This window comes from Balaenoptera borealis (assembly GCF_965194805.1).
Source record: "Balaenoptera borealis genome assembly, chromosome: 10".
Classification (NCBI taxonomy): domain Eukaryota; kingdom Metazoa; phylum Chordata; class Mammalia; order Artiodactyla; family Balaenopteridae; genus Balaenoptera; species Balaenoptera borealis.
The window spans coordinates 83576759-83648847 of NC_138874.1; the positions used below are offsets into that span (position 1 = coordinate 83576759).

A 72089-nucleotide genomic window follows, 5' to 3' on the forward strand; every position below is an offset into this window, starting at 1 on the left:
AAATGTAAAATAGATAGCTCTTGGGAAGCAGCCACATAGCACAGGGAGATCAGCTCAGTGCTTTGTGACCACCTAGAGAGGTGGGATAGGGAGGGTGGGAGGGAGACGCAAGAGGGAGGGGATATGGGGATATATGTATATGTATAGTTGATTCACTTTGTTATAAAGCAAAAACTAACACACCACTGTAAAGCAATTATACTCCAATAAAGATGTTTAAATAAATAAATAAATAATGTTGCAATGAACATAGGGGTGTATATATCTTTTTGAATTCGTGTTTTTGTTTTCTTTGGAAAAACACCCAGAAGTGGAACTGCTGGATTGTATGATATGATAGTTCTATTTTTAATTTTTCAAGGAACCTCTATACTGTTTTCCATACTGGCTGCACTAATTTATATTCCACCAACAGTGCACAAGTGTTCTCTTTTCTCCACATTCTCACCAACACCTAATCACTTAAGTGATTATCTTTTCTTCTGCAATGTTTAACCTGTTGTTAATCCATCTAGTGAATTTTTCATTTCAGATGTCATATTTTTCATCTCTAGAAGTTCCATTTGTTGGGGTTTGGTTTGTTTGTTTTCTTTGTATCTTCAATTTCTCTCCTCACTGTCTTCATGTTTTCCTTTAAATACCTGAACATAATTATAGTAGCTGTTTTAACATCCTAGTCTGCTAATTTTATCATCCCTATCATTTCTGGACCTATTTCTATTGACCTTTTTTTTTTCCTGGTTACAGGTCACAGTTTCCTTCTTCTTGGCATGCCTAGTGGTTTTTTACTGGGTGCTGAATGCTATAATTTTAAGTTTCAAGTGACTAGATTTCACTGTCTTCTTTTAAAGTGTCAGACTTTGTTCTGGTAAGCAGATTATCATGTTCTAAAGTCATACAGTTTGTAGGCTTTTGTGAATTGTCTTATCACTCTACATAGCGCTTTTGAAATTCATCCATATTGTTGCATGTATCAGTAGTTTGGTTTTTCTTATTGCAGAATAGTATTCCACTGTATGGGTGTACCACAATCTGTTTATCCACTCACCAGTGGATGGATTTTTAGACTTTTTATTTCCAGTTTTGTGCTATTACAAATAAATATGCTATAAAAATTTAGGTATAGGCCTTTGTATGGACAAATGCTTTCAGTCCCTTGAGTAAATTTCTAAGTGAAATTGCTGAATCATCTGATAAACGTATGTTTAAGTCTATAAAACTGCCAAACTGTTTTCCAAAGTTGCTGTACTATTTTTTATTCCCACCAGGAAGATTTGAGAGCTCCGGCTGCTCCACATCTTTGCCAGCATTTGGTATTGTCAGTGTGTTCTTTGACTTCTTGTTATTGAACTGAAAGAGTTATTTATATATTCTGGACACAACTACTTTATTAGATATATAGTTTGCAAATATTCTTCCTCCCAGTGTGCACCTTGCTTTTCGTTTTCTTCATGTTGTCTTTCAAAGGGCAGAAGTTTTTTTATTTTGACAAAACCCATTTTATCAATTTTTTTCTTTTATGGTTCATGTTTTTTATGTCCTGTTTAAGAAATCTTTACTTAACCCAAGATTATAAAGATTTCCTCCTATGTTTCTATGTTTTCTTCCAGAAGTTTTGTAGCTTTAGCTCTTAAATTTTTGTGTCTATAATCCATTTCAGTTTGATATATTTGTAGATGTGAGGTGAGAGTCAAGTTGTTGTTGTCGTTATTCTTGTTACTCTTTTGTTTTTGTTTTCACATACAGACTTCCAATTCCTCCAGCCCCATTTATTTAAAAAGCACTCTTTCTCCATTGAATTTCCTTTGCAACTTTGTCAAAATTCAGTTGATCATTTGGGTCTATTTCCAGAGTTTCTATTCTGTTCCATTATTCAATAAGACTATTCTCCTGCCATTATCACACTTTCTTGATTATTATGACTTTATGTTAAGTCTGATATCAGGTAGTGTGAGTCATCAACTTTGTGCCTATCTTTCAAATGTATGTGCTAAAGTTTTATTTAAATTTTTTCATGTATATTCATAAATTGAACTACAGAAGCATTTTGTGCTATATTTTGCAGATTTTAGTATTAAAGTTATGTTTGTTTCATAATATTAATTGAGGAACTTTCCATACTTATCTAGGGTCTGAAATAATTTGATTAACATACAAATTAACTCTTCTTTGAAGCTCAAAGGAATTCAGTTATAAAACAATTAAGTAGGTTTTTTTTTCTTAAAGGGAAAGCTTAACAATCTTTTCCACTTCTATTATTTTTGGTTTTCTATCTCTTCTTGCACCAATTTTGCTCATTTATATTTTGCCAGAAAATTATTCATATTGTTACATGTCCAAGATCAGACAGCTAATTATAGCAGAGCCAGGGTTTGAACCTAAGATGTCAGGCTCCAGAGTCCCTGCATCAACCACTAGATATCAGGAAATACTGATACATAGTGACCTTTAAATTCAGGAAATAATTTGATAAAGTCTTTCATGATACCCTCGTGAACAAGATGAAGAAACCTGAGTTACAAAACCTGCTGACCAACATTACCCAAAGAGAGTCCATCATTAGCTCTCTTCTTTAAACCCATCAAGAAAGAAAATAATAAAGGGCTTAACATAGAGATCCAAAGACATGGATGAGAACATAAAATGTAATTCCTGAACTTGCAAATGATGCAAAAGTACATCTGATAGCTTAATGGAAAAACAGAACTCAAGGGACTTCCCTGGTGGTCCAGTGGTTAAGAATCTGCCTTCCACTGCAGGGGACGCAAGTTCAATCCCTGGTCGGGGAACTAAGATCCCACATGCCGCAGGGCAACTAAGCCTGCACGCTGCAACTTCTGAGCCCGTGCCACAACTAGAGAGAAGCCCATGTGCCACAACAAACATCCTGCATGCTGCAACTAAAACCCAACACAGACAAAAATAAAAATAAATAAATTAAATTAATATTAAAAAAAAATACTCAGAAAATCTTCCCCACTGCAACCTAGTCAATCAAACAAGTGTCAACTGAACAGATTATAGGCCCCACAAGAGCAAAGGCCAAATGTGTTTTATTCATCTATGTAAACAGAGCTCCCAGCAGAATTGTAGCTGCTTAGTAAATATTTTTTAACATTTATTGGAAGAAAAATATATACATTACTGATCTTCAACAACTGCACAAGTTTAGACTGAAGATGACATGATGAAACATTGAGACAAGTGGAAAATACAAGTTTTGGTTTGTCATGAGTTCAGTATAAATCAATAGTGTGATGGTGCAGATTTGGCATCAGAAAACTTAAGACTAGATCTTAAGGTAGGGTAAGTCACTTAAACTCACAGCAAAATAAAGCCAATAATAATCTAAAAGATTGTTTTGAGGGTGAGGTCATTCACACGAAATTTTTTTGCAAACTACAAATGTCCATTATTAAGTACGTATTATTGTTATTCGATTATAAATCCCAACATTAAGCTAAGAAGCACTTTGAGCTTATCTGTAATTTCTCAGTTTTGGGGGGGTTGAAGATTAAGAGAGGGTAGATATGAAGTCCCTAGCAAGATGTCTGAAGCATATTAAACATTTAATAAATCTTAGCATAAATGGATTATCCTTTCATATACAGGAGACTATATATATAAGTATATATTTAATCGTTTATACACATATATTTACATATATGGACGGATATATATCAAAATGTAAAGAGGTTTCCCTAGTTATCCCCCAGTCACTATTCTAGATACTGGAGAGACAATGAAGAATTAGATGAACAAAATACTGCCCTCAATTTTTTGTGATTTACTTCTTTCCATATTCTCTCCCATGTACAAGAATCACTTTTTAATTACAGAAGAAAAACCAAACTGTAAAGCCAATAAAAATATAAAGGTTGCCAGGGATAGGGGGAGAAGGAGGAGGGGGATGAGTTGCTGGAGCACAGAGGATTTTTAGGGCAGTGAATTATATTATCATTTGGCAAAACCTATAGAATGTACAACACAAAGAGTGAACCTTAATGTAAACTGTGGATTTTAGTTACTAATAATACATCAATATTGGTTCATCAATTTTTACAAATGTACCACATCAATGCAAGATGTTAACAATAAAGGAAACTGAGAAGGGGAGGATATGGGAACACCGTACTTTCTGCACAATTTTTCTGTAAACTTAAAACTGCCCCCAAAATAAAGTCTATTAGTTAAAAACAAAAAGTCTCTAAAAAAGAGAAGAAAAGAAATAGAAAAACTAATGAAAGCTCTGGTTTGCTTAGGTGAACACTTTCCAAATACTAAATTGCAATTGCATTACTATTCCTGGCAGCAAACAACTAATGGCCTTTTATCCTTTTATGGCAAGAAATCTTCAGCTGCATCTCCCTTTTGGCCCCAAGTCTACTGAACAATAACAATAAAATGCCTGGTCAGGTATAGAAAAACCTCCTTGTTACCAATTTTTTTTATTATATGTGCTTTTATATTTGCTGATTACACGCAATTAGTGGTTGCTTGGCAACGAAGTTTGGGGCTGTCTTCCAGGTAGAGGTGAGTTGTCTAAATAAAGCACCTCATTGTCTTCAGTGCTGGGTTTCCAAAGCTTCCCCAGCATAACCACGGTTATGGAATTCTTCTTAGATTGAGTGACATTCACATCTGGCTCAGCTCTTTTCATATTCATTCATTCAACACATATTTCACGAGTATCTACGGTGCGGGTCACCATGCTAGGTTCTGGAGGTAGAGTGGAGAATAAAGTGGACAATGTCCCTGTCCTCAAGGAGCTTGCATTCTAGTGGGGAGGAGGAAGGACAAACAGTTAAATATAATTTTTCAGGGAATTCCCTGGTGGTCCAGTGGTTAGGACTCGGCGCTCTCACTGTGAAGGGCCCAGGTTTGATCCCTGGTCAGGGAACTAAAATTCCACAAGCTGCACTGCGAGGGCCAAAAAAAAATTTTTTTTCAATTATAACAATTAGGCAAAGCTGAAGATGAGTGCTATGAAGAAAAGTGAAGTAGAATAAGGAGATTTAAAGAATTTGGAAGAAAGTTTCTCTTTGTTCATTTTATAAGTGGTTAGTGAAGGCCTCTCTGAGGGGGTGATGGTTGAAGACAGCTGAATGAAATGGAGTGGGGGGTGGGGGAAGAGCATGTCGTAGAGCATTCTCTTAGGGAGAATATCAGAATATCATAGAACTTGGCCTGATAGTAAAAGAAACTATCATACTGTTAATTTTCAGGATTGAGCTGCAGATTGATACTTTTCAGACACATTTGTCTGATGATTAATTTTATTTATTTATTTTGAACTAGGAATAAATTGACATGTTTTATTAATAGAGGAGCCCTGTCCTTTCAGGCATGATTGTTTATTGATAATAATGAGCCAGTAATTAAAATTTTAACTGGAAGTAAATTGGCCCTAAGAGAAAAATTAGCCAGCCACCACTCAATTTTCCCCTCTTCTACTAAGTTTTTTACGGAGAAATTAAGGCTTAAGTTACACTAGTCTGATCTTTTTTCCTCTTTGAAGATGAGAAACTTCCATTTTAAAGAGTGTAGGGGCTATTTTCTATTCAAAGCTAAACCTTGTTAACATTTTGGTGTTCCTTATTCTGAGGGGTTTTTTTTCCTGTACATAGTGTAGAACTTTTTTTCAACTTAAAATATTAGGATTATCATATACATTTTCCACATGTCTTTCTTACTTACTAATATATGGTACTCATGATTCCTTTTCATTAAATATTCTTCTAAAACATCATTTTTAATAATAGAAATATTTGAGGATCTATTGTCTCCCATTCTCACCTACATTGGCTTTTACCTTTTCATTTAACCCTTTGCTAATTTGGAGGATGAAAAGATATTTCCATTTTTACACTTTACTAGTGAAGTTGAACTTTTTCATGTTAATTAATCCTTTTTCTATTATTTTTTCTTCTATCTTTTCTACCAAAGTACTTCATTGATTTATAAAAGCTTTTTATGTATTAGGGTTATTAACATTTTTGTCATATGTTACAAATATATTTCCCAAAATATATATTTGCTCCAGATTTTTAATTTTGTTAATAAAATTTTTACCCACAAAAGTTTGATATACAACTTTTTGCATTTTTATCTACTGTTTGTTTCTCTACCATGATTCCTTAAAGAAAGGCCTGGGGAGATTGTGAGGAAAAAAAAAAACCCTAACTTGACTGAAGAGGCCTGAGGAAGGGAAGGGAAAAAAGTATTGTCAAGTGTTTCAAGAAGGAGTAGACAGACCTGATCTTAATTCCGTCTCAGTATAACTGGACAAGTGTAAATCTCTCAGAACCAGTTTCCTCTTTTACAGATTGAGGAGAATAATCCTTTTCCGGCAAAGTTGCTGTGAGGACTAGATTTTTAAAATTTAAAGTACCTCCCTTGAGAGATAGTGGGTACCCAATAAGTTGTAACTATTACTAAAAGGGAAGGTGTCCCAAACTGGTGCTTCTCAAATGTCAATGTCCCTATGAATCACAGGGCATCTTGTTGAATGCAGATTCTGATTCAGTACAGCTGAGGCAGAGCCTGAGGGTCTGCATTTGTAACAAGCTCCCAGATGATGCTGAGGCTGGTTGAAGGTTCTAGAGTCTTCCAACAATGGGAATCCCTGATGGGGAATATTTAAGAACCAATTTAACAACTGATGTCTATTTTCACAAGAATTGTGACTCTTAGAATTACACAGAATTTGCAAGATAGAAGAGAAAGCTATCCCTTAGAGGATGAAACTGGAATCTAAACTTATCCCAACCAGGGCAATGTTTCACCAGATGAAATTTAATTACAGTCTCTGTTGCTGTCCAGGGAAGCCAAACCTCAGATGGATAGAAAAGTGTGCATAAAGAATTAAGTAAAAGATCTAGTGGTCAAATTCTCTCAATGACCTCCTTCTCAAAGGCCCACCCAAAACATCCATCAAAAGGAAATAACAACAACAACAAAAAAAAAAATTGAGGCCTTTAGAGGAAATAAATTGCAGTACTCTGCATGCATCTTTCCATGATGCAGTGTTTTCCAGCCTCAGCCAATCAGGAACATCACCTGGGGCATTTGCTCCCACTCTTAGCACCTCAGAGAGTTCATGGGAAGGGGGGAAGAACCCCAAGCATCTATATTTCTAGACAGAAATGGTTTGGGAACCCCTGCCTTACTGCATCCATCTCCTTTCTTTGCAGTTTAGAATTTATACCAAAGAGGAGTTAACTGAACATAGTGAACAAAGGTTCTGCTGTGAAAAGAACTGGACGACACTCAGTCACCGCATAACCTTGAGCAATTTACCCATCCTCCTTGGGTCTGAGTTTTTTCTCATCTGTAAAACAAAAATAGTGAAGTCCTCTACATAAGGTCATTATAGAGACCAGATAAAGTAATGGATGTGACAGCCACTTGTAAACTGAACGCAAGTGTGATTTCCATAAATGCATGCATTGTGTCAAATCTTCACTGAACCAAGCCATTAAGATTGTTCCTTGAAATCTAAAAAAAAAAAACAAAAAACTGGTTCTGACGAACCTAGGGGCAGGACAGGAATAAAGACACACGTAGAGAATGGACTTGAGGACACGGGAAGGGGGAAGGGTAAGCTGGGACGAAGTGAGAGAGTGGCATGGACATATACACACTACCAAATGTAAAACAGATAGCTAGTGGGAAGCAGCCGCATAGCACAGGGAGATCAGCTCGGTGCTTTGTGACCACCTAGAGGGGTGGGATAGGGAGGGTGGCAGGGAGACGCAAGAGGGAGGAGATATGGGGATATATGTATATGTATAGCTGATTCACTTTGACTTTTTTGGGGGGGGGTTATTTATTTATTTATCTATTTATTTATGGCTGTGTTGGGTCTTCGTTTCTGTGTGAGGGCTTTCTCTAATTGCGGCAAGTGGGGACCACTCTTCATCGCGGTGCACTGGCCTCTCATTATCGCGGCCTCTCTTGTTGAGGAGCACAGGCTCCAGATGCGCAGGCTCAGTAATTGTGGCTCACGGGCCTAGTTGCTCGGCAGCATGTGGGATCTTCCCAGACCAGGGCTCGAACCCGTGTCCCCTGCATTGGCAGGCAGATTCTCAACCACTGCGCCACCAGGGAAGCCCTGATTCACTTTGTTATAAAGCAGAAACTAACACACCACTGTAAAGCAATTATACTCCAATAAAGATGTTTAAAAAAAAATTGTTCCTTGAGGATTTTAGTGTGGGATTTTATACCCTTAGCAAGGAGGAGTCCGTAAACAAAATGTCAAGCTGAAATAAAACCTGGCTAAAAACCCAACTTTGCCTTTCCTTGTTTGAGCCACTCAGGGAAAGATGGCAACCTTCCAGTACTGTTATCTCAACTGTAAAACGTGAGGATGATTAACTCTTTGCTCCCCTCTCAAAGATGTGGAATGCTTTGTAAATGATGAAATCTGGAGGTGTCTTATAAACTCTAAAACTCCATACACATTGTCTGATGCCTGCCTGTGCAGGAGCTGGAAAGGGCAAAGCATCAGTTGTCAGATCCAGTAATACCCCTGCCCTACCCCACCTAATCCCTGCCCCGCGGGGCAAGAAGATCTGCAGACAGGAGGGCCTGCATCTGAGCCACGATTTTCCATCAGCGGTTCAAGGAACACCAAGAGTATTCAGAGTTCCTGGGGCAGAGGTCAGTCCCCTGGGGTGGAGTTGAGGGGCTGCTGCTCAGCAAAGGAACAGGTTGACCCACTGCCCACGTGCCTGGCCTCTTTGCAGGTTCCCAAGAGTTCAGTGACGACGGAAGGGGCCACACGTTCTCCTCAGCGCTGCTGGCTGAAACCGTCATTACGCCTCAGATTTCAAGAGTGGAACCGTAGAATCTGTGCCTGGGAAGAAGAACGGGGTCGGACACCTGTAGAGCCGAGCACAGACTTATTACGGAACTCGGAGTGGGAAAAAGCCTGACGAGGTAAAACTGCTCACAGTGATTAAAGGTGGGGAAGTGAGGACAGCTGTCTGGGAAGATAAAGAACGCCACTCAGAGATGGAAGTCGGGATGCAGGGGCAAGAGATGGCGAGCAGAGACCGTGAGCAGACAGGAAGACCAGGCGAGCACCAGCGCTAGTAAGTGGAGCGTGGACAGATCAGCTGCTTCCAGCCATGACCACGTCCAGAGAGGAATTCTAGAGAACCAAGGAGCTGGGCTCAGCAGTGAGGTTTGGAAGAGGTAAGCTATGGAGACTCATAGCCCCAAAGAGCAGCCTCCAGACGCTCATATTTTTCAGATTTTTTTCAAAGCTCTCTTTTTCCTAACAAATCTTACTCAGTTAGAAACCAGCAAGAAATGCGGTATCACACTTATTTACAAACCTAAAGGGAACAATTCCTACATACTCTCCCTTTCATGACATATTACATTAAACAGGATGAGCCTTAAAAAAAGAAAAAAAAAAAAAACTACTGGGTACATCTTAGGAGGATGAAGATCTGTTTGTCAAGAAAACTATCGCTTTAAATTAATCGTTCTCAAACTTTAGCTAACATCAGAATCATCTGGAGGGCTTGTTAAAACACCGAGTGCTAGGCCACACCCCCCAGTTTCTGATTCATTAGGTCTGGGATGAGGCCTGAGAATTTACATCCCTAACAAGTTCATAGGTGATGCCGAGGCTGCAGGTCCAAAGACCATACTTTGAGAGCTACGGTCCCAGTTAACTGGGGATCTTTGACAGGGAGAGAAATAAAAACGCAAAGCATCTCTATCGGCAAATGCATTCCCTCATCATTATTTGCCTTCCAATCTTTAAGTTGAAGTTCAGAAATGTCACCCCTCCCAAGCACATCACTTGGCTAACTAGTCAGTTTCTCACTTTGTGGAAATAGTCATAGAAACTGTAAGGGTCATCTGAAAATGGAGTCATAGTGGTTCACTGAACTAGAACCATAGCATGAGGTGGAGGTCACTTGAATGCTCTTAGGGGCTGGTGACATTAAGATCTATCCCCTGTGGGGACAGGCCTGTCAAGGGCAGGGAACACAGGACCCCCTCGCTTGGACGATACTTCCCAGTATGTTACCAAAATCTTGCTCTCTGAACCCCATGTTAGAGAATTCATCATTCAGGAAAACAATCCCTCTCAGTACTATATAGAACCTCCTTTCTGAGGAGACAGACTCTAAGATTTGGGACATTCCAGATCCTTGCTCCCAATCGAAAAATAACACAAGCCACGTATATAACTTTAAATTTTAAAAGTAAAACTAAGCAGATGAAGGTAATTTTCATAATATATTTAATACACAAATATCACCTCAACATGTAGGCCCTGTTAAAAAAAAAGATATATTTTTACATTCTTTTCTTATACTATCTTGGAAGTCCAGTGTGTATATTATAGCACATCTCAATTTGGATTAGCCGCATCTCAAAAGCTCAATAGTCACATATGGCTAGTGGCTACCTTGTTGGACAGAGCAATTCCAGATGATATTTTCTTGATAAATTGGATTTGCCTTTGATCTTAGTAGCACCAACTACTTTTTATAATTATTTTCCCTTGTGCCATCAAGCTCCAACAGGCTCCCAAGACTCTCCCCCCTCTGGCTGCCCCTGAGAGTGGCTCTCTGTCCGGAGAATAATTGGTGCCATGTCCATTCCCCCCCCCCCTCCACAGAGATGGCAATTTTAGCTGGACATGTGGCTACCCAGAATAAACACTGCATTTTCCCTTGCAGCTAGATGAAGCCATGAAACTACTTTTTAGTGAATGAAATGTAAACATAAATTCATGCAGCACCTTCCAAGAACCTTCTTGAAGAAAGAGCTGGCATCACCCTTTTCCCATCTCAACCTCCTTCTTCCTAGTGGCTGGAATGAAAACCAGATGTCTGGAATTACTGCCACCACCTCATACCATGAGGTGACCTTGGAAATGGAGGGTACACAATAGTCTAGGAGCCCATTTCCTGGGGATTTCGTAGAGCAGAGCCTATGTTCTGACTTTAAAGTGAGAGAGAGATGAACTTCTACCATGTTTAAGCCAATGTTGTTTATCCAATTTTTACAGCTGAACTTAACTCGTCATACCTAACTCACGTGCCCACCCATTCATCCCTGGCTTGTAAACATGTCCCAGGTGGAGATCCCTGGGAAAGAGGAACTAACAGATGCAGTGTGCATTTTTAGCACAAAATAAAACTAATAAACCGAGTGCTTACTTTAACAGGCCTTATGTTTTTATTCCTTTTAATGCTTACAACAATCCCCATGTATAAATAAGGAAATCTAAAAGATGTTAAGTGACTTGTCCAGGATCACACTGCTAGGAAATGGTGAAGCCAGGATCTGAATCCAGGTCTGGATGGCTTCATAAACCATGTTCTTTGCTAGATGTATCCTCATTGGTAGAGTCTGGTCCACACAACAGGAGAGGGAATGGGACATAAGTCCAGTTTTTCAAAATCAGCAGAAGTACTAAATTTAAACTTGAATTCATACCCTTATCCCAGAAAGATTCAATCAGTAAAAATGTGAGTCAGCTGTTCTTAGCACTTTGTAAAGCACTTCAGGTGAATGAGGAACATCCATTTAAGCCGATTTCCCCAAAAATTCAACTCCCTTTGGGGTTCTCACACCTGTCCAGCTATTCTTTTCGTCATCACTTTAGCACTCTAAGGATTTAAAAATGGATCTACCCAGAGTAAAACATCTGATTTATTGCATTTCTAATAAGTTTATATTAAATAAACATTTTTAAGAATAGTGGGTTTGGGAATGCCTTTGGGTGGCAGGGAGTGGGAGGAGACTTTCAGAAAAACAACCTTGAGCCAGAAGTCAGAAGAATTTTCTTTTTATCAACCTCAACTCTTTTTCAGACGATGGAGAACGCAAAAGGCAAGGAGTGAAACCCCACAGAGAAGTTGGGGGGAAGAATACGTGCCTCTCAAATTCAAACCTGTTGTCAGCAAAAGCGGGAGAGAAACACCTGGCTTCAAGCAAGCCAGTGCCTCAGCTTCACCAAGAATCTCCTCCCTCCTCGAAGGGGACCAAATGAGAATCATCTGTGAAGAATGACAAGTCTGCTGTCCACAATAGAATGCTACATGCAGCGAGAGCCTAAAACCTCCGAAGAAGATACCTCGTCCTCCATTACCCTCTAAACTGCCACCAGTCAGCCTGCTTCCCCGAGACCTGGTGTGGGCCTGGCATCAGTGACAGCTGAGCAGAGGTCGGACACGTTATAAGCGACTCTCCGAATGCGCTTCCCCAAATCAAAAGAATATTCCTATCACAGCAAAGGAGGCCAAGATCCAGACACTCATAAAGAAAATCAAAGGTGGACTAAGGGGAAACGTATCTAGAAAGGTCTAAGAAAAAGATGTGCTCTGAGGGGACTGATCCTCTGGCCTGAGGAGGGGAGCCTGCACTAGAAGAATCTCCCGCTCTCACTGAGGGAGCTAATACTGTGGTAGTAACAACTTCAGCCCCAAGGCTATGCTGGCCTCCTGGACCAGAACTGCAGCCAAGGCCAGGATGATGGAGGTAACAGAATCGCCACAAGAGACTTAGGGTGTCCGGTGGGGTGTGGTCCATGAGAGAAGTCTCCCTGCAGACACAGATGAAGGGGTACACTTGTAATTTCATGCTGGATAAGCCTGGGTTCCTGAGAAACCAGGGAGAGTGAGCGCCTCCTTCTTGCCCCCTGCCTGCAGTTTTCCAGTATGTTGTGCCCCATGTGTTCAGAGGGATGATGTGTTAATGAAAAGCCTCAAGTGAAACTAGGATACCAGGAAAAAGGGCACATCGGTGATTGTAGTCATGGTGGAAAGGTTGCTCTACACCCTCCACCTTTCCTGCTTCCAGGGCTCTGGACTGGTGGGTTGCAGATGATACACAAACATGTCTGCTTTGGGTTGGGATACAGAGACACTTACGTATAAAAAGGGAAAAACATTTCATTAGTTACCATTCATTCCAGTTAAGAAGATGAAAACGTCGTTCGTATTACCAAATGTTTGCCCTTCTGAAATGGTAGAAACGGCCTCAACAGCCTCTAATGGGAGTGTCTTCAGCTGAGCATTGTGAAGATGTCTAGTGAGGAATCAGCGATAATTTGCTTCCAGGCTGGATTTCCCTCTTCGGATACAGACCACCTTAGGAGCTGCTCTCTTCTAATTGTAAGTGTGATGACTTTGAACAGTTGAGCATTTTAAGCCAAAGCTGTTATTCCCTTCTTCCCTCCTGAAAACACATAATTCTTAACTTGGAAAATGTTGTTTTGTATTTTTCTATGTAACCTGAGACTTCTGTGGTTCAGCTCTGGGCTAAAAATGCAGGGCACTTTGCAATAGTATTTCCACTTGTAACTGTTTTGTATATTTCAGCTGCTTAAAAAAAAGTTTAAGGCTGCTTCCCAATCATAACTAAACAATATGTTGTATTTAAAATGTGTGTATAAAATAATTCATCAGCTATTGTATTTAGGGGACTATATTCATTGCATGCAAATTGTTAGTTAACTTTCTGAACTCCAAGTAGGTTAAAGTCAGAAAGCATGATTTTCTTCTGCATGATTCACTTTCAATTTTTTTCTTTACTACCTAAATTTATAAGAAGCATATTTCTGGGAGTTCGGCCCGAAGGCAGCTGGGCGGCATTCTGGCTCCTGCAATAGACTTATTTCTCCATAAGACGCACTCCCTCTACAGCAGTCTCTGAGGATAGGAGAATATTGCTGTGTCAGCGCTCACCACAATGTTTAAAACAAATGTTTACAATAAATGGTAGCACAGGGATGCTTGTAGCTAATGTCTGAAATTATACATATCTCTGGAAGTTTATCAATCCTACTAAAAAGCAGCAAACCTAAAGAGGCACTGATAGAGCAAACAGCTAGCGGAAATAATAGATTTCTTTTTTCCTAACATTTATGGAATATTTACTCTGTGCCGGGCCAGGGTTCATCACATGAGAGCTTCACAAAAGCCCTATGATAATATTGTTTTTAATTTACAGATAATATTTTTATTTTTTTTTAATTAATTTATTTTATCTATTCATTTTTGGCTGCGTTGGGTCTTCGTTGCTGCGCGTGGGCTCTCTAGAGTTGCGGTGAGCGGGTGCGCGGGCTTCTCATCGCGGTGGCTCCTCTTGTTGTGGAGCACGGGCTCTAGGCGCGCGGGCTTCAGTAGTTGTGGCTCACGGGCCCAGTTGCTCCGCAGCATGTGGGATCTTCCTGGACCAGGGCTTGAACACGTGTGCCCTGTGCTGGCAGGCGTATTCTTAGCCACTGCGCCACCAGGGGAGTCCGATAATATTATTTTTAATTTACATATTTTAAATTTAATATTATTTTTAATTTAATCTCTGTAAATTAAAAATAATATTGGGTTTAGAAGGTATTAATTACCCATGGTCTCACTGCTAGGAGTTGGAAGGTGCCAGCCAACTTCCAGGCCTCTTTTATATGAGAGAGGAATAAATAAATACCTCTAGGACAGTTTAAGGAATAAATATCTGTATAAGGTGCTTTCTGTTATATGCAGCTGAAATTAATTATAGCTGTTACATTTACCCAATTACAAGGGATTTCTGATACCACTTGTGGTTCTTCAAGCCCGAATTCAAACACCCTAGCAGACATTCTAAACAGCTGTAATCATAATGTACTCTTCCCAGTGTGCATTAAAACAAAAAAATCAATAACTATCTGACAATACAAAAGCTATATCACAGGGAAAAAAATCCCAGTGTTCCAAGGACTTTTATAGGTATAATGACTGTATTTTTCCCTGACCCCAAAATTGACCCCTACGAAATGATAAACATGAATGTGCTTAGAGATTTTCAATAGGACCGTAGGGAAAAGTTATTTCATTCATTTATTCATTTAAAAGCCATTTATTAAGTTCAGGGAAGCTATACAGATAAAAAGGTGGGCCCTACCCTCTAGGAGGCCCCGGGTCTACCAAGTTAAGCGTACAAGGAAACAGCCCAGGCGGGCCAGTGTGGGAGTGCTGTAGCCCAGCGGAGCCCAGGGCACACGATCCAGTGTTGAGTGAGGGTGGGAGGCTTCCTGGGGGAGGTGATGCCCAAGTGAGTCCTAAAAGCTGAGAGGTATCCGTGGGTAGATCTGGGTAGGGGTTGGCAGAGGGTGCAGGGAGAGACGCCAGGGCACGCTGGGAGAACTTGAAGCAGCACACTGTGGCGGAAACACGGGGAGGAGACAAGACCACTGCAGCATATGGGAGCCACATCACGAAGGCCTGGCACCACGATGTCTGGATCACCTGGAAAGCTCCGCGAAGTGTGGAAGCGTTTTAGTTGGGGAATACCATGTGAATGGTTGTAGTTTAGAAAGATCTCTAAAATGCTGTTCCCTGGGTGAGCTCTCTGACACTTCCTGCTCTAACACTATGCTTCAAATAACTGGTGTGATTTTTTTTTTTTAAATCACAATAACTTGTCTGAATCTAGACTGATAGGAACCTGCCAGTAACACTTGCCCTCATTTGGGAAGCTAACTTGGCTCACTGAACATGCGGGCCTGATTCTGTCCTCTTGGGACGTGCCTGGTGCACATTCCTAAGTTGGGAAAAGAGATGCAGGCGAATCCTTTGGGGGTGCCGATTCAAGCAGGAGCAAGGACTGGAGCTGAGAAGAGGTGAAGTCTCAGGATTGGGGATTAGGGCTCAGTGATAGCATGTTATCAGCTAGATGGCTGCAGGGACCGAGAACCCAGCAAGTGCTACACTCACCGCATCAGATTCCTCTGAGGGAACTCTCTTCATATTTGAACATTATCTGCAGAGTTCAGGGGGTTTCCAGGGCATGGAACCAGGCTTGGACCCCCAGTGGCTCCTGGGCTAATAAACCCTAACCTGGGTGAGGGAAGGTGAGGGCACCTTCCCTCACCACTTCCACATGCATTGGCCAAAGGTGGTGGGTCCCTCCTCAGCAATCCCATGCCTCCTTTTACTGAGTAAAGAGCAGGAAGCCAGGTGCCAGGCAGGGACTGAACCTGCTTTGTTCACAACTGTATCCTCAGCACCTAGTATAGCACTCACTCAGCACATGGTAGGGTCTCAAGAAATATGTGTGAAATAAACAAATGTCAGTTAATTGTGCTTTTGCATATATAATAATAGCAAACATATTGTTAACCATGTGTTCTAAGCATTTTACAAGTATTTTATCTTTGAAACATTATAAGGGATATACTATTATCCCCTTTTTACAGATGAGAAAAATTAGGCACGGGGAGGTTAAGTGACTTGGCTAAGATCACACAGCTATAAGTATAGACTCTGTAGCAATAAAAAGAAAACAGTATTTGTTAAATGAATTAGTATTTCTGGTTCCTTTGAGACCCCATTCATTTTTTCAATTTGGGGTACTCGTAGGTTTGGGTTGTTGATAAGGTAGCATTATTAACAGAAAAACTTGCTCTTCTTCTGGATATGAATTGCAATTCAAGCACTGGAAGAAGGGAAAAAGACTCAAGTGGGAGAAAACCTTAAAATCCTCCACCACAATCCCATAACTCTTAAAATAAGACCCAAATGCCCAGCCCTGACCTCTCTGATCAGGCCCCAAATCTGGTTTCCCTGGTCACTAAGGTCTCTGTCACATGGGCCAGCTTTCTGCTCTTCAAACAAGCCAAGTGTGTGCCCTCCTCACGGACTATGCATCTGCTATTCCCACTGCCGCCCATACTCTCCCCCAGGTTTTCTCCTGGCTGGGTAGCTTCTGGCGTCCAGGTCACTCCCTGTTGAGGCCTTTCTGGAGCTCCCAGTCTAAAGAACTACCGCCGGCCCCCAGCACCCCCTCCATCTGTCCAGTCATTCTCTCTCTATCCCATGAACCTTTATTTTCCCATGAGGTTTGTTTTCTTCATAACACTTATCACTCGCAGAAATAATCATTTATGTTTGCTTGTGTCCTACTGTCATCTTCCCACGTGAGACCGTAAAATCCATGAGATAGATCAGGGACATTGTCCACACAGAAGAGTGCAATTCATACTTATTGAATGACAAGTGATTCCACAAATTACAAATCTTTGCCAAGCACTGACCAATACAAATCATATGAGAAGAGGAAACTCAGATTTCTGCACACCCATATCTATGCACCTGAATCATGTAGGATGAAATACCCAGGCCCTGAGGTTTCCACATCAAAGGCTCACTGACAATACCCAGTTGTCCCTAAAGACTCGTGAAGGCCCCCCCTTGCAAATATAAGAGGTCAAATTGGGAACTTTGAGCATGAGGCAGATGACTGTAAAATCAAACCAAGAGGTTTAGTAGCACCAAGGATGCTGGAAATCTGTGGGGCTGCTTCCAAGGTTCCTGGGGAGAAAAAGAGTTGGTACCACCTCTAGGTATCAGCAGGGAGAGTTGTTGTTCCAGTTTTATATACTGAGAGTAGCATAAGATTTCACATGAAAGAAAAAAATTCCTTTGATTTAAAAAAAGCATAGTTTAGAACCCACTTTTTTTTAAGTATAGTTGGTTTATAGTATTATATTAGTTTCAAGTACACAACAGAGTGATTCAATATTTTTATAGATTATACTCCATTTAAAGTTATTACAAAATAATGGCTATATTTCCCTGTGCTGTTCAGTAAATCCTTGTTGCTTATTATTGTGTACATAGTGTTTGTATCTCTTAATCCAGGGGTCCCCAAACCCTGGGCCACAGACCAGCAGCAGTCCGTGGCCTGTTAGGAACCGGGCCGCACAGCAGGAGGTGAGGGGCGGGTGAGTGAGCAAAGCGCCATCTGTATTTACAGCCGCTCCCCATCGCTCGCATTACCGCATGAGCTCCGCCTCCTGTCAGATCAGCAGCTGCATTAGATTCTCATAGGAGCACGAGCCCTACTGTGAACTGTGCATGCAAAGGATCTAGGTTGCATGCTCCTTATGAGAATCTAATGCCTGATGATCTGAGGTGGAGCTAGCCCTGGGCAGTGGCTGCAAATACAGATTATCATTAGCAGAGAGGTTTGACTGCACAGAGACCATAATAAATCAACTGTTTGCAGACATATCAAAACCCTATCTGTGAGTGGCAAATGACAATTAAGCCGCATCTTACAGAGCAGACTGGACATAAGCAACACACTTCAGGTGTCACTGTCTCCCATTACCTCCAGATGGGACCATCTAGTTGCAGGAAAACAAGCTCAGGGCTCCCACTGATTCTGCATTATGGAGAGTTCTATAATTATTTCATTCTATATTACAGTGTAATAATAATAGAAATAAAGTGCACAATAAATGTAATGCGCTCAAATCATCCGCAACCATTCCCCCTCACCCCATCCGTGGAAAAATTGTCTTCCACGAAACCGGTCCCTGGTGCCAAAAAGAATGAGGACCACTGTCTTAACCCCATACCCCTATCTTGCCCCTCCCCACTTCCCTCTCCCCACTGGTAACCACTAGTTCTCTGTATCTGTGAATCTGTTTCTATTTCTTTTGGAAACTATTTCTTTAGAGAATTTCTCTTCACTGGGGACAGAGTGAAAGTGCTAGAGGAAAAAATTATTATTTTTTTTTTACTGAAGTCTTTCTCAATATTCAGAATAAATAGTTTAAATGTTGTACTTCAGAGGTAGGAATTTAAAAATTTCAAGGCCAAGCACCCCGCCTGCAGGCCCAGGGAGTTGAATACCTTCACCCCTCCGTCCATCCTTCGCTCCTCCCCAGGTGGTGGGTAATGCTCATTGCCCGCTCCAGGCAAAGCACATTAGAAATACGGGGCCTGCAAACGTGCTACTGATGTGGGTAATTTTTCCTGCGGGAAGAGAAACCTGGAAAATAATTGCCCTAGAAATAATTCAGTCAATGGGCATCCCTCGCCCAAACCCCACCAGGTGCCCACTCCTCCTAGGCGCAGGGTGATGGCATGCTGGCTGGCAGCTAATGGTGCAAGCCAGCATCCCAGAAGGCTTTGGTAAAGAGTCTGCTCACAGCCATCAGAATGATTTGGAATGTTTAGCTGCAAATAAACTCCTTCCTCTCATTTGCACTTCATGCCTTCAGGCTCCCAAGGTGCCGCTTCCCCTGCTGCTGCGGGGACAGTGGCAGGGGTTTTGTAGCCACTCTTCCCGGCAGCACAGGCGTGGGAGCGCTGAGCAGCCGCCCCTCACCTCTGCGTAGTGACTGCCGTCTCACTGCTGCTAGGCAAGAGATCATCGGTGCTGCTGAGACATGGCCAAGGTTCAGAAGGATGCAGAGCAGGCATCTAAACACAGGGCTTTGGTGCCAGCATTTGAGCCCTGACAGTGGTGGCTTAGGGGCCAAGGTCACCACACAGCTCAGTGTGACCTCAGAGGTCAGGGCACCCTGCCTGTGCCCAGGCCCCCACTCACTCAGCTGCCATGCTACGTGGATGCCACTCTTCCCACATACCAGCCTCCTGCTAGGGTAGCAACAAGAAGGTGTTAGGTGACATTAAATCCTATATGGCACGCAGGTAGTGACTGCACATCACCCGCTAGTTGGTTCGTGACAGTCGCAGCTATAATTAGGGAAGGGGATCAGCACAGCCTTCCGTGGGTACTGCCAGTACTGGCACCGGGGCTCTTCGCGTTGTGCCAGCCAGCTTATTAGTAGTGTAGAACTTGTTCCGTGCCAACTGGGAAAACGATCACTTTAACTTGAGCCAGGGAGAGAACAGCATCTGCCGTTTGAAGAGCCACACCCTTGTGGTCCGACGAACAATTGGTTAATTGAATCCGAAGACCTATGCGTCTGCGTCTTTTTTTGGAAGTTGTTCCACCGCCCCACCCTCTGTCACTATATTGTCATTGCGGAAGCCCAGCGACAGCCCTAGTCCTGAGACTGGATGTGTGCCACTGGGGACGGGGAGGGAAGGTTTTCAGTGGGGTACCACTCTCAGAAGTAGGGGCAGGCATCCCATTTCACAAGGGGCATCAAGAGACCAGCTAGCACAGGCCTCTGTTCACAAAGGTCCTCAAACTTAGAATTTTGAAATGACCTGCAAAAGAAATTATATATACAGTCAGTGAGATCCCCTGACAAGAGTGAAAGAAAATAATATTCAAGATGAAACTTTAAATTAGCATCCTCTTACTAGATGACACTGCATGGAGTGCAATAAGGTAATGATAATAATAATAATAATGACTGACATGTAAACAAAGCATACTGTTCTAAGAGTCTAGGTACTTGTATAAGACTTACATGTAATCCTCACAAAAACCCGAAAACGAGTTAATACTATGTCCCTTTTATAGACTAGAAACTGAGGTATAGAAAGACCAAATAACATGCCCAAGGTCACACATCTGATGAGATAACACGGCTAATAAGTGCCAGGATTTGAACTCAGGCTATCTGAGCTCCAGGGTCCCTATGCTTCACTACTATACTATGATGTAATTGTTTTTAAAAATAAATCCTTGGTAATAGCACAATCACATTGCCATTCTGTGGGTTAAAAGCACCCACCTCTTAGCATGGAAACACTTGGCATTTCACCGTTTTTTAATATCCCAAGAGTCTCTAAAAATGGAAGCACCCCAGACTCTCTAAAAGGCCTCAGGTCAGGCCAGCAACAGCCTGTCTTCTTCATGAGAATTGCTCCTACTTGAGAGAGAAGTGACACAAGTTCTGGACGAGGATGTTGAAGGCCCCATGAGTGGGCCTTTCTCTAGGCTACAGAACCGCATTTATGTGGTCATGTCAGTTCTTCAACTCAATGCTCTCAAATTAGGGATCAAGAGAGCTTCTCTGTACCTAATAACTGGTGACGCCGAGGCCCCTGAGAGCTCCAATTCCGTTCCAGCCTCCCCGATGGAGTGACAGCATCAGGGAGCCGTGCCAGGCACCCAGCCAAGGTGCTGGGACGCATTGCCCAATGTGAGCTCTAACTGACCTACAAAATGAAAAGGTGGCAGTTGAATTGGGAAATCTCTCAGCAACAGAGTCCCGAGTCTGCTGGAGGGGACCACTGTGTACAATTATTATTTGATGAATGGACATTAGGATTTATTCACTCAAACCCATTACTAGCCCTCCCTGGGAGGGCCCTGTGCTGGGCAATGTAGGAATGGAGATGAATGAGACATGAGAGCCTGGAACCATGAACACACAAAAAATCACTATTACAGTGTGGTTCATGAAGCAGACCACGGCGTGTATGCATGCTGGGCGAACCCAGAAGAGGGCAGTTTTCATTCTGCAGAGGGAATCTGTGGAAGTCTCCATTACAGGAGCTGACATTCTCAGGCAGCCTCTAAGGATGACCAGGTGTTGACTTAGCCAAGCCGAGAAAGCTAAGTGAAGGACAAAGGGAGGCAGCGGGGACACAGGAGTAAAGGCAGGGCCCCTAAGTGCCATCCAACCTCTTATCATCTTCCTGCCTTTGAGCAAACTTCCTGTTAATTAGTCGACTTAATGAATATTTACTGAGCACCTGCAGTGGGACTCATAATGCTTGAAAATTTGGGGGCACCACCTGGAATTCTTAATCAATGTTTGAAAAAGAACTAGGTGTTTCTGAACTAACTCTGATGCATGTTTATCTTCAGAAACTAAAGTCAGCAGGAGCCATAGGACAAACGCAGAATTGCACAAGTGCATGTGCACACACACACGCACACACGCACACACACACACCCCACCCACACCTTCTTGTGAGGATGGAGACTGTCGAGGGATTTAGAGCATTTTCACCTTCACGCTTGATTCCCTTCTTACTCTGACTTCTTAGATTATATCTGATGGGTTGACATCCTTTTTCCGGGACTGTTAGCAACAGATCACACTCCCAGCAGGGCCTTGAGACAAGCCTGTCCCCCATCAGGGTGGCTATCATCAGAGACAGAGGCCTGCATGAACAAGCACAGTGAGGCTGTCATGCCTTCTTTAGGGATTTCTGGGGCCAAGCTGACGCTTAGTTCTCTATCCCTTTATTGCCCTCAAATACTGTAGAAAAAAATCTGCTTCCAAGAAGAAGCCAACCGTGCCCTACCCCACACTAAGCTTCCAGGCCTGGCACAGGCTAGAGCTGCCAGAAAGAACTTTGAATGAAATTTAGAGTTTTAACTAACACCTATGGCTGGATACTTTTATCCTTTTTTAAAATTTCTTTTATTGAAGTATAGTTGATTTATAATATTGTGTTAATTTCAGCTGTACAGCAAAGTGATTCAGTTATGTGTATATATACATTCTTTTCCATATTCTTTTCCATTATGGTTTATCACAGGATATTGAATATGGTTCCCTGTGCTATACAGTAGGACCTTGTTGTTTATCCATTCTATATATAATAGTTTGCATCTGCTCATCCCAAACTCCCAATCCATCCCTCCGCCTTGGCAACCACAAGTCTCTTCTCTATGTCTGTGAGTCTGTTTCTGTTTCATAGGTAAGTTCACTTGTGTCATATTTTAGATTCCACATGTAAGTGATATCATGTGGTATTTGTCTTTCTGACTCCCTTCACTTAATATGATAATCTCTAGGTCCATCCATGTTGCTGCGAATGGCATTATTTCATTCTTTTTTATGGCTGAGTAGTAGTCCATTGTATATATGTACCACGTCTTCTTTATCCATTCCTCTGTCGATGGACATTTAAGTTTCCGTGTCTTGGCTGCTGCGAATAGTGCTGCTATGAACATAGGGGTACATGTATCTTTTTGAATTATAGTTTTGTCTGGACATAATCCCAGGAGTGGGATTGCTGGATCATATGGCAACTCTATTTTTATGAATACTTTTATTCTTGAAGTGTTATCACATTTGTGACAACAAGTAACTGGAAAACCTTTCATTATCTACAGATGACCAGAAAAGTCAGGGGACCTGCCGTACACATACCCAAGAGCAGAAGGGAACTAGCTCCACAGAACAGGTTCAAGCAGGTGGTGGGAAAGAATTAAGTCGGTTTCTCTTTGTACTCTCCAAAGTTCTGTTCTTAAAATGTGATGTTTACCTACTTTCACCAGGAATTCTCAATATTCTGCTAGCCCAGCAGGTTGAAAAATGTCATCAACACAGTGGCTGGCTGGGTTCAAATCCCATTTCTACACTTACAGGTTTGCATAAAATTAGGCAGGATCGGGCTTCCCTGGTGGCACAGTGGTTAAGAATCCGCCTGCCAGTGCAAGGGACACTGGTTCAAGCCCTGGTTCGGGAAGATCCCACATGCAGTGAAGCAACTAAGCCCGGGTGCCACAGCTACTGAAGCCCGTGCGCCTAGAGCCCGTGCTCTGCAACAAGAGAATACACTGCAATGAGAGGCCCGTGCACCACAACGAGGAGTAGCCCCCACTCTCTGCAACTAGAGAAAGCCCACGCACAGCAACGAGGACACACACAACCAAAAATAAATTAATTAAGAAAAAAAATTAGACAGGATGTTTATTCTCTCAACAGCCGCATAGAGCTTAGAACAGGATCTGGTACATAGCAAATGTTCAGTCAATGAGGGCCAATGTCATCAACTTACTCATCAGAGACCTTGAGATTAATCAAAGTTCTGCTCATTAACTTCTAAAGAGAAAGAGGTTAGTAAACATTTGGAATCTTGCTCCAGCCAGAACAAGGCTGATGCCACTAGGGGTGCGTCCCTTACAGGACAGCAACACCCTTGTTTCCAGATTTCTGCCTCTAGGACCCACCCAGTTCAGTCCCTGTTCATAGTCATTGCCAAGAAAGGCTTGTTGAGCAAATGAGTGAAGGAATGCATGAATGAATGCATGCATGCCTACTCTGCCTATGCTCTGGCCACCGTGATCTGGTTGCTCTGGGGCCAGTTGAGTGGTAAGGATCTCTCATCTCTCCTTACCTTGAATCTACTGGGGCTCTTCAGAAACTCTTCCCAGCATGAGTCCCTCACTCCAGCCTCTGATGACTGAAAGGCGATTGTCCTAAGCAGTTGCATATCGAGTTGTAGCATGTATCAGAATCACTTGGAGTGCTTTTTAAAATACAGATTGCTGGGCCCACCCCCAGAATTTCTGCTTCGGTAGGTCTGGTTAGAAATGTGCATGTGTAATAATTTAGTGGTTTCTAGGTTGAAATTTGCATTTCTAACAACTTCTAAGTGACGCTGAGGCTGCTGCTCCTGGGACCTCACCTTAGGAAACATTATTCTAAACCCTGGATTTGACTGCATCACCCACTGCTTGAAAAAATCTCGGAGAGTTCCCTTTAAAAGTCCACAAACTAAAGCTACTAAATAAGGTCCACACTCCTCAGTCTTGGGCCCCTCCAGCTTAGCTCCAGTCCAACATTCTGGCCTTGTTTCCTGCCACACCCCTCATTCTCTAGCCTCACTGAGCTACTCTGTATTTTGTGAACATTCCATGGCGCTGCCTTTGCACGGTTCCCTCTGCCTGGAATGCCTTTCTCAGTTATGCTAACAAACTCCTGCTCATCCTTGAAGACCTGATTCAATTGTCAGCCTCTGTGTCACTTTCTGTGAGCTCCTGTGGATATACGGTGTGGCCCCAGCACACTGTACGTGGCCCTACTATCGCCCTTGCACGTTGTCTTTTAGGTGCCTGTTATGTTACTTGACTGTCTGCCCCTCCAGCCATGACCACGTGTTATTCCTATTTGATGCTCAAAGCCCAGCACGCTTGCCAAAAGGAGCAGTTTAGTGCCTATGTGATAAATAAGTGAGTTCCAGGCTACAATTGCCCTAGCTGATACCTAGCCTGCTCCACAGATGTTTACTGTATTAATCAGCTATTGGTGTAATAATGCTGCATAACAGACACATACACATACACACAGTCTCCAACAACAACTGTTTTTCTCACTCAGCTAGGGCAGCTCTGCTTCAGGCAGAGATTTGGCTGAGCTGGGCCACAGGCTGCAAGTTGGGTTCAGGCTTGCTGTACACATTTTCTCATTCTGGGACCCAGAGCTCTGCAAGACATGTTCTTCTCATGGTGGATCACATAAGCACAAGAGGTCTAGCCAAAACATGCAAGCATGTTTACAGACTCTGCTCACATCACATCTGCTAATATTCTGTTGGCCAAAACAAGTCATAGGGCCAAAACCAACATTAACAGAGTGCCATGGTGCCACTCTGTCTGCCATGGTGCCAAAAAAACCACATGGCAAAGTGTATGGAGGTATAATTCTATAAGAAGCCAATTGGGAATTGGGAAGGAAGTATTGGAAGAATAACAATCCAACCTATCAAATATATTTTCCCATCTTAGGGGCCTCAATCATCTTTGTTTTTTCTGTTCAGATGACACAATAGAAACCCAGACACCCAGTGAATCTCCATTGCCAACCCTGGACATTAGCTGGGCTATCTCTGGACTTCAATTGCTGCATCCATAAAATGGACAGAGCCAAGCAAAGGCCCAGAAAACCTTGGTGGTAGTCAGCCTTTTGATAAGAAATAGAAAAGTTGCCCCTCAGATATTTCCATATTTCTATTCCCTCTCTTAAGAAAAGCATTGCCACTGGTTACACTAGTTTTTCTTTTTCTTCTTTTTTTTTGATTTGTGTCTATACTACATCATATTTAAGATGTAGCTAGTTACTTCAAAATCTCACTTGAACTTCGGCCGTGCTTGCAGTTGTTCAAGTATTGATACTTAGAAAGTCATCTAAAATAATAGACTATCCTCAAAAATGTGCCATGTTGTGGTTTAAGGACTATGCTCTGGGTGGTCTGGTGGTTTACAAACTGTTGTGTAGGCAAGCCCAGCTGGAAGGGTCCTTTAAGATGGCAGAGAACTAAGAGATCAAAGGCTTCAGACAAACGAGTGTTCTTCCCAGAGCCAGGTGGGAAGAAACTCTCCTGTTACTGTACTATATATAGTGCTTGTGCTCTGAAAATAAGAATATTTTTTTATAGAGCTCTGGAGATTTGAGACAGAGGTCATTGTGACCTGCTCTCTGCTGGTAGGTCAGGACAGACCTACTGACTTCCCAGGGTGGTAACTGGAGCCAGTCAACTTATTCTTGCCTCACTGCTTCAGCCTTGAACTTCTGTCAACCATAGGCCTGGTCCGGAAACCCCAGAAGGGCTAGACTGAGCCACTGCATTTTTTTTAGTTACCATATGCAAAGTCATTATAGTCATTAGTGGAAACTGCCATTGTTAGAGAAATACCGCACTGGCCTGCTTGTGTTGAAAGCACAATTTCCATTCTTCTTTTGCAAAATGTTATGGATTTAAAATTTCTCTTTTTTGATCTAATTCATCTTTTCATAATGGTACTTTCCTTGAGCTGAGGCCTCATTCACTATGATTTTACCTAATACTTAATACAAAGGCTGACAAGCAGCCCTGCCTAAACCAGCAGAAGGAAACCAGTGGAAGGAGGCCATAAGGCAGTTCCCATGGAGATGGGAGAAAAGGCAGCAAGCCCCTACCCCACCCTCTACACACCCACACTCGTGTTCCGTTGCTAAGAATTACATCACACTATAGGTCTTCTCCAGGACAGGGCAATGACCTCTAAAAGTTTGCTGTGTCCCCTCTGTGAGCTTTTTGGAAACGTGTAGCAGCACGTAGCACACCTCTAGTTCGTGACCCCCTCCTCTCCTCACTACTCAGCCTCCCACCTACTTTTTTTTTTTTTTTTAATTAATTTATTTATTTATTTTTGGCTGTGTTGGGTCTTCGTTTCTGTGCGAGGGCTTTCTCTAGTTGCGGCGAGCGGGGGCCACTCTTCATCACGGTGCACGGGCCTCTCACTATCGCGGCCTCTCCTGTTGCGGAGCACAGGCTCCAGACGCGCAGGCTCAGTAGTTGTGGCTCACGGGCCTAGTTGCTTCGCGGCATGTGGGATCTTCCCAGACCAGGGCTCGAACCCGTGTCCCCTGCATTGGCAGGCAGACTCTCAACCACTGCGCCACCAGGGAAGCCCCCTCCCACCTACTTTTAGCAACTAGCCAAGAAATCATCCGATATCCACACAGAGGCTGAAGAGCAGGAGGCAGATTCTGTGTCAAAGCGGGCAGCACGCGTAGCATAGTCCAAAGATCCAGGAGTTAGGAGACGGGGGCTCTGGCCCCATCTGACTAGATGGTGACCCTGGACAGGTCCCTTCATCTTGCTGCCCCTCAGTTCCCTTTCTGATCTCCTTCTCCATGTAAGTTTACCTCGTTCTTCTCTATTTCAACCCACTGTTGGACTCTTTCATAACATAACTTATAATTATTCTATCTTTTTACTTGCCCTTAGTCTGAAGAAATATTCATTTAATGAATGAATGATATCAAATGATCTAATTTTAATATTCTCTGACTTTTCAGCTAGTCAAAGCAAAAACAAAAACAAATAATTGTATAAAGAAGCATTAGCTCCCTTCTGGAGTTCCCAGGGAAGACATGGGGAGATGGATGATTAAGTGAAAATCCCCTGTTCATCAGCCGCTCCTTCTTGTAACATTACGTTTAGCATCATAGAGGACAATTTATCATTTTATATATTTGTGTTTTTAAAGCGCCCTGAATAATTGTCATGAGCACAGAAACTGGGAAGTCTTTCTTCTCTTTCTGGCACTTTCTTATCTTTCTAGCATCTCTCGCCTGATCTGATAAATCATTTTAATTAACATTTAGGTATGCAGTCTAGCCTACTAAGCAAGTCTAGGCTAGTCTCCACTTTCATCACACATTTTTAATGAGTTTTTGCATTGTCTCTGCCCAGTCTATCAACCCCAGAGAACTTAAAATCAAATTGAAACCTAAAAGTGTAAAAATAATTTAAATTGCCCTACAGACTGGAGTTGTTTGTGTTAGCAGAAACCATCCGGGCAAAGCCACTGTAACTGACTGTCGTTAGCCACTGTTTTTCAATATAACATTTAATTAAGATGTTGCTGATGGTTGGCCAGTGGCCCTGGTCTCCATCCTCACCCCACTCCATAGCCCTTCAATTGCATCAAATTGGGCCAGCCCAAAGCTAATGGGCAAATTACAGAAAACTGCAGCTTAAATCCCTGCCCCCCAGCACACACACTTATCTCTTATTTGTTGACGTTGACTGGAGTTTTTAATCTGCTTTCTACTTATTTGCTTTCCAATAGCTAAAATGATAGATCTCATCCTTGCTCTTTATGGTTGCTTCTGACACAGGATGGAGATCCCAGTCTCTCTGAGACATCTCCTCTGGAAAGATACAGATTTGATCCCCTGTGCTGGCCTCCAGAGAACTTCTGGCCAGAGCAAATACATCCATGTAATATCAGATATTCATGGCAAAAATTAAGCTGACTCCTGATGTTTTTGTTTAGATCTTTGCCCTATGTGGTCAACCTGCCATCTTTCCAGGCTTATTTCCCATTTTCCTTCACGCTAATCAGAACCAACTTTGCCTTGTTCCTCCTACAAGCTTTGTGTTTTCCGGAATCCTTGCCTCCTGAATACTCATCCCTTAAGGCTCAACTCACCTGCAGCCCCCCTCATGAAACTGTCCTAGATCACCACAACCGGAAGTAATCTAAACCCCCATGGGACTCATTTCTCTTAAAGGACTTTTCTCTTTCTGCCTTATGGTTATTTATGAAATTTCTTGTCTTCTGTATCAACAGTAAATTATTTGTATGCAGGGACAATCTCTTCATCGTCTTTGTATCTCACAGAGTAGTCACTATCATTGCCTCGCTTGTGACATGAGACACCTGTTATACATTTGGAGCTTGATACATGTTACTAAAGATAGATAACATTCTGTCATTCCTTTTGGACTCTAATGTCAGTAGGGAGCTGGAAAGCTAGTTAATGAACTAGAGCATGACATAGGGAGAGTTTTCTGACTCAGTGTACGTCCGGGTGCCTAGGACTTAATCCATATACATCACAGGCCTATGTCAGGAGTTTTAATTTCACACTGAGCTAAGTGATAAACTATGGCTACATCTGCAACTACTTGGAGATGCGAGGACATACAGGTATTGATAGAGAAGTCTACTCCAACAGGTAAGGGCATAACTCCCTTTTTGTCCCTTTTGGATGACCCTATTCTTGTACTACCCATAGGTTCAGGACCCAGCGACGGACTTCCAGGGGGAAGCATATAAATGGGATGGGTCCAGGGGCCTGGCTAAGTCTAGAAGAGCATGACCCAAGTTAATTCATGAATGCGCAGCCAGATCTGAGAACTGAAAACAAAGTCAAGAGAGTATTCTGCATTGGGATTAGGAAAGACGGGAACTTTCAGAGAACTAGGGGTCTGAGATGATGTCACACCGCTAGTAGGAGGCACGGCTGGAATTTGAACAGAGTCAGCCCATGCTCTTCTCTACTGGGCTACACATCCTAGCCGGGGCCCCACCCAGACCCCACTCTCCCGGGCTTCATACTATCTCCTCTTTGTTGGCAGGAATTGTCCTGGGCCACGATACCTGTGCCTCAGTTTTGTCAGCTGTAAAATGGAGGATAATAGTGCCTACCTTACTCAAAGTATTAAATCCAGGAAACCCTGCTACAGCACAGAGGAAATGCTTGATAAATGTTCACCTGCTTATTATCATTGTTCTCTTTCTGGTTCTGGAGGTTGGGAAGACCCTTCCTCATCAGGCAATGAAACGTGCGGCCATGATGCAGAGGCAGAGAGCACTGCTGGGCTGCCACCAACGTTGTTTCCAAGGTGATTTCCTTGCCTTCAAGCCCCTCAGAGATGCAGTTTCTTGAGCCCCAGGGCCATGACGTTTTCCTAGTGCTGCAGGAATCCTGGTGAGCAACCTGGGCCCCCACCTTCGCCTGAGAGCTTATTAGGGAGTGAATGTTTGTATCCCCCCCTCCCAAAATTCCTGTGTTGAAATCCTGACCCACCCCCAATGTGATGGTATTAGGAAGTGGGGCCTTTGGGAGGTAATTATGTCATGAAGGTGGAGTCCCCTGTGAATGGGATTAGTGCCCTGAGAAGAAGAGACAGGAGAGGCTGCTCCTCCCCCTGCTCTTCACCACGTGAGGCCACGACAAGAAGGTGGCCATCTGCAAACCAGGAAGAGGGCCCTCACCTTGCCAGCACCTTGATCTTGGACCTCCCGGCCTCCATAGCTGTGAGAAATAAATGTCTGTTGTTTAGCAGTCAGTGCCAATCAGTGGGATAGCGGCCCAAACTGACTAAGACAGGGCTGCTCAGGGCTCTAGTGGGAGCAGCATTGGTGTGAGAACCAGTGAGTAAGTGCAGACAGTGGCCAACCTCCTTTCCCAACCAAAGCCCCGGGACCCAGGCCAGTTCATCCCAGAGAGGCTCTGCCAGACCTTCATGGAACCAAGCAAGGAGCAGCCTTGCCCTAGGCCAAGTCATAGGCCATGGGCCAGGCCCAGCTTCCGTGAAGCAGTCGGATCAGGGAGAGGCCCTGCCCCAGTCTGTACCTCCTCCTACACTCCTTGCCAAGGGCAGGCTTTCAGGGGGGCATGTGGGCCAGGAGCCCATCACAGCTTTCCCATGTGCGGCTCCCTGTAGGACTGAACAATTGCCAGCCTCTTGGCTCTGTTGATGAGAGCACTAAGAAGGTTTGCTTCCAGTCTCCCCAGGACAATGGTGACCCAAAGGCCTTCAACATTTCTAGCTCCTGCTGGGATCTAGACACACTGGGCTGGGGAGTGTATGGGTGGTGAAGGCTGTGCTCTTGGCTGTGGCTATGCTGTGGGAAGGGCAGAGCATGATACAGGACAAGGGTCAGTTCTCCTCGAAGCCCCCCACTGCCCTATCAAGTATCATCTGTCCTCAAGACAACTCCTTCTTCAGGCAAAGAGGAGGGACTGACTTGGGTTCTGCTCATTCTCCTCTCCTAGACACTTTGGAACCCCTGGGACCAATCACCTCAAGGCCAGAGAGAAGGCAGCACCTCAAAACCTGGGCGTGGGGCTGAAACCAGTAGGGCTGCCCAAGGAGAAAATTTGCAAATGGCCAGGCCTGAGAAATAAGATGACTAAGAAAGGAATCCAAGGAGACAGGCCATCAACTTAGAGATTTACCTGTGCTCACAAGCAGAAAGCAGAGGTTCCATAACCACAAACAGGGCAGAAGAAAGCAGAAGCCTGACAATTCGAGACAGACATGGAGCAGACAGAGGCAGGCTGGCCCAAGTGGGTAGTGTGGCTGGTTCAAGGCAAACCTTACAGAGCCCAGATTCCAGCTCTGACAGCTCTGTGTGAAATTCTAGAACACTTCCATTGGCTCAGACCAAGGTCCTAAAAGAGAAGCTCCTCTGGAGAAGAAGGACCCCATCTGTCACTCTTGGGAAAACGGCATTCAATTTACAACACTGATGAATCACCAGTGCATGCTGGGACCTGCGCCAGGCCCTGGGGTACAGCAGGAATGAGATGACCTATTCCTGTCCTCACAGAGGACATAGCAGGAATTGGAGACAGTGCACTAGTGGTTACAGATGCACTGAGCATTGCACAGAAGTCCACTTAGCAAGAGAAAACGTTTTTCATCACTTCTGTACTCAGTTCTTTAATGAAGAGAATTGAAAATAGATATCAGATAGAAAGCAAACTTATGGTTACCCAAGGGGATAGCACAGGGGATGGAGACAAATTAGGAGTTTGGGATTAACATATACACACTATTATATATAAAATAGATAAACAACAAGGACCTACTGTATAGCACAGGGAACTATATTCAATATCTTATAATAACCTATAGTGGAAAAGAATCTGATAAAAGCAACTGAATCGCTTTGCTGTATACCTGAAACTAACACAACATTGTAAATTAACTATACTTCAATTTTTTTTAATGGTTAAAAAATTTTAAAAACAATTTTTAATTTAAAAAAATAGATGTTAGATATAGAAGCTATCCAACCCTAGTCTCATGAGAGATTTTTTTTTTTTAAAGATAATTTTAAGGGGAGCCTTCACGATAGTGACTTCATGGTGGTGATTTACCCTAAACATCCCCAAAGTTGCTCAATCATTGAGGTTAATTTTATCATCCATGAATACCTAAATCCCTTCTTGAACTTTACCTATGTACTGCTTGATTCTATTCTACCACTGCGGGGTTAAATAGCGCTTCTAGTCTCTCAGGCTTTATCTCTCTCTGTGGGAGAATCCTTATCTCCTCAATGTATCTTCCCCCAAAAGTTGCTCCCTTCCCTTCATCACTTAGTTCTCCTCCCCTGGATTTTTTCTAGCCCCATTAGGTCATTCTTGAGAAGGGTGGTCAGAAATGATAGAAACCTCAGTTTTGTTGCCAGTACCCTTTGCCAGAACTGCCCACATACTCCCCCGGCCAGGAGCAGTCCCTGCCTTGCTTGCCTCTGCAGGCCCAAGAAGGCATGGCCAGCGCCTGCCCTGCAGGAAGGAACCCTCATCTATAACGCCTCTCTCGTGCTCAGGTGCCTTCGTTTGCAAGGCTCTTTCACAGATATTTTCTCATTTGATATAACAATCTTGAGAGGTAGGCAAGGTAGACACTAGCATCTGCATGTTATAGAAAAGAAAACAAAGGTTCAACAAGTTTAAATTAATCGCCCCACATCATCAAACTATCAGTGGCAGAGGCAGAAATTGAACTTGAGTCTCCAGAGCTGTTCTGCCCCATCCATTCCCATTGTTTAACCCCAAGGCCACTTACTCCAGCTTCTAGTATCTGCCTCAGATCGCCTCCTTATTTTGGTGCAAACCTTGCATTCGGAGCCCGTGAAGTTCCAGATGAGAATCGCTTCCTCCATCGGAGGAAGTGATTACCACAGCTGAGAGACTGACCCTCCCCATGCCTCTTCTGGTCTCCAGCTTCCCAAGAGAAGAGGGGAGAAGAGGTCAAGACCATTTCTAACACTGCTGATGCTATGAATAGTGACATCTCAGCACAAGTCCCCGTTTCTGCCTGACACTAAGCCGTGCCCACAACAATGCTCAAAAAATGTTTGGCAAATGGATAGGAATTCTGCTGTTTGCTTGTTTCCTAGCTCACTCCCTTATTTTGCCTTCTGGCTCATATGCTCTTTAAACTTGATTTTAGAAATTTCCAACAAATAATTCCAGCCCTTTCAATTTAGAGACCCTGATATGACCTATTTCTTATGACTGTCAGCATTTTTTCCAAAGAGTACTTAGTGTGTGCACAAAATACTAGAGGCCCCTTTTATTCAAGCATATGATCAAGGCTTTTTTTTTTTTAATAAGTTTATTTATTTATTTTTGGTTGCGCTGGGTATTCGTTGCTGCGCACGGGCTTTCTCTGGTTGCGGTGAGCTGGGGCTACTCTTCGTTGTGCATGGACTTCTCATTGTGGTGGTCTCTCCTGCTGCAGAGCACAGGCTCCAGCAGTTGTGGCGCACAGGCTCAGCTGCTCCGCAGCACGTGGGATCTTCCCCGACCAGGGAGCGAACCCATGTTCCCTGCATTGGCAGGCGGATTCTTATCCACTGCGCCACCAGGGAAGTCCCATGATCAAGGCTTTGACAGAGCAAAGGGGACCCACAGGTGCTTAACCCAAAAGGGAGTGAGGGTGGAGGAGAAGTGAGATGGGTCAGGGAAGGCTTCCAAGAAAGAAACAGTGGCTGGGCCAGTCTTTAAAAATGAGTAGTCAATATCTGAAATATGTTTTATTTTAGTGTGAGTTACCATTACTGTGTTTGTTTATTGTAAAGGTGGACATTTAGCGTTCAGAGCAGTTTTCAATATAAAGTCATAAAAAAATGAACAGCCAAGAAGGCAGAGAGGGAAGGATGTTCTAGGCAGAGGGCGTGGCACATGCAAAGGCACAGAGTGTGAGAGTTTATGGCACTTTGGGGAACTCTACGAAGTCTGGTGTGACTAGAGGGCAGGGTGGGATGGGACGGCGCTGGGAGATGATGGGCCTGGGCCAGGTAAGGCAGAGCCTTGTGTGCTGTGCCGAGGTGATGAGGCTTCATACTGAAGGGGATGGGTAACCACTGAGAAGTTAGTATAATATGATCGGATTTGTGGAAACACTCTGGCTGCATAAGGAGGATGGATCAGAGAGGAGCTAAATCTATTGAGAGGCTGCTGCTTTCATCTAGGTGAGAAATAACCAACAGAATTATTGAATGATGCACTGTGTCTTAGAAGACCAACACTGAAAAGGATTTTGCCAATGGATCATCTTGTCCAAATGCTGTTTTAGAGATGAAGTAGGGGTGGCACTGCCTCGCCTGACCCATTTATTAGTCCTCTCTTCCATGAGTGTGTTAGTCTGCTAGGCATGCCATAACAAAACACCACACACGGGGTGGCTTAAACAACAGAAATTTATTTTCTCACAATTCTGGAGGCTAGAAGTCCAGGATCAAGGGGTTGACAGATTTGCTTCTCCTAATGCCTCTCTTTCTGGCTTGCAGATGGTTACCTTCTCTCTGTGTCCTCATGGCCAGCCTTCTGTCTGTGTGGTCTGCATTCTAATCTCTCCTTCTTATAAAGACATCAGTCATATTGAATTAAGACCCATCCTAACGACCCCATTTTAACTTAATTACTGCTTTAAAAGCCCCATCTCCAAACACAGTCACGTTCTGAGGCTCTGGGGCTTAGGGCTTCAACGTACAAAGTGAGGGGAAGGGACTCAGATCAGCCCTAACAATGAGTAACAAGAAATTGTATTCCTAGATGCACAGGGGATGGATGTTAGGACAGGCATCTGGGTGTTAAAGGATGAATTCATGGCAGAAATTGGGAGAAAGGGAAATCCAAGCAGAGTGAATAAATGAGCAGCGTCCATCCTGGAATGTCCATCATGACAAAGTCCCTTGAGTCATAGAGCCCATGTCATGAGCAGTGTCGCATCCATGCTGATGATCATTCATCCCGCTCCCACCCAAGCACACAGCACCAGTCGGCCAGACATCTCTTCAGTGGGTCATCTCTAGTTTATTATTTGTACAGCCTACACATTGGTGGAGACCAGAGGTGAGGGCCTCTTCCAGATCACTGAGGAATGTGTTAAGTTGTCTCATCATCTTCTCACTGATCCATAAAAGAATCCCAACACCAAATTAATACTCTGCAACTGTCCCCATGGTGGAATACTATGCAGCCATTACCCAGTGACAACGGGGTAAGGCTCACAATATAGTATTAAGTGAAGAGACATGATACAAAGTTGCATTATAACTTTCGTACTGTTAAAAAAAAAAAAAGACTGGAAGACATTTCAAGAAGTTACCAATAACAGTGGTCTCTGAGAATAATGAGATTGACATATCTAGTTTTACAAATTTTCTATAAATTTATGTGAAAATACATTTAACAAAGTTTTAAACTTCTATCCACAATAGTCACTTTTGCATATGCCCTTTGTTTCCTAGTACAGTGTTACAAAATACTCTGGGTGCTTTAAGTTTCTAATGAAGTTCACTACCAAGACAAAACATGTCCTCTCTCCCATAACAGTTTCCAAAATATCAGTTTCTGAGTTTTTAAAATGGAATTCAAGGCAAGTGTTATAATATTTCTTTGTGTTCACCTATTTACAAAATAAACTTATTCTAGAAAATTTGAAAAATAGAGACAAGCACATAGAAAAAAGAAAATCACCTAATCTGACTCCACAAACATTTTGGTGACTTACTTTTCTATGTAAAACTGTTTAATGGGAGCAAACTACTTTATAACTTGCTTTTTTACTTATCAATAAATTATAGACATTGCTCCATACATCCATTATTCCTACACATCATTTTTATGACTGCCTACTATACCATTGCGTAGCTATATCTTACTATAGTTAACCAAGTCACCTTTGATGGAAATGTAGGTGGGTTTTTTTTTTCTTTCAGTCACAAATTAGACTGTAATGATAAATCAAAGCATATGTCCATGACTATTTCCATAGAATAAATTCCTAGCAGTAAAAATGCTGAATCAAACTCATTTGAGACTTAAGATATATATTGCCTAATTACCCTCCAGAAATGTACTCATTTACCCTCTCAGGATGCTTATTTTTCTCACCAGTATTGACTATCATAATTTTAAAAAATCTTTTTCAACTTGAATAGGGGCAAAATGACACGTTATTACTTTATGTAAAATACTTTTTGAACGTCTAGATAAATTTTGTTCATTGGTTTGCCTATGTACATTCACTTATTTATCTCCTCAAAAAGCATATTTCTCCAATGTTCTATACTTGTCTGTTTAGTGTCTATTACATGCAAAGCTCTTTACTAAGTACCTTTTCACAGTGGGTTATATTTATTTTATGCTACTGACCCTATACTTTATCTGTGATTCTACCATATTGCTGAGAATTACAGTGAAAATAACTTACTAGCCCATAATTCCTATGGTAACCTCTGGAACTTCCTAACAGATGTGTTACGTCGCTAATCCACCAGCTAGCTGGTAACCTTTAGTAATGTTAAGGTTTATATTTTAGCCAATGGTCCCACAGTTTTACCTCCAGAAACACCTGGGTGGATGCCATATGCTCAAGTGATTTATTTACATCTGAATTATCATTTTGTTCTAGAACATTTTGTGCGTGCATCATCATTTGACATGCACCATCTGGCTTGGCAGCTACTGAAATTAATTTAAGTGTCCGGCATCTTGTCTGAGATGCCATTGCTGGAGTGCCTCAGAGACACTAGACAAAATCATGTGTGGAAAAAAATGCCACCAAAGGGAATGGAAGTCAAATTTAAGGTTAAAAAAATTAGTAATCATAGGACTTCCCTGGTGGCACAGTGGTTAAGACCCTGCGCTCCCAATGCAGGGGGCCCGGGTTCAATCCCTGGCCAGGGAACTAGATCCCACATGCATGCTGCAACTAAGGAGCCTGCCTGCTGCAACTAAGACCTGGAACAACCAAATAAATAAATACTAAAAAAAAAAAAAAAAAAAAAAAAAAAATTAGTAATCATAATACGGAATCTTCCTAAAATCCAGTACTGTCTTCATTGACTAATCTGGAATCAATGGATTTAATTCAGTAATAGGAAAGTCTCTTCAATGCTTAGAGCATATATTAATCAGACTTCTCTCAGGAGAATGGAGCTCCTGCCGGATGGTTCAATGGAGATAAGTTAATACAGGGAACCAGTTATAAAGGTACTGGAAAAATTGAGCAGCTAAACAAAGGGCAATGAGATAATCCAGCAATTCACAACAGCAGGGAGTTGTTATACCATATTATCAAAACCCAGAAGCCAGAGCTACAAAGGAGAAACTGGAAACTCAAGACACCCCCTGATGAAATACCCTGGCTTCTCCTTTTCTTTTTTTCTACAGCCTCCCTCCTGGGCTCTCCATCTGTGAAATGCAGACAGAAAACAATTGGCAAGGAAGCTTGGGGAAATGCAATCTACTGGGGCAGCCCTGCTGGGATTTAGAGCAGAGCAGAGGAAATAGATATGAGATCTCAGATCAAATAAGCAGTGAGTGGCACAGGACACCAGCAATGAGCTAGTATTTTGCCATGAAGAGGCTACTTCTCCTCTGCTCATGAAAGACTGCCCAGTGCCTCAGTCTCTCCAGATATTCACATTTATTGCTCTTCAACTCTAGCCTCCCCATGAATAGGTCCCCCATACCAGCCCCAGACCCACTTGTACTTCCCACTCTTAATCTCTGTTTGCACCTTGACCGATGTCACATTTCATCATCTTTGTCCATGGAAGTTGATCTAGACTCTGACCAGCTTTGAACTCCGTGTGCCTCTGCAAAGGCTCTGGACTTTCAGCCAATATCCAGACTTGTGACCTTTGCCCAATCCCATGGATCTGTCTGCACTTCCCAATTCCAGTTGTTCTTTCCCAAAATCAATGGAGCCATAAATAGAGGTTCAAGTATATTAAAATCATAATGGTAACTAATGTCATGAGTAAAAAATCATCTGTATCTATCAAATATTGGAAGAGCAAGGAGGGAATATGGGACAGGGTGAGCTAAATCTTCATCTGATGTAGGAGGTTAATATGTAACATTTAAAGTTGATAAATGGAGGTGGAATTATAGCATATAAATTAGACATCTGGAAGTAACCAACATAATTTAAAACACAAACAACTAAAAAAGAAATAAGATGGTTGCCTTTGGGCAGTGGGGCTGTAGAGGAAGGTGTAAAACAAGGGTTTTGCTTTTCATTATAAATGCTTCTGTATTCTTTGATTTTTTTTTTAACCATCATAGTTTCTGTACTCAGATTTTGCACTTGCTGGAATACTCTTCCCCCAGATATCCACATGGTTGGCTCCCTCAGTTCCTTCGGGCTTTCCCTGAGCACACTATTGAAAATAGCAACATCCATCTCCCCATTCTGTGTTTTCTTTCCATACCACTTATCACCATTGAACATTCTATATAATTTTCTTCTTCATTTTGCTTCTTTTCTGTCTACCCCAATTACAATGTAATCTTCATAAGAGCAGGGGCCTGGTTTTGTTCACTGATAAATACCATCACCTAGAACAGTGGCTGGTACTGTTGACTGACTATATGAACAAATTGTGTGTGTGTGTGTCTGCATGTGTGTGACTACATGAAAAAAAAGTTAATGACCAATAAGTCTTTTAGAAAAATCCTCACTTTTTTTTTTTTGCCTGTTTGTTTTTACTTTGTTATGTTTCACATTGAGATAGTTCTTGGAGGATTAACTATGCCTGAAGTTTTCCAAGTGGGTTACTCTTTTGTACACTTGTCCTTCAAAAGTTCCTCTGAGTTCAACCTAATGAAGCAACAGGGTGGTCCAAGAGCAGGGAACTGACATCATTGGGAAAAAGTAAAGGAGATTCACTGGCAGAACACTTCCTTACCCATGAGGATGAAGATTCCCCAGGGTGCTACCCAAGAAAAGAACCTTTAAAATGAGGGCAAACTCCATTGAGAAAGAATATAGCCAAAAGAACATACTGTCTTAATGGGTGGTAGGTTTTGTTTGTTTTCTCAAAATTTTCAGTTATTTAAATCTAGGTCTTCCCTGGTGGTGCAGTGGTTAAAAATCCACCTGCCAATGCAGGGAATGTGGGTTTGAGCCCTGGTCCGGGAAGATCTCACATGCCGCAGAGCCACTAAACCCGTGCGCCACAACTACTGAAGCCCGCGCGCCTAGAGCCTATGCTCCGCAGCAAGAGAAGCCACCGCAATGAGAAGCCCACGCATAGCAATGAAGACCCAACGCGGCCAAAAATAAATGAATAAAAATAAATAAATTTTTTAAAATAAATCTAAAAAGCTAAAGAATGAAAGGTTAGACAATCTTGTTAAAGTACAGGTCTTTTAGAGAGTCTAAAAACTACACACTTTGAGGACCTTAAATTCACTGTAACCAGTGTACTCTTATCCAATTTCTTCTGAAAAGACAAGTAGTTCCTCACAAAGGAATCCACAGGTATTAACAGCAAAAACACCCACTCTCTTCAGTCCCTCGAAGGCCTTCACCTGCAAGTTTGCTGCTGAGTCCTCTCACTGATACGACTGAATCACCAACACAGTTGAGTAGATAAGACTCAGAATGCAGAGTAAGAGACCCCGGTCTGGGTTCAAGACAAAGCTCACCACTTTCTGTGGTGTAACCGTGGAAAGATCTCCGTGCTCTGAGGACTGGCCCCAAGCTCCTCATCTCTGTGGCAGGAGTAATGGAACCTACTTCACAGGGTTGTAAGGGTTAGATGGGGTAAGGGGCGTAAAATGCTTGCCACAGTGTGTACAGCATAGTAAGTGTCAATAAGAAGTGGGTATTTTTATGATTGCTATCATTTTTGGGGTAGCTACAGTCATTTGTGAAGTTAGGACATGTCTCTCAAAAAACAAAAAAATGTTGGATTCTAAATTTGATTTCATACCCATCACCTTACCAATACATTCCTCACAAATTGCCAGTCCTTATAACCTTTTAAATACACATGTTTAAGCTTTAATTACATGACTCTTCCAGAATAGAAGATATACCCTTACCTTTGACACACACACAAAAATTTTGCCCCGTAGTGGTAGACTTGTGTTTTGTTGGAAAAACATGTTTTATAGTCCCATAGGCTCTGCCTCTAGTTCTCATGCTGTGCTCCCTAAAATTTTATACTTTAGGATGATTAACAGATCTCTATCTATTGACTAGTATTCTCTGGGTAGTGGTTAGATTTTAAAATGACCAACATCTAGGTTTGGATTTCATCAGGCTGGCCGAACATTACTCAGGAGTTTGACTTGACCAGAAATTTCTAGAAGGAAAAGACTACTACCTCTGGCTTTCTCTTTCCAGGGGAAATGTGAACAGTTCAGTTTACCAACCAAGTCACTGACTAGACAAAGGCCCAGGTGCCCTAGAATTAGAGTTTCCAGATAAAATAAGAATGCCCAATTAAATCTGAGTTTCAGATAAACAATAAATAATTTTCAGTATAAGTATGTCCCAAATATTGCATCACTATCTGAAACTCAAATTTAATAGGCATCCTATATTTTTATTTGCCAAATCTGGCAACCCTACCCAGAGCATAGAGATAACCACTAACCCCCTCACACTCCTCCATCATGGAGTTAACTTCCCTACTAAATTTTGAGTTTCTTGAAGTGGGCCCTGCGTGTTTTGGTCCTTGTGCCTAGCACAGCATAGTTGTTTAATGAATGTGTCAGGAAGGAAGGAAGGAAGGGAAGGGAAGGAGGGAGGGAGGGAGGGAGAGAGGGAGGGAGGGATGATGGATCTAATCTTTGAGGACTCAGCAAGGGTCAGACTGTCAGATAACAACACCAGTGCTGCCGCCCTGAGCCCAGCAGCAGCTTGACCCCAGCTTCTAATCATGTAACTTGTCCTGATTCCCAGCATCCCTATAGACAAGACAAATAAAGGCAGGTGATCTGAACTGTACAACCCATACACTTCAAGGGTGATAATAAACAGCACTGATACTGGTCCACAGTGCTAAACACTCAATAGGAAATAGAAGGATCCAGATAGAACTGGAGAAGGGGCCAATGCTGCTTAGTTCCAGGTCATTGTTGCCAACCAAAAGTACCCATCCTCAGCATGGCCAGATCATCCAGCTTTTCAAATGAAGCCGGAGATCCATGCGTTTATGTGAAATCTCCCAGTTTTTAATTAAAGACAACTAATTCAAAAATTGTTTTATTAATATTTTATGGCCAAATAAAACACACTTGCAGGCTGAATTTGGCCCCCAGCCCTTCGTTCACATCTCTGGACTCTGTAACTCAAATTTTCTGTCTCTGCAGAGTTGCCGATAAGTTCATAAACTATTTTGATTGAAGTTGCTGCTGTACTAAATAAGTAACTTGAAGGCATCTCACCACTTTTGTGCCTATTTAGTTCAATTGGTTTTAAAATAGTGCTGACGAGATTAAGGACAAAAGAGCAACCATCCTATTTTTATAATAGCACATTTCACTCTCAGTCTTGACCAGTCCTCCCACCTACTCATGGCATTGGTTACATCAAGCCAAGAAAGGGGGGAAAAAAAAAAAAAAAAAAATATATATATATATATAGCTGGTGCAATATAAATCCATCCTAAGTCCTGGAAAGCCAACCCAGAGTATGATCGTTGATCATCCTAAAGCCATCTAAGTTGTTACCCTAAAGATCATAAAGTTTTAAAATATTTAAACTGCTCCAATGAACCATTTTCAGATCTAAAAAAATTTTTTTCATATTGTCTTATGCTTTCATTATGGTTTTAATTCCTCTATTGCCTATTTTATAATTTTAAACATACTTTGTATAGTATCTTTCAGCTTGTTGATCTCAAATATAACACCAATTCTCTTGTTTGGTCTGTCAACTCTCCCTCATGGAGTATTTCTTCCTTATGTGTTTGTGTTTTCTCCTGTGAGCACATTTTCAGCAGGGATTTTTTTGGGGGGTGGAGAGATGCCTATGGAAATCCCATGTATCCTGTTACAGAAGTGTTGCTACAGGGAAATTTGGTATTTGCTTCTACAAATTTCACTGAGTTACCTTTTTTATGTTTTCTCTTGGATCGAACATTCTGGGACTACTTGGGTAAATATAAATTTGAACGCCACCTACACAACTCACATGCCTGGGTCTCTGATTTCTCAAAGGCAGAGAAATGTTTTGGATCACTTCCCTAATTGCACAAACTGTTTCTAGTCCTATTTTACTAAAGGTGCAGCCATGGAAGCGTCTGTCTCTGAGGAGAGCTCTCAGATTTAGTTTCATCTCTTACAAAAGCCCAAGGCCACACCTCTGTCCTCAAATGAACATGAATATTAAGTCCCCAGTGACTAGTCCCTTTGGTCTATTTCCAGACTAATATCTTTCTGAGCCATTGTAGCACCAGATCTCAAAGTCACACATCTGGCTTCACATTTCCTCATTGGTTTTGGCTCCCAGGGAATTCTCTTTCTTTATTTTAAGCTCGGGTATTGCATTTAAATTTTTTGTGTCAACATTTTGTCCTGCATTTACAGGTGCTTGGAATGAGAAAAGAAGATAATATGGGCTATCTCAGTAAGCCATATCCCCAGAACCCAGAAAATATATTTTTATAAAGTTTTCTATTAAATGGAAAGCATACATTATCTTGGCAAAATTCTTATCAGAAAATACTGTTTCCATTTCCCAAATAACTTTGGTTCATTTCCCCAGCTGAAATTTCTTTTTTGGAAGGAAGTAGTGTATCCAAAATTGGCCATATGTTGTATATAAAATTTTATAAACTGCCTTCTTGGTATATTGTTTTTATCTTAAAACATTAGATAATTACCATTTCCTGTATCATTAAAAATTCATCCAAAAAACCCTGATTTTTAGGACCTGTGTATTATTTCACTGCATATCATAATTTATTTAACAATTACTCCATATTGAACGTGGACATATTTTCCAATGTTTTATATAAATGACACTATGATAATTATCATCATATTTAAATATTTGTTCACATTTTTTATTATTTCCTTCAGATATATTCATAAAAATGTCTTTACTGGGGAGTTGCATTAACTCATTCAAGCCTGTGTACTACATGGGAAATGATTGTTTAAATTGTATCACTGCCAAGAACCGAATTGGCTAAAGTGCTAGCAGGAAGAGAATGATTAGCAACTACCCTCCAGTAAACCACAATTTCATAAGATTATTGTTTGTTTTACGAAAAGTTGTCTCTTGATTGCAAGTCATTAGGAACCAATGATAAGGAAAACCCTAGATGGGTTTCACAAGTGTGTTTAAATTTCACAAGCTTTGCCTATACCACCAGAAAGCCAAATGCAGTTTGCTGCTTTCATACAGTCTCCCAACTTGCTTTTCAAAGACAGCCCTTCATTTCCTGCTCCACGTTTCCAAATGTCATCAGTCTATAAGGATCCAAATCGAATGCCATTTCCTTCAGGATCCCACCTTATCAGGAGAAGAATATGCCTAATATCATCCTCCTCTGCTCTCCCACAGCACTTACTATATTCTCACAACGTCAAACACCGTCCACTCTTACAGTCGTTGTGCCCGTCTCCCATACTCAGCTATATGCCTTAAGAACAGGATCTGGTTTTTCCCGTTTTACTGAAAAATAATCGACATATATCAGTGTATAAGTTTAAGGTATACAGCAGGATGATATGATTTACATGTATTGTGAAATGATTGCCACAAAAGGTTTAGTTAATATCCATCATCCCATAGAGATGCAATAAAAAGAAAGGAAAAAAAATTCTCCTTGTAATGAGAACCCTTAGGATCTACTCTTTTAACAACTTTCCTATATATCATACAGCAGTATAAACTATAGTCATCATGTTGTACATGACATCACAAGGACTTATTTATCTTGTAACTGTAAGTTTGTACTTTTTGACCACCCTCCTCCAATTCCCCCTCTCCCCCACTCCACCTCTGATAATCACAAATCTGACCTCATTTTCTATGAGTCTGGTAACTTTTGTTTTGTTTTGTTTAGATTTCACATGTAAGTGAGACCATACAGTATTTGTCTTTCTCTGTCTGACTTATTTCACTTAGTATAATGCCTTCAAGGTCCATCCATGTTGTTGCAAATGGTAGGATTTCCTCGTTTATTATGGATAAATAATATTCCACTATTCCACTCACAACTTCTTTATCCACTCTACCAATCAATGGACACGAAATGTTTCCATGTCTTGGCTATTTTAAATAATGCTGCTATGAGCATGGGGGTGCAGTTGTCTTTTTGAGTTAGTGTTTTCATTGAGGACAGAATCTTTTTTATAATTTATTTTATTGAAGTATAGTTGATTTACAATATTGTGTTAATTTCTATTGTACAGCAAAGTGATTCAGTTATACAGATATATATTGGGTGGGCCAAAATGTTCGTTTGGTTTTTTCTGTAAGATGGCTCTAGTAGCACTTAGTTGTTTCTGACTTCATTCGAAACAATTTTGTTAGATTGTATGTGACAGCTGTCATATCAGCGTGCATTTTTAAAAAGACATCAAAATTGGTGAATTTTTGTGTAGCCATTTTAATATTGACGGTGGAAGAAAAAAAGCAACATTTTCGATATATTATGTTTTATTGTTTCAAGAAAGGTAAAAACACCACTGAAACACACAAAAAGATTTGTGCAGTGTGTGGAGAAGGTTGCTGTGACTGATCAAACATGTCAAAAGTGGTTTGCCAAGTTTCGTGCTGGAGATTTCTCACAGAATGATGCTCTACTGTTGGGTAGACCAGTTGACGTTGATAGCGATCAAATTGAAACAATAATTGAGAACAATCAACGTATACTACTGGGGAGATAGCTGACATACTCAAAATATCCAAATCAAGCACTGAAAATCATTTGCACCAGCTTGCTTATGTGAATCGCTTTGATGTTTGGGTTCCACATAAGTTAAGTGAAAAAAACCTTCTTGACCATATTTCTGTTTGCGATTCTCAACTTAAATGTAACAAAAACGTTCCATTTTTAAAACAAATTTTGACAGGTGATGAAAAGTGGATACTGTACAACAGTGTTGAATAGAAGAGATCGTGGTGCAAGCGAAATGAACCACCACCAACCACACCAAAGGCTGGTCTTCACCAAAGAAGTTGATGTTGTGTATATGGTGGGATTGGAAAGGAGTCCTCTATTATGAGCTCTTTCTGGAAAACCAAACGATTAATTCCAACAAGTACTGCTCCCAATTAGACCAGCTGAAAGCGGCACTCGACACAAAGCGTCCAGAATTAGTCAACAGAAATGCATAATCTTCCATCAGGATAACACAAGACCGCATGTTTCTTTGATGACCAGGCAAAACTGTTACAACTTGGCCGGGAAGTTCTGATTCATCCGCCATATTCACCAAACATTGCACCTTCGGATTTCCATTTATTTCAGTCTTTACAAAATTCTCCTAATAGAAAAAATTTCAGTTCTCTGGAAGACTGTAAAAGGCACCTAGAACGGTTCTTTGCTCAAAAAGATAAAAAGTTTTGGGAAGATGGAATTATGAAGTTGCCTGAAAAATGGCAGAAGGTAGTGGAACAAAAGGGTGAATACGTTTTTCAATAAAGTTCTTGGTGAAAATGAAAAATGTGTCTTTTATTTTTACTTAAAAAACTGAAGGCACTTTTTGGCCCACCCAATATATTCTTTTTCATATTCTTTTCCATTATGTTTATCGGGATATTGAGTATAGTTCTCTGTGCTATACAGTAGGACCTTGTTGTTTATCCATCCTATATATAATAGTTTGCATTTGCTAATACCAAACTCCCAATCCACCCCCCACCCTCCTCCCCCTTGGCAACCACAAGTCTGTTCTCTATGTCTGTGAGTCTATTTCTGTTTCGTAGATATGTTCACTTGTGTCATATTTTAGATTCCACATATAAGTGATATCATATGGTATTTGGAGGACAGAATCTTTGATTCATCTTCACATCCCCCAAAGTACCTAGAACTCTAACTCTGTCTAAGGCATAGGAAAGAGTCAATAAATAGTGCTTGTAGATTTTAATGCACAAATGGTAACAATCCTAACTCTATACAATTTCATTAACAACTTAGCAACAATATATACTTCTACTATTAAAGAGTGAAAAATTAGTTTTTACTCAACTATTTTGAGGAAGTTTTCCTCTCAGAATATAAATACCGCCTTGATAAAAACTACCTAGTAATAGATTTAGAGACATCAAAACTTAAATAAATCAGTATGATTCAAGCAAAAATAAAGTAACATTCAAAAATTCAGTTTAAAAAAATTCAGTTAATATGATTTTTTGCATCTAACATTGTAACTAAGTTTATCTACATGATGGCTGAGAATAAGCCTAATTATAATACAAATAGCAAAGTTAAGTGATTTTTTTTTCCTTTTTGAATACTTTTTTCTTTTGAAATTTTAGTAATAATCCTTAACTATTTGAGAAATGAATCTGGCCACCAAATGACCATTTCGTACTTTTTTTTCCTGTTAACAATAAGCTTATAGTGGATGGATGGATAGATGAATGGATGGATAGGTAGATAGATAGATAGATGATAAGCAAATACAGCAACATGTTAACAGCTATATTATTTAAATCAGAGCTTGGTAAACTTTTTCTGTAAAGGGTCAGATAGTAAGTACTTAGGCTTTGCAATCCCCATTGCAACGACTCAACTCTGCTGTTATAATACAAAAGCAGCCAGAAACAATACATGAATTAACAGGCATAGCTGTGTTCTGATAAAACTTTATTTACAAAAACAGGCAAGCAACTGGATTTGACCCATGGACTGTAGTTTGCCAACCCCTAATCAAAATGGTGCATATATAGATATTCACTATATAATTCTTTCAACTTTTCTGTATCTTTTAAAGATTTTATAATAAAATGTTGGGGGGAAAATATGTCTATGAATTATCCAAAGGTTTTAACTACTATGCAAATGTTTAAATATTAAAAGCTTATATATTGTCCCCATGTTTTTGTTTTTATATATGCTCTTTGATACAGCCTTCAGATGGTAAACAGTTTAATATCAAATTTTCTGAAATATCCTTAGATTTGGGCATTAAAATCATCCTGAACAGGAATGATTGATCCAAAATGATTGGTTCTTGGTAATAAGAAGAAAAATTGCTTCCCTGCTTTTCTCGCCCCAGTGACTTTCTGTGTAGCAATGACTTTCCACTTAATTGTGACCTTTCCTTTCCTGTCAGGGAAGGGGAGGTGGATCTTTTTGTGGCACTATTATTTTATATACAGTGTATATGCCTTTTTCCAACCTTTTAAAGATGTTCTATTATTTAAAGTTGGCATTATCTAAAGTTGACAGCAGTGGCTTTTCACATTATATTATTTCCCTTTGAATATTTCCATCTACATGGTACTTAATATAATTTGACATATTTTCATTTTCTTTACAATCTGGGTTTTTTAAACTACTTTTCCTGGCAGTTGTGACACTGGTTACTTTAAAACATTAAAAGGAGTCTAAATTTGAGGTGTATATAATATTAGCTCTGCTAAACTGAACAAGATGACAATCAGGCCATAAGACACCCTGTAGGATCTGTGTAGCCTTTTTTTTTAATGTATTTATTTATTTATTTTTGGCTGCGTTGGGTCTTTGTTGCTGTGCGTGAGTTTTTCTCTAGTTGTGGTGAGCGGGGGCTACTCTTTGTTGCAGTGCATGGGCTTCTCATTGCGGTGGCTTCTCTTGTTGCGGAGCACGGGCTCTAGGCACGCGGGCTTCAGTAGTTGTGGCTCGTGGGCTGTAGAGCTCAGGCTCAGTAGTTGCAGTGTGTGGGCTCAGTAGTTGTGGCGCACGGGCTTAGTTGCTCTGCAGCATGTGGGATCTTCCCGCACCAGGGCTTGAACCCGTGTCCCCTGCATTGGCAGGCGGATTCTTAACCACTGTGCCACCAGGGAAGTCCCCTGTGTAGCCTTCTTGAATTGAAGCAGAAAAAAATTCTGCGTCACAGTCACTGGCTTAATTCATAATCCAAACCAGCGTTAGGAGGCAATCATAGCGTCTTTTTCCCTGACAGAATTTTTCTTTAGGCCTATAAAGCAATTCTGGCCTTAGAGACAACCATTCTCCATAGAAGACACAAAATGGGAGCAGGGAGGAAAACGGTCTCTGTCATAGGATCATTTCAGCCACCACAATCCCAAGAGCTTCTGAGGAGCCCAGACCTCCTGGGTGCACACACTGCCTGCCTCCCAAAACTGAGGATCCCACCCAGCCTTCTTGCCACTTGGCTCTTTTATGGAGACCCCTGGTGTAAGACCCAGTGGATCCCCCCAGAGGACCTGGCCCTCTCCTGTGCTGCAGTCACCTGCACTAAGCGCCTACAGTCACCCACCTTGTTCTAGAGAGTCACCATTTTAAATGAAGAAACTGACTCTGAGAGAAGTTAGATGCCTACCTACACCCTTCCCTCCTACTGGGGTGAATCCCCAGTTCTGAACTCTTCTGTTTCTGCCCCATCACCACCATTTCCTGACAAGGCAGCTATCTTGCAAATGCCTCCTTTTTGAAATAGTGCAGAGTATAAACTCTGAAGTCAAGTATATCAGAGTTCAGCTCTCATAACTGCCACGTACTAGGTATGGATTTTGATCAGGTTACTTAACCCTGCTGTCATGGGCTGATAATGGCTCCTAAGATTTGTCTGCATCCTGATACCTGGAACCTGTGAATGTTACCTTATGTGGTCAAGTTTTTGCAGGTGTGATTAATTAAGGATCTTGAAATGAGGAGATTACCCTGACTATCCAAGTAGGCCCCAAATGCCATCACAAGTGTCCTTAAAGAGAAAGATAGAGGAAGAGTAGATGCCACACACAGACAAAAAAAGTGATGTGAAGGTGGCGGTGAAGATTGGCGTGATGTGGCCACAAGCCAAAGGATGCAACGGCAGTTAGAAGCTGGAAGAGAAGGAACGGATGCTCCCTTGGAGCTTCCAGAAGGAACCAGCCCTGCTAACATCTTTTTTTTTTTTTTTTAATTCATTTATTTATTTATTTATTTTTGGCTGTGTTGGGTCTTCGTTTCTGTGCGAGGGCTTTCTCTAGTTGCGGCAAGCGGGGGCCACTCTTCATCGCGGTGCACGGGCCTCTCACTATCGTGGCCTCTCTTGTTGCGGAGCACAGGCTCCAGATGTGTAGCCTCAGTAGTTGTGGCTCACGGGCCTAGTTGCTCCGCGGCATGTGGGATCCTCCCAGACCAGGGCTCGAACCCGCGTCCCCTGCATTGGCAGGCAGGTTCTCAACCACTGCGCCACCAGGGAAGCCCCCTGCTAACATCTTGACTGCAGGCCTCTAGCCTCCAGAACTGTGAGAGAATAAATCTCTGTTGTTTCAAGCAACCTACTTTGTGGTAATTTGTTACAGCAGCCATGAAAAACTAATATACCCGCTAAGCCTCAGTTTCTTCATCTATTAAACAGAAATACTATATACCTTGCTAGGCTGTTTTGATAACAAAAATTAACAAATGCAAAATACTACCTCAATCTCTGGCCTGTAGTAGGTATACAGTAAATAGCAGCTATTGTTTCTATTATAATTATCTTCATTATTTTTTAACATGAGTAAAAGAGTATAGGCAGCTTATCCTAAACCCAACACTGCTGTTTTAAAAATTAGTCAAACCAAATACTCAGTATATCTTCTTTGTATGGGAAGAACCGTATATTTATTTATAGTTTTTATCAAAATACTGCCTTTCATCAAAAAGCTGTCTTCTATACTGTTGCTATATTATTATGAAGTGCCAGATCTATTCATGCCAATAATTAAATAAGCCATGTTGCATTTTTCCAAGCATTTAATTGTGAATTTTACCATAAATTACATGTTTAAAATGGAAAATAAACAGTTCCAGCTGTTTTGAGGACAGCAAATCTAAATTCAAACTGCTGAATTCTGGAAGAACTACAGATCTTTTAAGTAAGCTATAATTTTTAAAAACCGATGTCAACTCTTGCTTATTCAAAACTTTAACATATGTAAGTAGGGGAAAGTGGGAGTTTTACATTATTAAAGACTGCTTCCCCGAACACAGAAGTGTAGTATGTAGGGAAGTAATCATTCATTTAACTAATGATTGTTAAGGAACTGTGCTAGGCATTGGAGGATACAAAGGTGAAAAAGACAGAGCCTCTACCTTGGAGGGACTAACAGGACAGTGAAGGACATAGAAATTTAAGCAGATAGATTAAAATTCAGAGTAATAGTGAAGCTAACATTTACCAGGTGTCTCCTATGTGCCAAACACTGTATAACTCTTTACATGAGTTATTTAATTCTCACAACAACTCTATGAAGTGAGGTTTTAGCAAGATTAACTCCCTAAAGCTCATATGGCTAGTTTAAGAAGAGTCTAATTCCTGAGACCTCTGTCTTAACCACTACTACAGAGGCATAAACTACATACTATGAGGACACAGAAAAGAAGAAACTTACTGTGTCTGAAGGAAGTGAGGAGGCTTCATCCCAGAAATACATTTAGGCTGGATCAAAACTGAATGGGAGTTAGGAGGACTTTTTTAAGGTGAAGAAAATGTCAAAAGGCACTCCAGAGGGAGAGAAGAACCTGTGCAAAAGTGAAGCATCAAAAAAGGGCTATTTTTTCAGGATGGCTGGAGTGCCAATGAGGTTTGGTGATCAGGAGTAGTATACTGTACACAGATAAAGACATCAAATGATTAAGGTCTTTGGGGAGAGCCAGGATCAGATTTGCATTTTAGAAAGATGCCTGAGGATCCACGTGGAGGATTGAGTGTACAAAAAGAAGTCAAACCCAGAGGCAGGGCCTTCTAGTTCAAGGTGGTAATCAGAACACTGCTCACTTACCAATTCCCATTAGAATAATGAAGCAAGTACAAAAGAAAATACTTTGTATTACTGTTGGAAATCAGAGAAGGATGCCATCCACATATCAGAAGGCATTGTGGCAGAAGAGATGCTTGATCTCACTGATTGGTAGACTCATTTAAAAATGTCTGAAACAGGGGCTTCCCTGGTGGCACAGTGGTTAAGAATCCGCCTGCCAATGCAGGGGACATGGGTTCGAGCCCTGGTCTGGGAAGATCCCACATGCCACAGAGCAACTAAGCCTGTGCGCCACAACTAATGAGCCTGTGCTCTAGAGCCTGTGAACCACAACTACTGAGCTGACGTGCTGCATCTACTGAAGCCCACGCACCTAGAGCCCATGCTCCGCAATAAAAGAAGCCACCGCAATGAGAAGCCCACACACCGCAACGAAGAGTAGCCCCCGCTCTCCGCAACTAGAGAAAGCCCGTGCACAGCAGTTAAGATCCAACACAGCCAAAAATAAATAAATGAATAAATTTATTTTTTAAAAAATATCTGAAACAAATTTGAAGCTCAGTGTGCGCACACACACACACTAAATTTAGACAAAATAGAATTCAATGGAAAATAATTTTTTTAAAAAGGAAAAGGGGTAATGTTAGATGTATAAAAGGGAAAATTCAACCAGGAATACAGTCATGAATGATTATGCACCAAATAAGATAGCATCAAAATAGATAAAACCAAAGCTGCTAGAAGCACAGGGAAAAGTCCAAAGTTGTAACCATAATAGGAGACTTTAACATAGATCTAATTAAAAGCAAACACAGTTAATGTATAAAAATATAACTGACAGTTTGAGTTAATAATATATATCATACCTTGTATCCCATGAGTTTTAAATTGTTTCACATCTTAGCCAACAAGAAAATCTCCATACATTCCAAAAACTAAAAAATTGTACAGGCTACATTTCCTAACTGCAATGCAATTAATAAAAGGGAAAACAAACAAAACAGTAGACCATTGGGAATTATTAAACACTATATTAAATAGTTTGGGCCACAAAAGAATATTAAATTGCAATTACAGACTTTTTAGAAAAGTCTAAAAGACTAAAGTCTAGTGTTTTTAGAAAACACTACATATCTAAACTTGTGGAGAAAAGTACTCAGAGGAAAACATGAAGCCTCAAGCATTTATATTAAACAAACAAAAAAAAATCAAAATAACTTAAATATAGCTCAGTCAAGAAGCTGTAAAAAGCACCAAAAAATAAAGTTAAGGAAAATATGAGGAAAGACAGAATGCAGCAGCTCACAGCATAATCAGTTCAAAGTATCAATTATTTTTAAGAAACGGTTCATTTTTACAGACTAAGAAAACTTAGCTCTGGCAATCATAATCAAGGTTAAGAAGAAAAAACACCAAGGTACAACATAAGGAATGAGAAAGGAGGCACAAACACAAATAAATTTATTTAATCTCTATTTTCTGAATACATATTACGTATATATATGACAATATCTTTCATGAAAAGGTGATAAACCTAGTAGGATAATAACCAAAGGCGAAAACTTTTCAACATGTCTAAAAATATCCCCCCAAATGGTACCAGGTTATATAGTCCCATGTGGTTTCACAGATTAGTTCTTACAAATCACAAAGAGGAATCCATAATTTATATGCTAAAGAATACAGAAAAAAAAGGAATGTTTCCCATTTCATTTTACCAGATGATATAACCTTGATATTTAAACCTGAAAAATATGCAAAACAATACAGTTATCTAACATATAGAGATTTAAAATCCTAAATAAAATACTGAAAATTATAATCCAGAAGTATATTTTTAGAATATCTTAATTTATAATTCAGTTAATGTAATTCACCTGTTAACAAACTAAAAATGTAAAAGCTGTGTGATCATCTCAACACACACAGAAAAATCATTTGACATCTAAATCTCAGCAGACTAGGAAGAGAAGGAAATTTTCTCAACACAATAAAAAATATCTATGAAAAATCTACAGCTAATATCAAACTCAGTGGTGAAAGTCTAAATGTTTGCCACCTAAGATCAGGAACAAAATGAGAATATCCGGGACTTCCCTGGTGGCGCAGTGGTTGGGAGTCCGCCTGCCAGTGCAGGGGATGTGGGTTCGAGCCCTGGTCCAGGAGGATCCCATATGCTGCGGAACAACTGGCCGCGTGAGCCACAACTACTGAGCCTGCACTCTAGAGCCTGCGGGCCACAGCTGCTGAGGCCCGCACGCCTGGAGCCCGTGCTCTGCAGCAAGAGAGACCACCGCGGTGAGGGGCCCGCGCACCGCAACAAAGAGCGGCCCCCACTCACCACAACTAGAGAAAAGCCTGTGCGCAGCAACGAAGACCCAACGCAGCCAAAAATAAATAAGTAAATTTATTTTTTTAAAAAATGAGAATATTCACTCTCACCACTTCTAGTCACCGTTGTTCTGGAGATTCTAGCCAGTGCAATAGCCAAGAAAAAGAAATAAAAAACATCCAGATTGGAAAGGAAGAAGTAAAACTGTATTATTCACAGATGGCATGTTTGTCTATGTAAAAATATGATGAAATCTGCAAAAAAAAAAAAGCTGTTAGAAATAATAAATAAGCCTAGCAGTATTGCAGGCTTAAGATTAATACATAAAAAGCAATTGTATTTTTATACATACTAGCAACGAACAATTAAAATTGAAAGTTCAAAAATAATGAGAAAAAGATTAACTAAGAACTAAATACATGGAGAGATATACCATGTTCCTGGGTTGGAAAACTCAACACTGTTAAGATGAAGATTTTTCCCAAATTGGTCTATAGATTCAATGCAATCCCAATCAAAATCTCAGCAGTTTTTTAAGAACTTTACAAGCTAATTCTAAAATTCACATGGAAATGCAAAGGACCTAGAAAGACAAAACAACTCTGAAAAAGAACAAAGTTGAAGGACTAACACTGACTTTACGATTTATTAAAGCACTACTTTATTATTGTGGTACAGTGTGGACAACATGGTATTAGCTTAAAAAGAGATAAATTGATCTATGGAACAGAACAGAGAATCCAGGGAAAAATAAATACATGGACAACCTGTTTTTGCCAAAGGTACAAAGGGGTGAAAAAAAATTCTTCCAAGAATAATCTTTTCAACAAATGGTGCTGGAAAACTTGAATACCTATATGCAAAAAACAGCAAAAACAACTGATCCATACCTTGCACCATATACAAAGATTAATTCAAAATGGATCATAGACCTAAATGTAAAACCTAAAAGTATAAAACTTTTAGAAGAAAACATAGGAGAATATCTTTGTGACCTTAGTTTGAGCAAAGATTTCTTAAATATGCCATAAAAGCACAATCCACAAAAGAAAAAAATTAATAAATTGGACTTCATCAAAATTAAAAACTTTTATTCTTCAAAATACACTGTTAAGAAATGAAAAAGACAAGTCACAGACAGGGAGAAAATATTTGTAAAGCATATACCTGATAAAAGATTTATATCCAGAATATATAAAGAACTCTCAAAATTCAACAGTACAAAAACAAAGAACCCAATTTTTTTTAATGGGCAAAAATATTTAAACAGATAATTCACCAAAAAAGATACATGGATGGCAAATAAACACATAAAAAGATGCTCAGTATCACTAGTCATTATGGAAATGTAAATTAAAACCACTGTATACCTATTAGAATAACTAAAATTTTAAAGTCTGACTGTACCAAGTGTTGGCAAGGATATGAACGAACTGGAACTCTCATATAACGCTGAAGGAAATGTTGTGGTACCACCATTTTGGAAAATTGTTTGGCTGTTTCTTGAAAAAAAAAAATTCAATTCTCAGTTTTTCCACCATAGATTGTTTTGTCTGTCCTTGAACTTCATCTAAATGGAATCACACAGTATTTACCATTTTGTGTAAATCTTCTTTCACTCATCACAATGCCTTTGAAATTTATCTGTATTATTGTATATATGAGTAGTTTTTTCCTTTTTATAGCTGAGCAGTATTCAGTTGTATGAATAAACCATAGTTTGTTTATCCAGCCTCTTACGGATGAACACCTGAGCTGTTTCCAGCTTGGGGCTATTATGAGTAAAGCTATGAATGCTCTCAAACAAGTCTTTCTGTGAACCACGCTTTCATTTCTCTTGGGTAAATACCTAGGAATTAAATATCTGGCTCATAAAGTAAGCCTATTGTTTCCTTTCATAAGGTATGGCCAGAAATTTTCCCAAAGTGGTTGTACTATTTTAGATTCTCACCAGCATTGTATAGACGTTCTAGTTTTGGGTGAAGCAGAGCTGGGGATTAACTACGCACAGTCGTGAGCAACTTTCTGGGGTGCTGGAAACGTTCTATATCTTTATACGGGTTTGGGTTCCACACATGCATTTGTTTGTCAAAAACTCAGCAAAGGAACAATTTTGTGTACATTTCATTGTATGTAAACTTCATATCATAAGAAAAAGCTGTAAACAAGTATTGAATACTAATGATTTGAATAGCTAATGAATGCTTACTGAAATATTTACGGTGAATTGTTCTGATGCCTGCAATTTACTTTGTGATGCATCAAAAAAAAGGTAGATTGATGGGTGGACAGAGAGATGATTGCATTGATAGATACCTGATAAAACAAGAGCATAAAATGTTAATGATACAATTTTATAGTGTGTATAAAGGTGGTCACTTAAAAATCTTTTCAACTTCACTGTGTGTTTAAAATATTTCAAACCAAAATGCTAAAACTGAGCAAAAGATAAAACATAAATCTACCATAGGAGCCAGCTATCGTACTCCATTCCTAGGTATCAACCCAAGAGAAATGAAAGTATATGTCCACACGCAAATATTCAAAGCAACTTTATTTGTAATGACAAAAAACTGGAAACAACCCAAATGTCCACTAAGAGGTAAATGGATAAACAAAAGGTGGTATATCCACACAATAGACTACTATTCAGCAGTAAAAAGGAATGCACTATCAATATGTGCAACTCAAAATAATTTTGCTATGTGAAAGAAGTCAACCCCTGCCGAAAAAATTCCTACTGTATGATTTCATTTATATAAAATTCTAGAAGATGGAAATAATCTATGGTGACAGAAAGCAGAACAGAATTGCCTGGAGATAGGGTGTGGGGAGGAGTGTGGAAAGGGGTGGGGATGGGGAGAGAGGGGAGGATTACACATGGGAATGAGGAAACTTCAGGGCTTGATTGTGATGATAGTTTCACAGTCGTGTACATATGTCAAAACCTATCAGATTTTAAACTTTAAATAGGTGCAGTTTAGTATATTTCAATTGTACCTTTAAAAAGCTGTTTTTAAAATCCTAAAGAAAATATTGAAAATTTTAACCCAGCAGTATATTTTAGAATATTTTAATCCTGTAAGCTTAATGCAATGAATGCAAAGATTACATAATATTGAAAAAGTATTAATATGATAAATTATATTAATTAGTTAAAATTTAAATTTTCAGCTAACATTTTTAAAGCCTGATATTTTTCATTCTAAGAGAATTTCATAAATATTTCATAAAATGATTTTTAAAAAGTCTCTCAAGCTGATATCCAAAATGTTATTAGTGATAAAATACTAGATGGTTTCCCATAAAGCCAAGAATGCCCGCTATTACTACCTTCATTGTTTCTTTAATTAATCTGACATTTCTAGCTAGTAGAATTAAATAAGTAAAATGAATAAGAGATATAAATATTGAAAAGGAGGTGATAGAAATGTCATTATTTGTAGATGAACTGGTTTTCCAACAGAATTTACAAAAATAAATCAAACGAAAGACTAGTGGAAGAAATTCCAATAAGTTGGTGGTTGGTTGTAAAACATATCAAAATAATGGTTTTTATATATTGTAATAACAACAATACAAAGTATTTCAAAATACATTTAAAATAAATATGCAGATCTAATGTAAAGAAAACTACAAGTCTTTACTGAGGGGCATAAAGTAGTCTTGGAAAACTGTAAGAGGTCGTGTTTCTGGACTAGGAAGGCTCAGTGGTAAGATGTCAATTCTGTAGAAATTAATCCAAGGCAACACAATGAAAATAAAAATGCCAACAGGATTTTCCTCCAATTTGACATGATTCAAAACTTCATCTGCAAGAATAAGCATACAAGAAAAAAAAACAGAACAATATAGAAAGAATATCAGTGCAGGGAAACCTGTCCAACAAGCTAACAAAATGTGCTAAGGAGCCACAATAACATAAACGTTAGGCTGAAATTTGGGCAATCATAGACAGATCAGTGGAACAGAATATAAAATCCCAAAAAAGACCCAAATATAGCAGTAACGTCTCAAATCAAATCAAATGGTATTCTAAGCACGAATCAAAAGAAGTCAAAATATAAAATATAAAAACTGGCAAAAACCCCAAACCTTAAATTTCTTTCTAACAAGAAAAAACAACACAAACAAAAAAGAAAAGGCAAATTGTGGGGAGAAAAATGTAATATATTATGACAGAGAAAGAGTTGCTCAAATATAAAAGAATCTCTAACAAACTAATGTTTCATTAGAAATACATGCAAAATCATAAACAGTGCATTTTTTATTGAAGGATAGTTGATTTACAATGTTGTGTTAGTTTTCGGTGTACAGCAAAGTGATTACATTATACATACATATATATTCTTTTTTTTAATTTTTATTTTATATTGGAGTATAGTTGATTTATAATGTTATGTTAGTTTCAGGTGCACAGCTAAGTAATTCAGTTATACATATACATATATCCGTTCTTTTTCAGATTCTTTTCCCATATAGGTTATTCAGAATATTGAGTAGAGTTCCCTGTGCTATATAGCAAGCAGGTCCTTATTGGTTAGCTATTTTATATATAGTAGCTTGTATCTATTAATCCCAAACTCCTAATTTATCGCTTCCCCTCTTTCCCCTTTGATAACCATAAGTTTGTTTTCTGTGTCTGTGAGCCCATTTCAAACTGCATTTTTAAGAAATACAAATGTTGTGTAGACAAAGAACAAATATAACATTACTATTAATCTGAGAAATGCATATTAAAATAATGAGATAAAGATATTTCCACCTGTCAAATGATTAAAGATAGTATCAAAGCATAACAATAGTAAATATTTGCAAAAGTGACTTTTTGTTGCATTTGACCAATGGGAGTCACCAGCAAGAGACAGGAAGCAGGAGAGAGATTGGAATTTTTATTTCCTGCATTTGGGCTGTGGTGTGCCATGCTGTGTTTCTATACCTGAGGCCACAGTACCTGTTAAATGGTCCTTCCCTCAGCTACAGCTCCCACCAGGTTCCAATAACAGCTCCCTCCCCAGACTCTTTCAAACCCCAGAGACCTAGGGTGGAAAAGGTTTCCGGAGATATCTAGTTTCTAGATGCGCTCTACCTGCTGGTTCCTCTAAACCTGGCCTCACACCTCTGTAAATGCTCCCTCTGTTAAACTCTTCAAACCCTTTCATAACCACCTTAAGTGCGGTTTCCTAGCAGGACCCTGACTGATACACAGCCCTACAGTATGAATGTATTGTTTAAGTCTCCGTGTGTGTGTGTGTGTGTGTGTGTGTGTGTGTGTGTGTGTGTGTGTGCAGATACAAATGTAGACTTAGACATAGGTAGAGACACTCAGAAAAATATCAGAATGTATATATACCAAAATGTGTTACTTAGAAACACACACATGTATATACACATACATACATTTCTATGTATATAAATTCAATAAATAATAAAGAATGTAGGAAAGATTTAGTAAAAAAAAAAATACCTTTGCTTAGCTTTTTATACAAAAACTTCATTTAGACCTTCACTATACACAGACTATATAAAAACTGCATGTAAAAAAATTAAAACTTTAAAGAAGGAAAATATAAATTAAAATTTATACAATCTCTTAGGGAAATGAATTTATAAATTCCATAGGAAGTTTGGGAGGGGAAAGTCTGAAAAAGATGAATCAATTTAACACTTAAAAATGTAATTTCTACTGACCACAAACAAAACTAAATGAAAATGTATATGAAAAACAAAAATATGTACATAATTACAAGACCAGCAAAAGGTTCATATTATTAATGTATAAAGGACCATAACCAGCGAGAAAAGGGCATGAATGGAAAGTCCATGAAAGAGAAGGTGACTTTTTATACCTGCATTTAAAACTTCCAAGCCTCGGACTTCCCTGGTGGCACAGTGGATAAGACTCTGCGCTCTCAATGCTGGGAGCCCGGGTTCGATCCCTGCTCAGGGAACTAGATCCCACATGCATGCCGCAACTAAGAGTTCGCGTGCCACAACTGAGGAGCCCATGTGCTGCAACTAAGGAGCCTGCCTGCCACAACTAAGACCCCATGTAACCAAATAAATAAATAAATTTTAAAAAAAAACTTCCAAGCCTCATCTCTCGCAGCACCTCCTCGACCCTATGCCTGTTCCTCTGGCTTAGGATTCTCATCCCTTCCCACCCCAACATTATCCCAGACCCCCATGTCTTCACCAACTCTCACCCTATCCACTCACCTGCACAGGCAAACATCTCACCTGGAAAACGCCAGCCAGGACCCTGCACCTTTGGGCCTGCACCCAAGTAACTGGTATAGCTTGGAATATCACACAACTGTGCAGACTAATCTCCCTTTCAATTAGTGACCAGCAATCTCACACTGCCCAGAAATCCCAATAACTTCCCTGATAATCTTGCTTTCCTACTTTTAAAGACAATAATTACATTTGACAGTATTGTCTACCAACGGGATCCACTTCCATGTCTCTCATTCACTTTTCAACCTTCTCCCATCTTCCCCCGTCTCTGACCCACTCTAATAAATTTTTCCTTACTCAGGTTGCCAAATCCCATAGACACTTTTCAATCCTAATCTTACTAAACCTCTCAATTGACCACATCCTCCACATTGAAACACCCTGCTGTTCCAATTCCATGAAACTTCACCTCCTTGGTTTCTTCCTTACCTCCCTGCTTGCTCTATCTAAGTTTCCTCTTCCAGCCTTCCCTTTTCTTCCCCATCTCTAAAGAGTGTGGAGTTATTCTAGGCTTCTATTCAGGAGTCTTCTCACTCTATACTGGATGATCTCACCCATTCTCATTTATTCCAGTATCAATTCTATGCTATCAAATCCCAGATTTTTATCTCCAATCCAGGTTTCTCTCCTGACCTCAAGACTCATATCACCACCTGGATATCTCGTCAGCTGCTCACATCTAATATGTCCAAAACAGAACTCATTCTTTCTACACTCTCCATCATCCAAGCCTGTTGCTCTACCTCTCAGTAAAAGACACCTCCGTTAAAACAGCTGCTCCAACCAGTAACCTGGAAGTCATCATTGTTATTTCCCTCTTCCTTACTTCCCAAATCTAATTCACCACAAATTCTTGCTGATTCTACCTCCAAAATATATCTCAAACCCATCCTCTTCTGCTGAGGATTTGGCCCCAACCAAGCCACCTCTCTTTTCCTTCCTGACTACTGTCATAACTCTTTGACTGATCTCACTTCTACTCTTGCCCCTCCCAACTATTCATCACACAAGGGCCAGAAAAAAGAAAAAAAATTCTAGAAATATAAACCTGATCCAAACCCTTCAGTGGCTTCCTATTAAAATTAGTGTCAAAATCAAGAACCCTCACCATGACACCACATGACCTGGCTCCTTGTAACTTTTAGGCTTCATCTCATATCCTTTCTGACTGCTCACTCTCCTCCAGCCACACTGTTCTTCTTTCAGGTCCTCAAACGTATCAAGCTCTTCCCACTTCAGGGAGCTCACCTATGTTTTTCTCTCTGCTGAACCACTTTCCATGGCTCTTTGCCGGTCTAACTCTTACTTATCCTCTGGTCTCCGCTTAAATGTCATTCCCTCAGAGGTTTTCCCCAACCACTACCACCCTCAATCTAAATTAGGTCTCTCTAGTATACCATCTTGTACTTTGCCTTTGTATAATTTACCTTGGTTTGTGTTATATACCTATTTATTTGATTATTTCTAGTGTTTGCCAACTAAAACTAGATTATACACTGCATGAGAAAGGGTGCCAGGGAATATTTGTTTAGCTCATCACTTTTATACCCAGCACTCTGCCAGCACCTGGCACATGATCTTGGGTTTTTTTCCAACAATCAGATTAATGAATACATGAAGCTTTGGCTCAAGCCTCACTTCTTCTATAACTCCTTTCTCAGCCACCCTCCCTGCTCCCCAACGCTGGTAGATTTCAGCACGTGCTTCCTTGTTCCCCACTGAGTACCTGTAATCACACTTGACAAACAGTCTCACTGAACTTCTTTTGGGTTCTTAAATGAGCCAACACTCCATATCGCTTCTGGGCCTTCACACATGCTAATCGCTCCAACTGGAACACTGCTTTCCTCACTTAACCAAATGATCCAGCTCCCATGATTAGGGTCAGTTAATGTTAGAGAGTGAATTAAGAACCTGCTCCAACCATTCCCTCCCTCCCTAGGAAGGTGAGAGGAGACCTGCTTCTACCTTCTTAAACCAACACCTTTCAATGTGAAAAACACATTAGGAAGAGGAAATTCTAAAATGACCTACTACTGGCCCCAGAATCACACTTTGCCACTGAGAATACTACAGATTTAACTCCATCTCCCACCAATGGAGTAGAAATAAATAAACCAGTTTCTCTAAAATGGCTTCAAGGACGGTGTCAATGCCATCTGTGTTAACAAAATTTCAGGCAAAAAAAAAAAAAAAAATCAATGGTTACATAAGGCAAGGATGCCTAATTTTCCACATAGTCGATTGGCTTTTTCAGAAGAACAGCCTTGAAAGTATCCAGAAATCAATTGCTTTGGTAATGTACACTCAGCAACCTCAAAGTTGACATACGACTTAAATCACCAAGTGGAAACAAGGGAGGCCTTAATAGGCACTGACCAAGTAAAGATGTACCCTGAGAACAGAGAGTACACGAGAAGGGGTTGACTGGCATGTGCCGAAACAAACTCAATCATCAATGGTATCGCATGTGCCATTTTTTAAAAATATTTATTTATTTATTTGGTTGCGCCAGGTCTTAGTTGCAGCTCGTGGGCTCCGTAGTTGAGGCTCGTGGGCTCCTTAGTTGCAGCAGGTGGGCTCCTTAGTTGCAGCTCATCAGCTCCTTAGTTGCAGCATGTGAACTCTTAGTTGTGGCATGCATGTGGGATCCAGTTCCCTGACCAAGGATCGAACCCAGGCACCCCGCTTTGGGAGCATGGAGTCTTAACCACTGCACTGTCAGGGAAGTCCCAACATGTGCCATTTTTTATAATAACTATGTTGTGGGCATCACAGGTTGGCTCACTTGGCATGCATCCCTACTTTTCTTTCTTTGTTTCCTCTAGTATAGAAGTTAGGAAAGTGAAATTATTACTTTCTCGGCCTCTTCTGAAACTAGGGATGACTAAATGAACAGTTTTGGCTGAAGAAGCCTTCTTCTCCATTCCCTCAATTGCCTAAGTCAAAAACTTGGAGTCGCTGGGCAGTTGGACTGGCAGTAGTGAGTAATAGTCTAATAGATTCAAAAGGTTTGATTATAATGGAATTGGGAGCTTATCTCAGAAGCCATTAAGTGTATGTTTGTTTGCAGACAAAGACAGATCCAAGAAATATTTGAGAGCTGAACACAGCAGCATTTCTTAGGCCTTACCTAACACTGCTTCTAGCCTTAAGGCTTATCACCAACAATCATCTACAGGATTATCATCTCCCAATCCAGCTGTCCAGCCAGGTAGATCCATTGATTATTTAGGAGTGTGTTGTTTAACTTCTGTATGTTTGTGAATTTCTCAAATTTCCTTCTGTTATTGTGATTTTCTAACTTTGTTTCATTGGAGTTGGAGAGCACACTTTGTATGATTTCAATTCTTTTAAATCTGAGACCTAACATATGATCTCTCCTGGAGAAGGTCCCATGTACATTTGAGAAGAATATATATTCTGATGTTGAGGGAGTGTTTTATAGATGTTCTGTGTCTGTTACTATGTTTATAATTTGATCAAGTTTCTATTTCCATGTTGATCTGTCTAGTTGTTATTTCCATTATTGAAAATGGGATATTGAAGTGTCCAACAATTATTATTGAATTGTCTATTTCTCCCTTCAGTTCTGTCAGTTTTTCTTCATGTGTTTTGAAGCTCTGTTGTTGGGTGCATACATACTATTGTTGTTTTATCTTCTTAATGAATTGACCCTTTTATCATTAAAAAAAAAAAATTGGAGTCATCCTTGACTCCTCTCTTTCTCCCACACCCCACATCTGATCTGTTAGCAAATTCTGTTTGCTCCACCTCCACAATATATTCTAAATCTAAATATTTCTCACCACCTCCACCACTACAATCTTCATCTAAGTCAGCATGATCTATTGCCTGGGCCATTGCCATAGTCTCTCTGCCGCCATTCTTACCCCCTACAATCTATTTCCCAAAGGACAGCTCTGAAGTTATCTTTTTTAAAATGCAAACCTCATCATATTACTTCTTTGCTCAAAGCCTTCCAACATCTTTTTTTTTTTTTTTTAAATATTTTTTCTATTTCTTTAATTTTATATCTATATGAGGTGATGGATGTTCATTAAACTTGTGATAACCATTTCTTCCTTTTTTTTTTTTTTTTTAATTGAAGGCAAGCTTTTTTTTTTTTTTTTTTTAATTTATTTTATTTATTTATTAACGGCTGTGTTGGGTCCTCGTTTCTGTGTGAGGGTTTTCTCTAGTTGCGGCAAGTGGGGGCCACTCTTCATCGCAGCGCGCGGGCCTCTCACCACCGCGGCCTCACTTGTTGCGCACCACAGGCTCCAGACGCGCAGGCTCAGTAACTGTGGCTCACGGGCCCAGCCGCTCCGCGGCATGTGGGATCTTCCCAGACCAGGGCTTGAACCCGTGTCCCCTGCATTGGCAGGCAGACTCTCAACCACTGCGCCACCAGGGAAGCCCCTTCCAACATCTTTAAACAGAATAAAATAGAACTCCTTACCATAATCTACAAGGCCTTGTATGATCTGATTTCCAGCCACCTCATCAACATCCACGTCCACCACTCTCCTGCTTGCTCACTCTGTGTCAGCATAGCTGGCCTCCTTGCTGTTACTCAAACATGCCAAGCATGTTCCTCATCAGGGTCTTTCTATTTGTTGTTCTCTCTTCCTGGAACACTCTTCCGCCAGATACGTCTCCCCTTCATTTATTCGGGTCTTTACTAAATCATCACCCTATCAGAGACACCTTCTCCAAACATTGTATCTAAAATAGCATTATGCACATACTTCTTACTTCATTGCACATATTACAACTTGACTTTATCATTAATATGTATTGGTTTATTTCTATATTGTCCCTCCAACACTTACACATGCACAGGCACACAGACGCTATTTTATTTACAACTGTATCCTCAGCATCTAAAAAAGTGCCTGACATGTAGCAGGAGCTCAATTATTGTATTTGTAGAATTAATAAGCTTCCCATAGACCTCTGCCCAAATTTGAGTTATCCTATATTACCATTCTTTACCATTTCTTCTACTTTTTCTAAATTAATAATTATGACACACATGGTTCATTTTCCACCCATCACTTAAGCCTCATACCCCACTTCCATGACAATAAAACCCTGATTTTTTTCAAGTAACCACAGAGCCATTGATCTATCCCAGTCCCCAACAATGAATCATGATTCGCCTAAACCAGTTATGGTAATCCTATTCTACTTTGGCATAGACTGTTATACAGTAAACATGTCATCTGATTTTTTTCAAGGGAAGGGAAAATTAACTAAAATATTTCCCATCTCAAATAAAAAGACCAAGTCTTAGAAGTAACTAATGTTTTGTACTTGTCCCTTCCTTCTTGGAACATGGCTTTGAAGATATAATGCTCAGAGCTGTGGCAGCTATCTTGCAACAATGAGGTGACGTTCATGAAGACTAAAAGTCAACTTAACGAGACTAGTACAATGGAAAGACAAGAAGAGGTAAATCCTGATGACATCATTGAGCCAGTGAATAAGCCTGGAACTGCCCACTTCCGATGCTCTTATTAAGTAAACAATAGATATTCTTATGGTTTAGGCTATTGTTAGTTAGGTTTTCCTTTATTAACAGCCAAATGAAATCATAGCTCTTTCAACTATTTTATTTATGAATGTGTTTGTGAGGACAAATATGTTTTTCTTTTATGTAGAAGAACATTCTGGATAAGAAAAGAGAAGGAAAGAGGGAGAGAAGGAAGGGAGAAACAAACTCAGCTAACTTATGGATGAAATAATCCTGGAAGTGGAGTAGATTACAGGAAGGATAAAGAAGCAAATATATATATATTTTTCCAATATCTTACCTAGTCTCAACTTCCTCCAAACTATCTTTATCTGAACCTTCCACTAGTACATAAAGATCATAAAGTAAGCCACTTCTTTGATAAATCTGTTACAGTGATTTCATACCATCACACTGTAAAACCTTTAATGACTTCTCATAATCTACCAGATAATGTTCATCTAGTTAGCATTCAAAGATTCTAAAATCCAGTCACACCAATCCATTGAATTTATCTCCTACTCTTTCCTAATCTAAATCTTCCCACTCAAATAAAAACAAATAAATAAGAACAAACTGTCCTTACTGTTCTCTTATTCTTTATTATATCTAAGCCTTGATCTCCCCATTCCAAGTTGCTGGATAATCTAACAGAGAAAGTAAGTAGGTATTTAAAACACTAGCAAAGCAGAGGGCAGAGAGAGAAAGAGAGAGAGATTCAACTATAATGCATTTATCCAGAATTTTGTAACCAGAAAACTAAAATAAACTGTTTAATTTCATCATGCATGCATGTTTTGTGCTTACAGTTTTAGAACTGTTTTATTTTGAATTGCATATGGTATACACACATCATAAATTTTCTTCTAAAAGTTAAATCAGGCCCTGACCACTTAGAACACATCTTCTCTCCTCCCATCTAAATCTGGCTCCATCCCTTGAAACTAAGTCAAAAATCTAACCTTCTCCAAGTAACCTTTCCAGACCACAGTTGGCTCCTTTTTTTTGATGAATTTTTGCAGTTTGTAGATCCAAGTTTTCTCTTAAATATATATAATATATTTGTTTACACTGCAAACTGATCTGTGTAAGTTATAACTTACCTCTCTTATTAGACTCAGAGTTTCCTACTCATGAGTAAATCCTTAGAATACACTGTACTTTTTTTCAGTCTCCCACATCGCAGCTAGAACAGCAAGAATGCAATGAACACTTGTTGAATGGGAAGAGTACAGACCCTTGACCTACCAGTTTATGTGACCGAGATGCAGATGACTGTTTGAATATAAATTCTTTATGTTTCAAGAGTTATCAGCAATTTATTGGGTCAAAGATAAACCCTGGATTAAGCTAGAAAGTAGGATACTATAATCGGCATCAATAAATGAAGACCCAAATCCTCCTTCGAGAAGTTCTGCAGGACTCTATCAATTTTAACCATATGCTCCTTGCAAAGTCTTTCCTAACAGACAAGGGAGGATAACACAAGAACTCCTTCTTCCTAACACAAGAACTTACTGGTTCAGACATTAACCATCGCTACCCAGTCCCACCCCTCCCCTTTCACCCAGCATCACTGCTATCCCCACTGCCAAATCAAAAATGCATATACTTTAAATCAGAATATAGAACAGCAACGAATAGCCCTTATGCCATACCAAAATTTATTGCCATCACATGCCTACCTGCCCGCTGCCTATGACAGTCTGCTACCTGCCGCAGTGACAAAAATTGGCAGCCAGCATGCTTCTCCCTCCGCTTCAGTGTTAATGAGCTCTCCTGCTCCCTCCCTGTTTGGAAATCATGGCCAGCCACCTCCAAAATATCAAAGGGAAGGGAGTAGGAACTTTGGCACCCTACTTTTAAAAGGGTGCCAGTCCACATTACCCCAAATCAATTAAATAAGAATTATTTTAGGGTGGTGGGATCACACACACACACACACACACAGATACACACAGACACACACACATGCACACGCTCCCTTACTTACTTTCTTAAAGCTTCCCAGATAATTTAAGTGAGCAGTCAGGGTTGCAACCAACTGACTCAGGACTTCCGGCTCTGCCTTAGATCGCCTGACCAGTGAGATCCAACTCCCTGTCACTTCATTGGTAGATCTTATTTTCTAGCCTCTGCTCTTTAAATCATGAAAATAAAACGTCCTTTGAAGAGTCATACTTCCCCAAATTTCATCATTCATCAGTAGCTGATCTAAGTACAGAGTAAAGAGGCTCTCAGACCAGGCTCCTAACTTGTCAACTATGAGTCTTGCATGTTTTATACAAGAATACGGCTCTCCCTTCAAAGAACTAACACAAAAGATTTGCTTTTTAAGTTCATGCCAGAGAATGTACTTCTCTGATATCTAAATGCACCTTCTCTTTTTTTTTATTTAATTTAATTTTATTTATTTATTTATTTTCTTTCTTCAACATCTTTATTGGAGTACAGTTGCTCCACAATGGTGTGTTAGTTTCTGCTCTACAACAGAGTAAATCAGTTATACATATACATATGTTCCCATATCTCTTCCCTCTTGCATCTCCCTCCCTCCCACCCTCTCTATCCCACCCCTCTAGGTGGTCACAAAGTACAGAGCTGATCTCCCTGTGCTATGCGGTTGCTTCCCACTAGCTATCTATTTTACGTTTGGTAGTGTATATATGCCAGGACATGGAAGCAACCTAAGTGTCCATCATCGGATGAATGGATAAAGAAGATGTGGCACATATATACAATGGAATATTACTCAGCCATAAAAAGAAACGAAATTGAGTTATTTGTAGTGAGGTGGATGGAGTTAGAGTCTGTCATACAGAGTGAAGTAAGTCAGAAAGAGAAAAACAAATACCGTATGCTAACACATATATATGGAATCTAAGGGGAAAAAAAAAAAAAAGGTCATGAAGAACCTAGGGGCAAGACGGGAATAAAGACACAGACCTACTAGAGAATGGACTTGAGGATATGGGGAGGGGGAAGGGTAAGCTGTGATAAAGTGAGAGAGTGGCATGGACATATATGCACCTTCTCTTATATCAGAAGCCTGGCTAAAAGTGACGCCATCAAGATGGCAACATAAATCATTCCCAACTTCAGTCCTTCTCACAAAACACCATCAGCAACCATCCATAGACATGGCACCACTGTGAAAATCCCAGAAACTGGGGTTGAGGCTAAAGCATATTCCTGGACCACAGAGACTGAGAAAGACCGCTTTTGAAGTGTCAAGGGGCACTCTGACCATGTCACCCCCTCCCCTAGGCCAGCATAGCATGGCACCAAGAGGACTCCCCTAGGACTACAGTTTTTCCAGTGGGAAAAGAGAGCCCAAGGTGGATATCCAGCTCCCCCAGCATTGCAGGATTCTTCCCAGGAGGCTCACTCAGTTCTCATCTCGCAGGGACCACTAGGGGGATCTTCAGGGCTCAACCACTGGGGATCAGATAGAGACGGAGAAGGGGGGCAGGGCTTCCAGCAACCAGTCTCCAATCTGGGCAGACCACGTTCCTGCTTGCAGCAGTGCCAGAGCAGAGATCTCAGCCAGCAGTTCTGCCCAACTGCAGAGCCGAGCCAGTGGCTGATCCCAATCTAAAATAATTCTGATTTAATGGATGTGGGTCATCCATTAACATAATAAAAGCCATATATGACAAGCCCACAGCTCACATCATACTCAGTGGTGACAGACCGAAAGCTTCTCCTCTAAGATCAGGAACAAGACAAGGCTGCCCACTCACCAGTCTCACCACTCATGTTCAACATAGTACTGGAAGTCCTACTCAGAGTAATCAGGCAAGAAAAAGAAATAAAAGGAATCCAAATTAGAAAGGAAGAAGTGGGAATTCCCTGGCAGTCCAGTGGTTAGGACTCCACGCTTCCACTACAGGCGGCAGGGGTTCGATCCCTGGTGGGAGAACTAAGATCCCACATGCGGCTCAGCAGGGCCAAAAAAATTAAATAAATAAATAAATAAATAAATAAATAAATAAGTAAGTAAAAGGGTGCCAGTCCATTATGTAAAAGGAAGACTATATTCTCTTCCAAATGTGGACACTGCCTATTTCCTTTATTGTAGTTGTTAGCTGATGTCGCTGGCAGTGAACATACCAAGTAAGCTTTTCCAGGATGAGCCTGTAGGCTTGGAAATAAATCTTCCAAAACAAAAAGTCAAACTTCTAATTGTTTCTGTTTGTACCCACACATCCACCAACACACTTCATTTTTTTAAATATTTTTTTAACCAAGCAAGTCAAATTCATACTCCCTTCTGTCCTGTTACCAATAGCAAGTCATTTAGATTTCTACTTCTCCTTTTGGCCTATTTTCTTTGTCTTCTCAATTTACAAAAACAAAACAAAACAAAAACAACTTTTTTTTGTCACCAGTCATTGCTACATTTCCCATATTCCCTTTTCTGTTCTCTGGCTCGTTTTTCCTGTCCTCTTGCTGAACAACAGAAATTTTAAAAAGTAAACTGAACTGTGGGTAATCTATAGTTGAAGTTTTAAGGTCAGTATGTTAAAACTGGATCTGAATAGATCCAATAGATCATTTATTTCTTTATAAATCTGAATACAGACGCATTTAGTATTCATTATAAAGTGTTTTAAGGAGAAATGTAAAATTTTTTCTCAGGAAACTTTTATTTTGGAAGGCTGCATACTCGTTTTATGCCAATATCACATTATGATATGACAATAAATATGAACTACTATAAACTCTTTTCTACTGGATTCATTGACATGAGTTTAACAGGAAATCCAGAGCTCCAACTTCAATCAATTCCAGTGTCAAATGTCTGATTATCATATGCTCTACTTAATGAGTAACTAGCTAGAGAGTAAGATCTCAGCTTGATTGCAGCATGATATGTACAAACCAGACCACTGCATTTTCTATTTTTAACACAGTTAAAGAGTAACAAATATGTTTTAAAAGTCCACGAAAAAAAACCACATAGCTAGGAGAATTGAAAAACTAAACGCTTCTAATTACAGGTTAAGTTACTCTCAAGGATCTGGGCTTGATTTTTCCTTAGGATCTCTCTACCAGTATCTATATTATTTAAGCCATGATTGTCTAGTGTGAGGACAAAGCGAAACAGATTCAAGCATACCCATGATTTTTATTATGCTCTTCCTCAGAATGAATCAAGATTTGAGTCCCAGTTCTACCACTCAAGAGCTACATGATATTTAGAACGCTTTTCAGTCTCAGTTTTCCTATTTGTAAAATAGAGATAATAACCTACTTCACAGGGCTGTTGTAGGAATTAAATGAGAGAATCTATATGAAATATCTATTTCAGCGTCTAGAATCTAGTGAATTTCCTTCGAACCTCTCCCCATCTCTAAACATTCTTACTATTGCAAGCCAGTAGGGATGTATATGGGAACATCCCTTCCATTCCTTTACAACAATGAGTTGAATGAGTATATTTCTTTTTTTTTTTTTTTTAATTTATTTTACTATGGCTGTGTTGGGCCTTCGTTTCTGTGCGAGGGCTTTCTCTAGTTGCGGCAAGTGGGGGCCACTCTTCATCGCGGTGCGCGGGCCTCTCACTACCACGGCCTCTCTTGTTGCAGAGCACAGGCTCCAGACACGCAGGCTCAGTAGTTGTGGCTCACGGGCCTAGCTGCTCCACGGCATGTGGGATCTTCCCAGACCAGGGCTCGAACCCGTATCCCCTGCATTGACAGGCAGATTCTCAACCACTGCACCACCAGGGAAGCCCCGAATGAGTATATTTCTGTTTATAAGTGTTCTTGAAAAATATATTGTTTTGTGTGAAGGTAATTTTGATTTCTATAAATAGTATCATATATCTCATTCTAGTTTTATTCTATTTCCATTTTGGCTTTGGCTTGGAGGAACTCTTTAATTCTTTTTATTGTGGTTTGGGAAAAGCATAAAATCTGTTAAATATTAGTCCTTCACAGCTCCTTTTCAAAGGCAAATTCAAAAGCAAGATTTTCTAAGTCAGGTATGCCCAAACTTGCTTGGAACAACTTTATCTGAAGAGATGAGATATACATGCAAGGCAAAGACATGATTGTAAGGGTGCAGACTTTTTCTTATCATGGGTCTTTACTGGTTTTTTTGGCGGAGGTGGGAGGGTGGGGTGGATGGCCCAGGTGCACAGGGTTGAGTTAATCATATTCTCCACTTCATGGCCCATTATCATCATTGGTCTGTGCAAGGCCTCGCCCTTATTTTATTTATTTCCTTTAACCCCTATTCCTCATACCTTTCTCCTTCATCCCTCATAGGCAACCATGCCAATGAGTTGAATAGATACCTTTTTGGCTGTTAAGTGTATTTACAAAATATATTGTTTTGCGTAAAGATAATTGTAATTTACTTAAATAGTATTTTGCTATATATTTCTATTTCTTTTTTTCACTCTACACTATGCTTTTAAGTTCATCTATGCTGCCATGTGTAAATCTGCTTAGCTATTTCTGATTATTGCCTTGTTCTATGGTGTGGAACCACCACACCTAGCTACTGTCCCAGTAATGGACACTCAAGGGAGCATCTAACCACCTACCACTACAAATAATGCTGAAATTAAAATTCTTAAATGAGTTCCCACATTTACCTATGTGAAATTTCCTTGGCATACATATCTGGGAGCAGAGCTATATATTAATGTATATAATACATAATTTTATATATTATACTTGATACAATTTTAATTTTATCAAGTACTGCTGGATTACACCTGTCTACTGGTACCAGCTGTCCCTGAGAGTTCCTGTAACTCCAAACTTGGCATGATATAGCTTTCTAAGAAATAGAAACTGATATCTCATCGTTTTAATTTGAATTTCTCTGATTATTGATGCATTTAAGCATTTCTTAATTTGCTTGTTGGAGTTCCCTGCACTGTAAGTTAGGCAAATTCATGTTCATATCCTTTGCACATTTTCTTATTAGAATTGTTGTCTTAGTCTCCAGAGCATTATCTGTTATGGAAACTTGTCAAATGGTTCATGCCATGGAAACATAAGGGTCATTTTTAATTAAAATACTGTGATCCCTCTAGTAAGCCAAATATGCACAAAATAATGCTTCCCAGCTTTAAATTGAGGAATTTGGGTTGCTAAAGGCAAAAAAGAGGACAAAATTAAAGAAACATCATTCAAAATTTCATTCCTCATAGTAAAAACAGCTATAAGTTATGGTATTAGTACGATGTTTGTACTAAGAGCCATATCAATAAAATTGATACTTTCCTCTTAGAAAGAAAGCATTTAGCAAAATTTATTTATCAAATAACACTATTGAATTCTGAATATCTGGAATATAGCTGTAGAAGGCAATTACTATCACA

General features: G+C 40.3%; 1 pseudogene across 1 annotated transcript; it reads left to right on the top strand.

Annotated features, from left to right (window-relative positions):
* The first annotated feature begins 10502 nt into the window (after window positions 1-10502).
* On the top strand, window positions 10503-17926 carry LOC309604670 (developmental pluripotency-associated protein 4 pseudogene; annotated as a pseudogene). The gene has a single exon. The product of its transcript is annotated as a developmental pluripotency-associated protein 4 pseudogene (transcript).
* Window positions 17927-72089: the final 54163 nt, after the last annotated feature.